Source organism: Oreochromis aureus, linkage group 10 (genome assembly GCF_013358895.1).
Source record: "Oreochromis aureus strain Israel breed Guangdong linkage group 10, ZZ_aureus, whole genome shotgun sequence".
NCBI lineage: Eukaryota > Metazoa > Chordata > Actinopteri > Cichliformes > Cichlidae > Oreochromis > Oreochromis aureus.
The window spans coordinates 33444277-33516365 of record NC_052951.1 but is presented as its reverse complement, the minus strand read 5'-3'; the positions used below and the strand labels follow the sequence as shown (position 1 = coordinate 33516365).

Here is a 72089-nt window from a genome sequence, read left to right as displayed (position 1 = left end):
CTGGAGTTGCCCCTGGTGAGAGGCGGCGGGCTGGGGTGGGTATTCTAATATCCCTCGGCTTGCTGCCGATGCGTTGGGGTTTTTCCCGGTGGATGAGAGGGTTTGTTCCCTGCGCCTTAGGGTCGGGGAACGGGTCCTGACTGTCATCTGCGCTTATGCGCCGAGTGGCAGTTCAGAGTACCCAGCCTTCTTAGAGTCCCTGGGGGGGGGGTGCTGGAAGGTGCCCCATCTGGAGACTCTGTTGTCCTGCTGGGAGACTTCAATGCTCACGTGGGTAACAACAGCGAGACCTGGAGGGGCGTGATTGGGAGGAACGGCCTCCCTGATCTGAATCCGAGCGGTGTTTTGTTATTGGACTTCTAGCAGAGGCCCCAGTCCGTGAGATCTTCAACGCACACCTCCGGCAGAGCTTCAACAGCATTCCGGGGGAGACTGGGGACATTGAGTCCGAATGGACCATGTTCAGCGTTGCCGAAGCTGCTGCAGTGAGCTGCGGCCGCAAGGTGGTTGGTGCCTGCCGTGGTGGTAACCCCCGAACCAAATGGTGGACACCAGAGGTGAAGGGAGCCACCAGGCTGAAGAAGGAGTCCTATCGGGCTTGGTTAGCCTGTGGGACTCTGGAAGTAGCCGACAGGCATCGACAGGCCAAGCGGAATGCGGCTCGGGCAGTGGCTGAAGCAAAAACTCGGGTGTGGGAGGAGTTCGGAGAGGCCATGGAAAAAGACTTTCGGACTGCCTCGAAGAGATTCTGGCAAACCGTCAGGCGTCTCAGGAGGGGAAAGCGGTGCTCTACCTGCACTGTGTATAGTGCTGGCGGAGTGCTGCTGACGTCGACTGAGAAAATTGTCAGGCGGTGGAAGGAATACTGAGACCTCCTTAATCCCACTGACATGTCTTCCGAGGAGGAAGCAGAGTCTGGGGATGAGGGAATGACCCGCCAATTTCCGGGACGAGGTCACTGAGGCAGTTAAACAACTCCTTAGTGGCAGAGCCCTGGTGTTGATGAGGTCCGCCCGAGTTCCTGAAGGCTCTGGACGTTGTAGGGCTGTCCTGGTTGACACGCCTCTACAATGTTGCGTGGAGATCAGGGGCAGTACCCCTGGACTGGCAGACCGGGGTGGTGGTCCCCATCTTTAAGAAGGGTGACCGGAGGGTGTGTTCCAACTACAGGGGATCACACTCCTCAGCCTCCCTGGGAAAGTCTATGCCAGGGTGCTGGAAAGGAGAGTTCGTCCGCTAGTCGAACCTCGGATACAGGAGGAACAATGCGGTTTTCGTCCCTGGTCGCGGAACACTGGACCAGCTCTTTATCCTCTCAAGGATACTCGAGGGTGCATGGGAGTTTGCCCAACCAGTCTACATGTGTTTTGTGGACTTGGAGAAGGCATTCGACTGTGTCCCTCAGGGTGTCCTGTGGGAGGTGTTGCGGGAGTATGGGGTGTCTGGCCCATTGCTACACGGGCCATTCGATCCCTATACAACCGTTGCAAGAGTTTGGTTCGCATTGCCGGCAATAAGTCGGACTCGTTCGGTGGGTGATGGGGTCCGCCAGGGCTTCCCTTTGTCACCGGTTCTGTTCATAATTTTTATGGACAGAATTTCTAGGCGCAGCCAAGTGGCGGAGGGCTTTCGCTTCGGTGGCCTCAGAATCTCATCTCTGCTTTTTGCGGATGATGTGGTTCTGTTGGCTTCATCAGGTGAAGGCCTCCAGCTCGCACTGGAACGGTTCGCAGCCGAGTGTGAAGCAGCGGGAATGAGGATCAGCACCTCCAAATCTGAGGCCATGGTTCTCAGCCGGAAAAGGGTGGAGTGCCCACTCCAGGTCGGGATGAGTTCCTGCCCCAAGTGGAGGAGTTCAAGTATCTCGGGGTCTTGTTCGCGAGTGATGGGAGAAGGGAGCCGGAGATCGACAGACGGATTGGTGCTGCGGCTGCAGTGATGCGGACGCTGCACCAGTCCATCGTGGTGAAGAGGGAGCTGAGTGTAAAAGCGAAGCTCTCAATTTACCGGTCGATCTACGTCCCTACCCTCACCTATGGCCACGAGCTGTGGGTAGTGACCGAAAGAACGAGATCGTGGATACAAGCGGCAGAAATGAGCTTCCTCCGAAGGGTGGCTGGCCTCTCCCTTAGAGATAGGGTGAGAAGTTCGGCCATCCGGGAGGGGCTCAGAGTAGAGCCGCTGCTCCTCCACATCGAAAGGAGCCAGTTGAGGTGGCCCGGGCATCTGACAAGGATGCCTCCTGGGCGCCTCCTGGGTGAGGTGTTCCGGGCATGTCCCACCGGGAGGAGGCCCCGGGGCAGACCCAGGACACGCTGGAGAGATTATATCTTTTGGCTGGCCTGGGAACGCCTTGGTGTTCCCCCGGATAAGCTGGAGGAGGCGGCTGGGGAGAGGGAGGTCTGGGCTTCTCTGCTTAGGCTGCTGCCCCCGCGACCCGGCCTCGGATAAAGCGGATGAAGATGGATGGATGGATGGACTGCATTTTCTTTTGAATGCTTATCCTCATCAGGGTCATGGGAGGCTGGAGCCTATTCCAGTTACCATAGAAGGAGAGGGAGGCTACACCCTGGACAGTTTGCCAGTCTTTCTCAGGGCTAACACATAGAGACAGAAAACCAATTTAGAATTTCAGCTCATTGTTAATTGGGCAATTTTAGAATTACCAATTAACTTACTTACTTACTTCCGGCGCCCCCCGTGTGCGGCAGCCTGTTACAGCAGCTCTGCTCATTCTGAGTTTCTTTCTTTCTTATCTTTTTTCTTCTCGTAATTTTTATAACTAACGTATTAGCAATTAGACTCTGCAACCATGTTCTACCGTTTTGTGCTAGTTCTGGACGTTTTTCTTAGTTTTTTTCTACTTTTTTCACCCGTGTCTGGGGACCCAGAGCAGGGATCCTTTGTTTACAGTAAGGATCAGCTGTTAGCGCTGCGTCCCGCAGCGGTAATGTCGGCGGACAGACCAACATTCCCAGCGAGCTGAGGAGGAAAAGACGGGGGTGTCGTGCTGGGAAGGAGCGCCGTCGCCCGAGAAGGAGACGTTATCGGCCATCTCTTCCTTCTGTAATCATTGGAAACGTAAGATCTTTGCCCAATAAGATGGATGAGCTCACGTCGCTAACCTGGTCACAGAGGGAGTACCAGCAATGTAGCATCATGATGCTAACGGAGTCCTGGCTAACACCCCTAACTCCGGACACGAGCATGACACTACCGGGATTCCAGCTGCTGCGAGCGGACAGGACAAGAGACAGTGGTAAGAGGAAAGGAGGGGGACTGGCAGTGTTTGTGAATGACAGACGGTGTAACCCTGGGCACATCACTGTAAAAGAACAACTCTGCAGCAGAGACATTGAGCTGTTAGCCGTTAGCATGCGTCCGTACTACCTACCAGGACTGTACGGTGTTTCTCTAACAACAAACCTTGGATTACCCCAGAAATTAAAGCTGTCCTCAAGCAGAAGAGGAGGGCCTTCAAATCCAAAGACAAAGAGGAGTTGAAAAGGGTGCAGAGAGAGTTGAGGGGACTGATAAGGAATGGGAAGGACAGCTACAGGCAGAAGATGGAGAACCAGCTTCAGCAAAATAACGTTGGTGAAGTCTGGAGAGGCCTCAGAACCATCTCAGGCCACAAACATCAGAACTCTCTGCCTGGGAGGGATGTGAGGTGGGCAAATGAACTGAATCATTGCTTCAACAGATTTGATTCATCCATGAGGCAGTCTCCAACATCGACTGCAGACTCACCCACCCCCACTGCTGCTGTTCCACCTCTGACACCTCAGACACTTCACACCTCCTCTATTCACCCTGCTCACTCCTCCCCACCCCCAACAACAGCATCCAGTACACACTCAACACAAGGCTCCAGCCTGTCTCTGAGGAGGGAACTGAGGAGGATTAATGGCAAGAAGGCAGCGGGCCCAGATGGCATCAGCTCGAGGGCCATCAGGTCCTGCGCAGACCAACTGTGTGGGGTGATGGAGCACCTCTTCAACCTGAGCCTGAGGCTGGGTAGAGTCCCACAGCTCTGGAAAACCTCCTGTGTTGTACCAGTGCCAAAGACTTCATGCCCCAAGGACCTCAACAGCTACATGCCGGTGGCTCTGACATCCCACCTGATGAAGATCCTGGAGTGGTTGGTCCTGGCTCAGCTTCGGCGCCTGGTGAGCTCATCACTGGACCCACTTCAGTTTGCCTACCAGCCTGGCATTGGAGCGGATGATGCCATCATTCACCTTCTACATCGTTCCCTCGCTCACCTGGAGACCGCTGGGAGCACTGTGAGAATCATGTTCTTTGATTTCTCCAGTGCCTTCAACACCATTCTTCCCTCGGTTCTGAAGGACAAGCTGGAGAACTCAGGAGTGGACCATCACCTCACCACATGGATTCTGGACTACCTCACCGACCGACCACAGTATGTGAGGACTCAGGGCTGTGTGTCGGACAGGGTCATCTGCAGTACGGGGGCCCCACAGGGAACGGTTCTGGCTCCGTTCCTCTTCACCATCTACACTGCAGACTTCTCCCACAACTCCACCCAGTGCTTCCTGCAGAAGTTCTCTGATGACTCTGCAATAGTCGGCCTCATCACTGATGGGGATGACAAGGAGTACAGAGAACTGATCCAAGACTTTGTGGACTGGTGCCAGCTGAACTACCTCCAGATCAATGCCAGTAAAACCAAGGAGCTGGTGGTAGACTTCCGCAGGCACAAGCATCCTCCACTGCAACCACTGAACATCCAAGGCATGGACATTGAGGCTGTGGACAGCTACAGGCTCCTTGGTGTTCATCTGAACAACAAACTGGACTGGACTCATAATTCAGACACCCTCTACAGGAAAGGGCAGAGCAGACTGTACCTGCTGCGGAGACTCAGGTCGTTTGGAGTAGAGGGCCCACTCCTGAAGACCTTCTATGACTCTGTGGTGGCCTCAGCCATCTTCTATGGTGTGGTCTGCTGGGGTGGCAGCATCTCTGCTGGGGACAGGAAGAGACTGAACAGGCTGATCCGAAGGGCCAGCTCTGTTCTAGGATGCCCTCTGGACCCAGTGGAGGTGGTGAGTGACAGGAGAATGGTGGCTAAGCTGTCATCCCTGTTGGACAGCATCTCCCACCCCATGCATGAGACTGTGACAGCACTGAGCAGCTCCTTCAGTGGGAGACTGCGGCACCCACGGTGTGGGACGGAGAGATTTCGCAGGTCTTTCCTCCCCACTGCTGTCAGACTCCACAACAAAGACTTTAACTGATCAAACACACACATCCACACATGTGCAATAAGACTAAGTGCAATAATCTTTTCTGGCATCATTGTATTTTTACTCAGTTGTATATAGCATTTGTATTATATTTTGATCTTATTGTATATTTTATTCTATTCTATTCTATTCTACTGTATATAGTATTTTATTTTATTCTATTCTGTACAGTTGTGTACTGTATTTATTCTTATTGTATTCTAATTTTTGCTTCATAACTTTTGCACTGTCCACTTCCTGCTGTGACAAAACAAATTTCCCACGTGTGGGACTAATAAAGGTCATCTTATCTTATCTTATCTTATCTTATCTTATCTTATCTTATCTTATCTTATCTTATCTTATCTTATCTTATCTTAACCCCAATAACTGCCTGTCTTTGGTGTATGGTTCCTTCAGTCTTTGGTCTATGGTTCCTTCTATGTAAAGAAACCAGAGTACCAGGGGAAAAAAGCCAACACAGGGAGAATATGCTCCACACAGAAAGGTCAGGTGTTGGGATTGAACTCTACTGTGCTGCCCAGCTTTGAGGGAATTTCACCTTAATTATTTTGTTCAATGTTTAATTGCTACAGCGATAATAAAGATTCTTATTCTGATTTGCATTTTTCTGTCACTAATCCCCCTAACACACATCTCACCCCTGCCTGTACACTCTCTTGTGGACTATATCTTGTTTTGGATGGTTAAACCCAGGTATTTAAACCATGCTGCCTTCACTATCACTATTCCTGTCCTCATTACCAAGACTCATGCTTCCATCTGCAATGGTATTTGTACATGCTGCTGAACCCTTTGAAGTTTTAGGGCAGTGCTGCTGTCTGTTCAACTGGCATGTGCTCTTGACGTTGATGCTGTTGCTCTGAAGCTGCCGTTGTCTTCAGGGAGAGATTAACCATCCTTGAAACTTCTTTTCAGAATAAGATGTACATAGGGGTGAAGCAGTGAAATTCTCAACCAAAACATGGCCTGGTTGTGGTTCCAATTATGTTAATCTATCTTTGTGCCCGTCCGATTCCTATTCCTGTCCTCATTTATGTCCTGCACAAACGTCACATACTTTTCTGCCACTCCTGCCAGCCAATAGAGATTGAAAATATGACGTCATTCAGGGGTAAAACCGCAAAGGATTCTGGGAACTCGTGGCAAGAGGTACTAGCGCACGCAGGCTTTCAATTGAAATCAGTTACACAGCGAGAAAAAGAAACACAAAAATGGCAAGAAGCTGTTGTATTATTAACTGCAATAGCCGGTCGCATGACAGCCACGGGAAGCCGACGGGTAAAGAGATCGGCTGTTATCGGATTACGTTGTTGAAGAGAAATTGTTCAAGCCATGTTTCCGAAGTAACAAAGAGCCGACGGATGGCCTGGATTGCAGCCATTCAAAGACCAAATATAACATCCGAGAACACTCCAGCTCACATGTTAGTCTGCTCCAAGCATTTCCACAAAGGTAAGTTTTTTGTAGTAGTTAATACGTCATTTTTCATAACATAATTGGTGATATAGGTTACAAGCAAGTCTGGCGCTGAACAGAAATTGTCACGCTATGCTCCTTTATTTATTGTGCATAAATAGTGAATTGTCCTGACACAATATTGCGTTTCGCTTCTGTTATTACTATGGTACATTGACAAAACATATACTTTTATTCACAGGATAAAACAGTTGTTTTCAGAATCAGAATCAGAAACTTTATTGTCATTGTCACCAGTACAACGAAATTAAGAACGTGTATTGCTAATTGCCCAGTGCGATTACAACATACAATATTATTGTCACTGCTACATTTCTGTAATGCGTACCAGAAATTATTTCCACTACTAATTAATTACTGTTGAGCTCAAAGGTCCTATTAATAAACAGTTAACGAATGTGTATTTATGAAGACGATTTGTGAGACTGGTGAACTTACCTTTGTTCGTACGATGGTCTTTCGTTCTACACGGTGCATTTCAAGGTCCTGTACCCATCCGTCGGTAAACTGTACCTGGGCTTGTTGCAGTGACCTGAAGTTACTAAAAACTTCATGAGTGTATGCACTCACTCCAAGAACCGTATAATTATAAATATGAGCGTGGTGAAAGTGGGCAGCACGCTAACGTCTTTTGTCCACTCTGTGTGCTCGTAAGGGTCTGACCCTCTCACTCCTTTGATTTTTTCCTCGTATCTTTGCTTTGACTTTTCATCAAGTCTGTCTTTGTACGGACCGGCATTGTTCTCCTTCGTTTTGTACATAACTTTTTTGGGGGGCAAAGAAAAAGCAAGAAGGTACTGGAACCGGAGAATGAACGTTTTGTGGTGCTGCAAATGCTTGCGTTTGATGCATTGCTTTGATTGTTTTGCCACGAGTACCCGGCATGCAATGCGCGAAAGTCACGTGGTCTGTCAATCTCTGTAATAAATACTAAACATGTCCGGTCAGAAAACGTATCTGCTACTGCTACTGATGTAACTCGTGCCTGCCTGGTCTCTCTGTGCCTGTTTCTGTGGTCGTCTGGTTTTCCTGACTTATCAGGTCAATAAGGTGTTAGTCCTGGTTCCAGTGTTTATCCCTTCCTGTTCCTGCTATCCTCTCCCAGTGTTTCATCATTTTGTCTCACTAGTCAGTCATGTTCAATGTCTGTTTATCTCCAGTCCCTGTGTTAAATTCACTTGTCTTTGTCATGATCCTGGGTCTTTTGACCCAGCGTTTTAAGTTTATTTTGATATTTAAGGTTTATGTTTAAGTTCATTAGGTTATCTAAGTTCATTTGTTTACTAGATTCCCCTTGTATATCCAACCCCTGTTAAGTCTCCCTTGTCCTTCATGTGTTTCATGTCTGTGTTTCTTATGTTGTCATGTTTGCGCTTCATTATATTTCCCATTTTATTTTGAAAGAGGTCCTGTGTTCCTGTATTTTGTTATGGCATTGTTATGTTCTTGTTGTTTCTACTGTGACTTTCTGTCCCATGTTTCAAGTCCCTATGTTCTGTCTCCCCAGTCTGTTAAGTTTACATTTCTTGAGTTCAGTCAGTGTGTTTCCTGTTTTACTTTCACAGTCTGTGTCCTATGTTAATGTTTCTAGTTTTGCTTCCCTTGTCTCGTCCTGCCTAATTACTCCCAGCTGTGCTCTCCTCCTGTGGCTCATTCCCCCTCGTTATCCCACAGTGAATTTTAGCCCCATGTTTCTCTTTGTCAGTGTTGCGTCCTCCAACATAGTTGTGTGATTCTCCCTGTGTTTCCATATATGATTTAGTATTAGTTTTCCAAGTTTAGTTTTATTTTTTTGTTTCCCTTCCACGCCAGCAATAAAGCTGTGTTTTTTGAGTTTACTTTTTGTCTCTGCGAGTTTGCGTTTGGGTCCTACTCTTGCCTGCACACAGCCGTATTGTGACAGAAGGACGCAACCAGACAATGGACCCAGCAGCTCATAATCCCTCTGCTGAGCTCCGGGAGGACATGATCTATGCGGTGGAGTTCCTATGCCAGGAATGCTTTGCGCTGCCATTTGAAGAATACCAGGAGGAGTTAGCCATCCGTCTGCAGAGGATGGTTTCTGGACTTCCCTGGCTATTTGGCGCGCTAAACCCTCTCATCCAGGACTTCCTCGTTTCCACCGTACACGTCCGCCCGGATCTGCCTCTCCAGTATGAAGACTCGGAGGAGGTTCAGCCCGGCCCGCTGGAGGATTCGCGGGCTGGCACGTCTCCTCCTCCTTCCCGGAGAAAACGGCGTCCACGCCGTCAGCGATCCCGAGCAGCGGAGCAGTTTTCTTCCATTGCTGGAGGGCCCGAGGAGCCCGTCCAGCACCATGCCACGTCAGCTGAAGGGCCCGAGGAGCCCGTCCAGCCTCATGCCACGTCAGCTGGGGGGCCCGAGGAGCCCGTCCAGCCTCATGCCACGTCAGCTGGAGGTTCAGCCGAGCCCGTCCAGCCTCATATCACGTCAGCTGGGGGGCCCGAGGCCGTCCCAGCCTCATGCCACGTCAGCTGGAGGGCCCGAGGAGCCCGTCCAGCCTCATGCCACGTCAGCTGGGGGGCCCGAGGAGCCCGTCCAGCCTCATGCCACGTCAGCTGGAGGGCCCAAGGAGCCCGTCCAGCACCATGCCACGTCAGCTGGAGGGCCCGAGGAACCCGTCCAGCCTCATGCCACGTCAGCTGGGGGGCCCGAGGAGCCTGTCCAGCCTCATGCCACGTCAGCTGGAGGTTCAGCCGAGCCCGTCCAGCCTCATGCCACGTCAGCTGGGGGGCCCGAGGAGCCCGTCCAGCCTCATGCCACGTCAGCTGGGGGGCCCGAGGAGCCCGTCCAGCACCATGCCACGTCAGCTGGAGGGCCCGAGGAGCCCGTCCAGCCTCATGCCTCGTCAGCTGAGGGTTCTGGAGCGCCCGTCCAGTATCTCTCCATCTCCGCTAACGGCTCTGGTGAGTCCTTTCAGCCACCACCTGGTCCACCGCCTGCGGCTTCCACGCCGTCGCCTGCAGCGCTACCACCAGTAGTTTCCATGCAGTTGCCTGCAGCGCCATTATCTGGTCCTGCCTCGCCTGCCAAGCCACGTCCAGCATGGCTGTTTCCGGGCCCTGTCAAAACAGCCTGTCCACGAAAACCCACCAAACCACCCGAGGGGTCACGTCCACATCCACACTACCGTCGACCACCTGCCAAGTCACCTGAGAGGTCTTGTCTACACCATCGACCGCCAGCCAAGCCGCCCGACAGGTCTCGTCCACGTCGCCGCCGGCCACGAGCCAAGCCCCCCGAGTGTGGCCAGCCATACCTGCTTCGCCACTGCCACCTTCCACGTGGTCGGCCCCCTGAACCATTGAACTATGAACTGCTATGCTGTCGACCTCCAGGACGGCCCCCTGATCTGCCTGACTTTGGACTCTTGTGCCATCGGCCTCCAGGACGGCCACCTGAACTACTTCACCATGAACTCCTTTTCCGCCGAGATCATGGTCGCCCTCCTGAAACAGGGTCTCGGACTCTTAAGCCCTTGTGTTTGGACTGAGTGATTCAGATTCTTTATTTTTTGTGGTTTTGTTTCAGATGATATTATATTTTTGTTTTTGACTAATCTGAAAGATAATGTTACTAAATTAGTGATACTAACAAAAAAAAAATTAGAGAATTTTCAGTGTTTTGTCATGGAGTGTGGATGGAGTGGACTCGAACGGAGATCTCCACTTGCAAAGAAACAGTGAATTTATTTACAGTGCAAAATAATAACAGTTCAGTGTGAAATCCTTTGACCGTGGCTCCCCCTGGTGAATTCTCCCGGCTCCCGAAAGTGCAGATTGGCGATGTGAAGGTAGGCGACACATTAATTCCCCGCTCGTGATTCAGCTCCCGTGTTTTCCTCTCCACTTCCTGGTGCAAAAGATAAGGAGTGAGAAGCTATCCGAAACGGCATTAGAAACAACACACGATCTAAACTGTACTAACGAGCTTAGTCTAATGATCCAGCGCTGACTGAAGCCTGGTCACAGCTTTAAATACATCGTCGTCAGACAGCAGATAATTCACCGCAGCTGGTGAGTTGATTAATCGCCAGTGTGGAGAAAACTCAGAACGGAGCTACTTCCGGTCGGCGCTCCCGCCTCCGGGGAAGTGCGGCTCCATCAAAATAAAAACACACACAAGCAGGTCGCCCAGCAGGGCCGGTCAGACCATAACTTGTTTCTTAATGAGGAAGGAAGATGAAGGCCTGTTGTGGCCAACAACACCTCCAGCCTGGGTTGACATTGAGGAAAAATCTGTTCCAGATCTTCCCTTACACACTTTTCTATATTCCTCAGACACTAAGACATTAAAAAAAAGAATACAAAGAGTCCTTTCTTGAAATATACAATTATAATTTGGCATGCAGCTCATAAACATGTGGGCAATCTTCCATCGCTTTTGCAATTCACACCTATTTGGGGAAATGAAATGTTTAATCCTAGTAAAAATAATGGAGGATTTAAAATATGGAAAAATAAACGCATTCAAAAAGTTAAAGACCTATATGCAGACAGCATGCTGCTCACATTTGATCAATTATGTAAAAAATATTTAATACCACCAAAGCACTTTCTAAAATATTTACAATTGAAAAATTATCAAAGTCATCAAAACTGCAAAATATTGCTCAACTTCCACCATTAACAAAAATAGAGGAGGTATTCGTTAAGAATACAAAAGGGAAAGGTTTTTTCTCTATATATTATAATTATTGATGCTTCCCTCCAAAGACTCAGCAGCAGATAAGCATGATGCTTGGAGAAGGGAGATCCAAGAGGACAGAGAAGAAAATGACTGGAACCAGGCTTGCTTAAAAGCACAAAAACAAACAATAAGCACACGCTTTGAAATGCCTTATGAGAACCTAACACCAGCCAGGCTTCATCATATGTCCAATGATATTCCAGACATCTGTACTAAATGTTTAGTTGAAAAAGGGACTCTTCTTCATTGTCTATGGGAATGTCCTAAAATCCAGGAATTTTGGAAAGATGTTATCAAATGTTCGTCTGAAGGTTTCAAGGTAAAAATCCCTTTAAAAGGTAAACTCTGTGTGCTTGGAATATACCCAAGGGAATTTAAGCAACTGAAAAAACAAACTAAATTACTGGACTATGGACTATTTCAAGCCAGAAGAGCCATTGCACTATGTTGGAAGACTATGGATGCGCCCTCCATGGGACTCTGGAAGAAGGAAATTGCAGACTCTAGGCCTGGAAAGTCTAACACATATTGCCAAGGGCAAACAATGGGCCTTTGTGAATGTGTGGAAGCCATACATGGATAGCTTAGGAAGTGGAGGTGAAGGACGTTTATGAGAAAGAAGGACAAGAAGAAGGGAAGGAGGGGAGAATCTTGTCTATCCTAATTCCTTGTATTTTTGTATTACTGTGAGAACTATGCTCATTTCTACATTTGAATATGATGTAGGCCGGTTTGATGTATGGATGGGTGTGTGAATGTGAGGGTGTTCAAATATTTGATTGTATTGTGCAACAGAAAATTTCAATAAAAATATATGGGGGGAAAAGCATTGCTGTCATCAGACAGAAGTAAGTTGTGAAGGATATCAAGAACTTTCGAATTGGTAAGCACTGCTGTTTTTGCCACTGCGAGCTGATGTTGGCCAGTGTCGGTGAAACTTTCGATGAAGTAAATCAAACGTCAGATACCTAGCGATGTCCAAAGTTGAGTTCTTTGTAGTTTTATTTATCTACAGGGTGGGCCATTTATATGGATGCACAGTAATAACATGGGAATGGTTGGTGATATTAAAGTCCTGTTTGTGGCACATTAGTATATGTGAGGGGGCAAACTCCTCAAGATGGGTGGTGACCATGGTGGCCATTTAGAAGTCGGCCATCTTGGATACAACTTTTGTTTTTTTCAATAGGAAGAGGGCCATGTGACACATCAAACTTATTGGTAATGTCACAAGAAAAACAATGGTGTGCTTGGTTTCAACGTAACTTTATTCTTTCATGAGTTATTTACAAGTTTCTGACCACTTATAAAATGTGTTCAATGTGCTGCCCATTGTGTTGGATTGTCAATGCAACCCTCTTCTCCCACTCTTCACACACTGATAGCAACACCGCAGGAGAAATGCCAGAACAGGCATCCAGTATCCGTAGTTTCAGGTGCTGCACATCTCGTATCTTCACACAATAGACAATTACCTTCAGATGACCCCAAAGATAAAAGTCTAAGGGGGTCAGATCGGGAGACCTTGGGGGCCATTCAACTGGCCCACGACGACCAATCCACTTTCCAGGAAACTGTTCATCTAGGAATGCTCGGACCTGGCACCCATAATGTGGTGGTGCACCATTTTGCTGGAAAAACTCAGGGAACGTGCCAGCTTCAGTGCATAAAGAGGGAAACACATCATCATGTAGCAATTTCAAATATCCAGTGGCCTTGAGGTTTCCATTGATGAAGAATGGACCCACTATCGTTGTACCCCATATACCACACCAAACCATCACTTTTGTTGTTCCAACAGTCTTGGAGGGATCCATCCAATGTGGGTTAGTGTCAGACCAATAGCGGTGGTTTTGTTTGTTAACTTCACCATTCACATAAAGTTTGCCTCATCACTGAACAAAATCTTCTGCGTGAACTGAGGGTCCTGTTCCAATTTTTGTTTTGCCCATTCTGCAAATTCTGTGCGCCGATCTGGGTCATCCTCGTTGAGATGCTGCAGTAGCTGGAGTTTGTAAGGGTGCCATTTGTGAGTAGCTAATATCCGCCGAAGGGATGTTCGACTAATGCCACTCTCAAGTGACATTAGTGGTTGTTGGTTGTTTAACTTTAGTTAAAGTAGGATGTTTCAGTGATAAAACTCAAAGTGACTTGTACTTGTAATGTTTGATTTCGATTTTTTTTTTTTTTTCAGTGACTATTTGGAGTCAGGCGGAAAATTTGTCATTTTGGTTTTTCAGTGCCTCATATTGGAAGATTTTCATCTTAGCTTTGGGTAAAGTTTTCACAGCTGAAAAAGGGAGGTTGAGGGTATTGATTCCAAATGAATTGCATTTTGCTGAGGGAGCTACAGTGGCTTGCAAAAGTATTCGGCCTATACTCCTTCCATTTCTGAATGATTGCTTGAACAGTGCTCGGTGGGATGTTCAAGGCTTGGGAAATCTTTTTGTAGCCTAAGTCTGCTTTAAATTTCTCAATAACTTTATCCCTGACCTGTCTGCTGTGTTCTTTGGACTTCATGGTGTTGTTGCTCCCAATATTCTCCCAGACCACCTCTGAGGCCGTCACAGAGCAGCTGTATTTGTACTGACATTAGATTACACACAGGTGCACTCTGTTTAGTCATTAGCACTCATCAGGCAATGTCTATGGGCAACTGACTGCAAAGGGGGCTGAATAATTACGCACACCCCACTTTGCAGTTATTTATTTGTAAAAAATGTTTGGAATCATGTATGATTTTCGTTCCACTTCTCACGTGTACACCACTTTGTATTGGTCTTTCACCTGGAATTCCAATAAAATTGATTCATGTTTGTGGCTGTAATGTGACAAAATGTGGGAAAGTTCAAGGGGGCCGAATACTTTTGCAAGCCACTGTATATGCAGTTGTTGGTGCCTGTCATACTGGCAATCACTGGCAACTATCTGGAGGATACCAAAGAAATCAGCACCTTGACATGCCACACCTGTGAGGTGAGATGGATTACTCAGCAAAGAGAGGTTTTCACTAACACAGATTTAGACAGATTTGTCAACAATATTTGATAGTAATGGGTATGTAGAAAATGTTATAGATCTTTAAATTCAGCTCATGAAAAATGGGAGCAAAACTGTTGCATTTATATTTTTGTTCAGTATACATGGTTTCTAAATCTATCCAAAAGGGGAAATGAAAAATAAAAACAAAGCTCTCACCTGAACTTTTTAAAGTAACATGCAGCTAACCGTATGTGTTATAGTCAAGGGAAAAAAGAGAGGCACATTAACCACAGGTCCTCACAAACTGAGTGTACAGGTCACCCGCTAACACGCACAATCTTGTTTCCTTCCTTTACAAAAACACAAACTACTCACCCATTTTTCATAAAAGAGGAAAACATCTCAGTTTAAACATCATATGTCTTTTATTGTGAATTTGGGTTTGTTTGATTCATAAAGCTTTGGTGCTTTTCTTCAAAATCAGAAAGAAAGAGGTCATCAAGGTCTTAATGTTTTTAAGACATTCCTGCTTTCAAATAAGGAAGCATTTATTTTGGCAAACACTTTTTAGAATGGAATTTTTCATACAAGAATGTTCGTATCTCTTTGGATTGCACACCATATATAACAGGGTTGAGGCTGCCAGGGACAATGACAAACAAAATAGCAGAGAGATTTCTGTAGTCAGTGTAATCGGGGAAGCGATGCAACATAATGACAATCATTCCACTAAACAGCATAATCAGATAAACAACCAGATGAGTGCTGCAGGTCTTTAAGGCTTTACTGTTCAATGACTTGTTCTTACTGATGAGACAAACAACTGTAATTTTACTATACGTGAGAACAACTGTTCCTATAGAGGAGGTGAGCAGGACCACAGTGAAGGTGAGCCCATAGATATTATTAATGATCACATTCTCACAGGAGAGCTTAAACAATGAGGCGTTGTCACAGAAAGGATTATTGATTATAGTCCTACATGTGCTCAGCCGTACGGTCAGACTGATCAGAATACCAACCAAAACAAAGGCCACTCCCCAGGCCAGAACTGTCAGCTTGATCACCATTTTGTTGCTCATTATGGCAGTATAGCGCAGAGGATTACAGATGGCCACATATCTGTCAAAGGCCATAACCATGAGCACAGTGTGGGAAGTTGTACCAAACAACTGTGTAGTAAAAGCCTGAACAACACACTCATAATAACTGATGAGACGCTCAGAGGGAGGCCTCAAAAGATCTGCAATCAAACGGGGGATAATTTGAGTGCTTCCAATTATGTCACTGACTGAGAGGTTACAAAACAGCAGATACATGGGCTGCTTAAGATTCTTATCAAGCACAATTAGAAGTGAAATACCAATATTCATAATGATAATAAAAATGTAGGAAGTTAAGAACAAGAAAAAAAGAGTGTACACAGAATCCTTTGAGACCTTTAAGCCTTCCATCTGTAGGGTCAGGCTGTTGTAGGTGTAGTTTTCCATTGACCTGAAAAAAAACAAATAGGCTGATTACAATATCTATAAAAGGCAATGCAGTAAAAACAGTCATGTATTATCAAGTAACTCTTAATTTGTGAAGTAAAAATACTTACAAAACTAGTTTAACATTTACATTTAATTTAGAGCATATAGAGAAATGGAAAAAAAGAAGAAAAAATTATGAAACTATGAAAATACTCTTAGTAATGTAATTAACACGGTGCTTCATGGTGCAGTAAGTGACTGTTATTCCCGAGCAGCAATGATGCTGTTTTTGCCTTTATAGATTACATTCTAATTATCAAGGGAAACCATGTGTGTTACATCATGTATGATTTAACATTAAGAAATCAGTTCCCTCTCTCCTGTCAACAGACAGTAAGCTTGTGTTCTGAAACTGCAATGCGAATGCATGGTGGTGCCGAACACATTTTGCTTTTACAAGAACAGTTACATGGAAACTCTATAGACTCCTTTTGTACTTGGGAATCTTTTATCTCTGTCATGAAACGACACAAGGAAACACAAGACACGAGGAAAGTCACACAGCTTGAGGGAAGATATTAAAATGGGTGTTAGTTTACATGGGATAAGTGAAGACTATTTTTCTTTTAAGAATTCCCACCAGGCTGCCAGAAAAGTGTTTATGTTGAGGCTTTTAACCTCCTAAGACCGGAACTCTTTCATGGCATGCATTTTTAATTTCTCTTGGCTATTTGTGCTTATTGGGACATGATGAATCTAAAAAGAAAGAAATACAGTGGCTTGCAAAAGTATTATTAAAGAACTTACCCACATTTTGTCACTTTGCAGCTACAAACATGAATCAGTTTTATTGGAATTCCAGGTGATAGACCAATACAAAGTGGTGTACACGTGAGAAGTGGAACGAAAATCATACATGATTCCAAACATTTTTTACAAATAAATAACTGCAAAGTGGGGTGTGCGTAATTATTCAGCCCCCTGAGTCAATACTTTGTAGAACCACCTTTTGCTGCAGTTACAGCTGCTAGTCTTTTAGGGTATGTCTCTACCAGCTTTGCACATCTACAGACTGAAATCCTTGCCCATTCTTCTTTGCAAAACAGCTCCAGCTCAGTCAGATTAGATGGACAGCGTTTGTGAACAGCAGTTTTCAGATCTTGCCACAGATTCTGGATTGGATTTAGATCTCTTCCAAGATTGCCCTGTATTTGGCTCCATCCATCTTCCCATCAACTCTGACCAGCTTCCCTGTCCCTGCTGAAGAGAAGCACCCCCAGAGCATGATGCTGCCACCACCATATTTGACAGTGGGGATGGTGTGTTCAGAGTGATGTGCAGTGTTAGTTTTCCACACATAGCGTTTTGCATTTTGGCCAAAAAGTTCCATTTTGGTCTCATCTGACCAGAGCACCTTCTTCCACATGTTTGCTGTGTCCCCCACATGGCTTGTGGCAAACTGCAAACGGGACTTCTTATGGTTTTCTGTTAACAATGGCTTTCTTCTTGCCACTCTTCCATAAAGGCCAACTTTGTGCAGTGCACGACTAATAGTTGTCCTATGGACAGATTCCCCCACCTGAGCTGTAGATCTCTGCAGCTCGTCCAGAGTCACCATGGGCCTATTGGCTGCATTTCTGATCAGCGCTCTCCTTGTTCGGCCTGTGAGTTTAGGTGGACGGCCTTGTCTTGGTAGGTTTACAGTTGTGCCATACTCCTTCCATTTCTGAATGATCGCTTGAACAGTAAAAAATCATTGGAATCATGTCTGATTTTCGTTCCACTTCTCACGTGTACACCACTTTGTGTTGGTCTTTCACCTGGAATTCCAATAAAATTGATTCATGTTTGTGGCTGTAATGTGACAAAATGTGGGAAAGTTCAAGCGGGCTGAATACTTTTGCAAGACACTGTATGTGACTTTTTTTTACCTGATTTTTGATTCTGAGAAAAATGAGATCCACATACGAGGACATTCCTTCTAAATTTTGATAGAACAGTGGCAGCATAATGTCCCTGTAAGTGGATATCAGGCCCTTGTAGAGCAAAATTTTCTCTTTTGGTCTAGACAACCCAAAATGCAATGTCCACATATGTGGACAGCAGGTCCTAGGTGGTTAAAGCAGTTATGATGCTTTTAATACAGGAACTGATGAAAGGCAGATTAGAGATTTTTACCTTTCCACAGAATTCTTATAAACTTTAGTGTTGACTTTATAGAGGAGAAGGGCTGTTAGGGTGCTAGGTCTTTTGACCCAACATTTCAAGTTTATTGTGTTTTGTGTCTCTTGGTATTATTGGTTTAAGTTCAAGTTTTAGGTTTTAGCCTTGAGTTTGGTTCTTCCGTGTTTGTTGTCAGGTTTTCTTGTATTTCCAATTTATCATTTATTGGCTGTGAGGTTCCTCTTGTGTCTTAGACTCACACAAGTGACACAGGATTGAGACAGTTATGTCATCTGTGTTTATGTGTCCCTTGTCCTCTGTGTTTCCCCTGTCATGTCTGTGTTTGGTCTCCATCTGTGTCTCTCGCTCCCCCTTGATGTCTTCTGATTAAAGTGTCTCTTTTTCACAGGAGCTACAGAAGTTATACGTATTGAGGAGGTAAAATTATTAACAACATACTCAACCTCTTTTGGAGTAGTGTTCAGGTAGCTGCTCTGCTCTGTGTTGGCACAAGGCATTGAAGAAGATAACAGCAGCTGAATTATATTTTTAAATTTAGTTACAGCACTTTCAGAAAGACATGTGCTTGTATATTATTATTATACCAATTATTGTACATTTAAATGTTATTAGGAAATGATCTAACAAAAGAGGGTTTTAGAAGATACTGTTGTTTAGTTTCTGTCATTGTCAGAACAAGATTCAGAGTGTGATTAAATTGGTGTTGTTGTTGTTTTGTTTTGTTTTTTTACATTTTCAGAAGAGTAATTGAGTAAATTTTGAGATTTTAATAATTTAGGCCATATTTCTACACAGGAGAGCTGCTCCATCCAAAGTGTGATGGATGCCATCCCCTCTCATAAGACCAGGTTTTACTCAGAGAGTTTCCCAATTATCTATAAAACACAGGTCATCTTTTGGACACCTCTCAGACAGCCAGCGATTTAAGGAGAACATGCAGCTAAACATGTCACTCCTGTTCTGATTGTGGAGGGAACCAGAGAAAACTACCAAAACAAAGTCAGACTCTGTAAAGTTACACGCGATTCAGTAATATAATTTTAGTGACCTCTGTTCGATGTAACTATGTGTCATTAGTGCCAACGTTAAACTATAATTTTTTGTAATTTACATTATACCTAGCTGGCACTTTCAGGTTTCCCTCAGTGCCACCTGCTCTGGGCACTGGAAGAAAAATCATTCTGGTTGGTCGTGTCTGTAGCTTCACATGTCTCTGAACTGAATCACTAATTACCACAGTTTGTTCCTTGGCGGGTGTGTTGTAGAATGGGGAATAATGATTCAAGACATGTGTAACAGTGTTTATGTGGTATTATTCCACTTGCCACAAATGTCAGTGTAATGGGGAAACAGCGCCCCCCCTCTCGGTGTGGCTGGTTAGGTGAGGCTGGCTGCAGTAATCGCTGCCAGTCTGCCGTAACCATACGAGAGGTGAGTTGTATTGTTCCGCACACGATATAGCTAAGTAGTACAGACACATAAAAGATGTTTGCATAGCTGATGGGTACCGAGTGTAATAAGTGCTCAGTGGACACATGTCCAACACCAGTTTTATGTACTTTTCATTTGTTTATTATTGTGTAAAACTGGATGTTCTGCCGTAGTGTGCTGTGTGGAGTGGTGTGTGGCGAGCCTGTGCACTGATAAAACACCGTTGTTTCCATTCAGGTACATCATTTGTTGTTGCTGTTATTTTATTGTACATTAGAAATTGTAATATTGCTGCAGTAATCGCTGCCAGTCTGCCGTAGCCATACGAGAGTGTGCTGTGCGGAGTGGTGTGTGGCGAGCCTGTGCACTGATAAAACACCGTTGTTTCCATTCAGGAAATAAAGTGGCAACGATCGATCAGAGACTCCTTGTCTTCTTAAAAACACAACACAACGCAGAGTCGAGGAGTCTGTTTGGGCCGAACTGTTGCAGTGGGATGAAGCAGAAACCGGTTACACATGGACCGGTTTGTTGTTAGTCCTGCCCCAGCAGATTGTCCCGAGTGGCAACCAATGGTGGCTAAGCTACCTTAATCCACACCAACTACAGGGGCCTACTCGCTTTTAAAAATCCGGTTGCCCTGTGGGAAAGAGCTGATAGGTACCAGCAGACCACGCTGGCTTCTTCGAGGGAAACTTTTGGATTGCCTTCTGAGATACTCTGGCAAAAGTCTCAGGAGGGGAAAGTGGTGCTCTGCCAAACTGTCTACAGTGTCCCTGAAGAGCTGCTGACTTCAACTGATGATAGTGTTAGCTGGTGGAAGCAATACTTTGAGGACATCCTTGATCTCACTGACATGTCTTATTAGAGGAATCATAGTCTGACGACAAGTGGGACAACTCACCCATCACTGGGGATGGGGTTATTGAGGCAGGCAGTTAAACAACTCTTTGGTGGCAGAACCCCTGGGGTTGAATGGGAGTTTGCCCAACCATTCTACATGTGTTTTATGGAGTTGGAGAAGGCATTCGACTGTGTCCCTCTGAGTATTTCATGGAAGGTGCTTCGGGATTTTGGGGTGTCTGGCCTGTTGCATCAGCTTCTACATCCGTCCATCGGTGTTTCCCAGCTGAGCATTACCAAAACAGCTCACCTTGGTGGCACTCAGGAGGCGTGCTAGTCAGATACCTGAACTACAGGAGCTGGATCCCTTTGATATGGAACAATAAGACCTCTACTGTTTGCTCCACTTAAATGAGCAAGTTCCATATTTGTCCCTTAGATCAGGTGATACAGTTTCACAAATGATTACTGACCTGTTGCCTAATGTGTCCTGGTGCCCGGTGTACTCATGTACTATCACAGATTGTATATAATAAACACTGTTCAAGCATGAGGGCATTCAAAAGTTCAATAAGTGACCAATGAGGCTGTGTTTTCAGTTTTCACTTAAATAATGCTGTGTCAGATAGCAGCCTTGCTTCTTCATTTTCCTTCTGCAACATGTTGTCTCACAATATTGCACCATACGCTGTGACAGGTCAGCGTGCTTGTGATATTACTTAAATGGCTCATTAAAATTAGCCATGGTAAAAATTATGTATATGATCATTTCCTTGTCGTGGGTATGCACATGTTTTTTGATTGATAAGTGAAGCACACCTTCCATGCTGTAGGAGCATGAGAGTCCAGAGCTTATAATTGTCACCATTTGAGTCTGAGGCGGAGACTATGCACCGTCTGTGCTTGAGTCTGAGTCAGAGAATAAAGGTCTCCGTTACTGACGTTGACTTCTGACTATACCACCCGTTACCTCCATCAACGCCGGCCTTCTTTGAATTCTCTGTTGACACTGGCCTCCAGAGGGGTCCTGTCTCTGTCGCCAGACGGCCCCCAGTAACAAAGTACAAATATTTCATCAGTATATTTAAGTTGAATTTTGAGGTATCTATGCTCTATAAAAGTATTTATTTTTTTGACAATGTTTTACTTCTATTCCACAGATTGTAACATAGTTATCTGCATTTTCTATTCCGTACAGTTTCCAAGCAGACATGTTTCTTTTGGTTTGAGACATTTGAAGGAAATTTTTATAGTAATTTTTATAGATTTATCATATTTACCAGAAAGTGAATGCATTAGAGTTAGATTTGAAACAGTGCTATAGTCTCATTGCTGTGGGTGTACAAGTGTGCTTTTTATTGCAGTTTTATTTTTACAGTATTTATTATTTTGACATTACAATGCACAATCAAACTAAATTGTAACTAGAAGTCTATTTCATTTATATTAGTAGCATTTTTTGTAAGAACACTAACATATTACTGTACATGAAAAAAATATATGTTTAAAATAGCACATCATGGGACATTTCAACCATTCACTGGGAAAAGTGTGTAATGTCTGAAGAAGCGGCTTTCAAAGACTTTAATATGCATTTCTTTGACCTAGTTTTTGATGTTACAATTTCAAGTTTGATTTAACAAAATCAGCAACATTCCCATTATCTCTATCCAGAATCTGAGTTCTGTTTATCCATGAAAACAATCGTTCAATTGAAGATATATTCCTAATAACAGTTATTTATAGATATGTAATCTTTATAATTTTTTGGAAACAGGTGTTTCACACGTTGATTCACTATTGGTGGATTTTGCAGGTTTTATATATTTCATTAAAATCATTTACTGTCAGAAAACAACACTTGTTTTTGTTTTTGTTTTTAAATTAAAACAAACATTTTTTGGCATGAAATTTTTCATATAAGAATGTTCGTATCTCTTTGGATTGCACACCATAAATAACAGGGTTGAGGCTGCCAGGGACAATGACAAACAAGATAGCAGAGAGCTTCCTGTAATCAGAGTACTGAGGAAATCGATGCAAAGCAATTGCAATCATTCCACTGAACAACATAATCAAATAAACAACCAGATGGGTGCTGCAGGTTTTTAAGGCTTTACTGTTCAAAGACTTGTTATTACTCATCAGACATATAACTGTAATGTTAGCATAAGTGAGAACTATGCTGCCTATGGAGGAGGTGAGCAAACCCACACTGAAAGTGAGTCCATAGACATTATTAATAAGAACACTCTCACAAGAGAGCTTAAACAATGAAGCGTTGTCACAGAAAGGATTATTGATTATAGTCCTACATGTGCTCAGCCGTACGGTCAGACTGATCAGAATTACAACCAAAACAAAGGCCACTCCCCAGGCCAGAACTGTCAGCTTGATCACCATTTTGTTGCTCATTATGGCAGTATAGCGCAGAGGATTACAGATGGCCACATATCTGTCAAAGGCCATAACCATGAGCACAGTGTGGGAAGTTGTTGCAAATAACTGTGTGACAAAAGCCTGAAAAGCACATTCATAATAACTGATGAGACGCTCAGAGGGAGGCCTCAAAAGATCTGCAATCAAGCGAGGCACAATTTGAGTAATTCCGATTATGTCACTAACTGAGAGGTTACAAAACAGCCGATACATGGGCTGCTTAAGGTTCTTGTCAATCATAATTACTATTAGAATACCAATATTCATAAACATACTAAGAATGTAGGAAGTCAAGAACAAGAAAAAGACAGGATACATTAAATCCTCTGAGACTTTGAAGCCTTCCAACTGCAGTGTCAGGCTGTTGTAGGTATAGTTCTCCATGGACTTGGAAAAAACAAATATGCCAATTTCAATATATATAAAAAAGAAAATTTAGCACAAACTCAAAAATGATGAAATATGCACTAAACTCTAAACAGTAAATGAAGTAATACCTGCTTTGTAGGTAGTTGAGCAGCAATGAAGTCAGCAGTAATTGTCCCACAAGGGGAAATTTGGATGTAACAGCAGCAAGAAAGACACATATACAAACAAACAGTGCACAGGACACAGAATAGAAACATAAACAATTTTTACATATTTACATCAAGGGCAATGGTTACCAAAACAGAGTACTGTACCGTTATTAAATGAAATAAAATTAAATACAGATAAGAGGCAAACCCAGGTTGTAGTGTGAATTGGTTGATAAAATAGTACAAGTTACAGCGCTGATGTACACCTCTATGTTTGTTGAGAGCAGTTTTGATAGTACAGTCTGACACCTGCAGGGTGGAAGGATGTCGTGGGGTCCTCTCCTAAACTTCTCCCAAACAAATGCAGGCGTAGTCAGGAAGCATTCAGTGTGGATAGTTTATTCCGTCGGCCTCCCAGGTGCACAAAACAATTATTTACAAAGAAAATAGAAAACTAACTTAATTCAACACAAAACAAACATCTATATACAAAACACAAGCGGCTGAGCCAGTCTGTATGTTACCCTCTCTGTCACATCTCACAGAATACTCAGGTAGGCCCTAACAGCCTTCTTTTATACCCCATTGCCCCTCCCACTAGGCATAATATTCATCCCTTTATTATTTCTTTTCCCAAAACACTCTTTTTTTCCTCAGCTTATTTCCAGCTGTATTCCTACAATACATATATATGTATATACAGACATTTATGGCCAATTCCAGGCAGCCTACAGTGTTTCACAATAACAAAAAAAAACAAACAAAAATAATGCAGTTCACATGACCTTTCAAGCGCGCGCGAACCCACTATTTGAACCCTGGAACACCATACCATCGGCTTGCATAACCACTCGTATAATCGGCGATCACAGAGAGTCTACGCGACCGACTTTATTAAAGGTAAGCAAAAAAAAATATGTTGGCCACCCTCTGTGCTGCTCAAAATATACCTCTCACCCCTTTTTGTTTATCCGCCTGGTCGACTAAAAGACGCACAGCCACGGTAATTGTACAAATTAATGGTGGTGGTGCGTGTATGCGCCCAGATCAGCTGTCTGCGGCCCAGGACGGTGTAACTACGTCACATCATCCCTGTCCACCCGGAGGTTGGCATTGTGCGGCAACCTGGAGAGATAATCTGTCACTAAATTGAGCTTGCCTGGTCTGTGACGGATGGTGAATCTGAAAGGCTGCAGTGAAAGGTACCAGCGTGTCAGTCGGCTGATATGGTCCTTCATGGAATGGATCCAGGTGAGCGCTCGGTGGTCAGTTTCCAACTCAAACTCCTTTCCTAGTAAATAATACCTGCGTTTCTCCAGTGCCCACTTAATGCCCAAGGCCTCCTTCTCCACAGTTGAGTAGTTGGTCTCTCATGGCAGCAGCTTGTGGCTTAGGTATAGGACCGGATGCTCTTCTCCAGGGTCCCCTTGGGCCAGCACGGCTCCCAGGCCGATTGTGGAGACATCCACCTGGACCAGAAATTTCTTCCTGAAGTCTGGGCTCCTGAGAACTGGGGTCATACACAGGCAGGTTTTCAGCATTTTGAAAGCTTGTTCACATTCCGCTGTCCAGGTTACAGGATTCTGTTGGTCCTTGCTGGTCAAAGCAGTAAGAGGGGCCGCAATAGTTGCAAACTGGGGCACAAATCTTCGATACCAGCCAACCAGCCCCAGGAAAGACCGGACTTCCTTTTTGGTGTGAGGCCGAGGGCAGTTTTGGATGGCTTCCACTTTATCCATCTGCGGACGCACCTCACCTCTGCCCACTTGGTAGCCAAGGTAGCGGGTCTCCTGCCATGCCCACTCACATTTAGAGGGGTTTAGGGTCAACCCTGCCTTATGGATTCTTCCCAGGACTTCGGACAGGTGCTGCAGATGCTCTTCCCAGGTGTTGCTGAAGATCACTACATCATCCAGGTAGGCGGCACTATAGGGGTCACACCCCGTAGTAATTTGTCCATCAGACTTTGGAAGGTGGCCGGTGCCCCATGTAGCCCAAATGGCATCACCGTGAATTGGAACAGGCCGGCAGGTGTCCTGAAGGCGGTGTACGGTCAAGAAGACTCCTCCAGTGGCACTTGCCAGTAACCTTTGCACAGATCCAGGGTGGTGATGTACCTGGCCACTCCGATCTTCTCCAGCAAATCCTCGATTCGAGGCATTTGGTACTGGAATTAAGCTTCCGGAAATCAATGCAGATGCGTAGTGAGCCATCTTTCTTGAAGATGATGACCACTGGGCTACACCACTCTAAGCAGGACGGCTCTATCACCCCAAGCTCCAGCATCTTCTCCACCTCCTGTCGCAGTTTATTCACTAAGTGTTGTGGAACCCGGTATGGACGTTGGCGGATGGGATGTCCATCCTTTAGGCATATCACATGTTTGACAAGGGTGGTCCTGCCGGGGTTAACTGAACACAGAGATGGATGATGAATCTCATAGGTCACTGGCCCCATTCTGCGAAGAACTGTGTATGGCCCGTGCCGTTTCGCCAGAAGTTTACTGTTGGCTGAAGGGAGAAGTAACAACAGCTTTTGACCAGGTTGAAATTCCTGTTGGTCATACCAGGTCTTCTGGCTTCTTTGAGCATCTCGCAGGTTGACCTCGGCCTCTTCACGGTATCTTCCCAACCGATCTCTCATTTCCAGCACAAATTGCACCATTCCTTTATCATTCGGAGCAGAAGCAGGAGACTCCCAACCCTTCCGGAGGAGATCCAATGGCACCTGCACATCCCAACCATAGAGTAGCTCGAATGGAGAGAAACCAGTGGAAGCCTGGGGAACTTCTCTGTACACAAACAGCAGGAAGGGCAGCCACTGGTCCCAGTCTTTCCCAGTGTCTGACACAAACTTCTGCAGCATCCTCTTCAGAGTTTGGTTGAACCTCTCCACCAACCAATCTGTCTGTGGATGGTAGGGTGACATCCTGATGGCAGAGATGCCTAGCTGGTTGTGGAAGAACTGAATCAACCTAGAGGTAAAGTTAGTCCCTTGGTCTGTCAAAATCTCATCTGGTATCCCCACCCGGGAGAACAGCTAGAACATTGGGTGCCGTGACCACACGCAGAGGCAAAGCTTCTGGGAAACGAGTCGCATAATCACACACCACCAAAATGTACTGATGACCCCGACTACTTTTTACCAGAGGACCCACAATGTCCATAGCTATTCTACGGAAGGGGGTGGAGATGACAAGAAGTGGCTGTAGCAGGGCCCTGTCAGACTTGCGGGCTGGACAAGTTTTCTGGCAAGTAGGGCAGGGATGGCAATATTTTTGTATGTCTGTGAACATTGACGGCCAAAAGAAATGTGAGCTAACTCGCATATAGGTTTTTTGGCGACCCAGATGACCTGCCCAGGGGAAGGTATGTGCTAGGTGCATAATCAGGGGTCTACAATTAGAAGGTATCACAAGCCGTTGGTGGTCACCGTCAACTGCATACAACACATTTTTGTCAACAATGAACTTCTCTTTCCCACCCCATTTTCCAGTTCCCCCTTCAGTCACATTAGCAAACAAAACTTTCAACGTTTCATCCTCCCTTTGTAACAAAGTGATATTTTCTGGTACATCCCATTTCACGCTCTTAGTGTCCGGCCCCTTTGACCATAGCTGCTTCTCAAAGCAGCCTTGGCGACGGGATTTTCTTGGCCCATTAGTGCCACCCTCACACAGACTACTGTCAAAGTCTGGCAAGGGTTGGCATCCAGCCTTCGCCTGGGCTCTAGTGACCACTGGGCCAGACACATTTAATTTAGCATTCCCCTTATCACCCACATGAGTCTATTTCCACTGTTCTTCTTTTTCTTGCAGCATGTCCATGAGTACAGGCAAGTCCATCCCCAGAATAACCTCTACAGGCAAGTTCTGTACCACCCCAACTGACAACAGGTAGGGCTGTTCATTAATAGTCACTGTTACCTCCACTTTTGGGTATGGATGTTTATCACCATGCACACATAAAACTTCTTCCTGTCTGCTATAGTCCACACTGTTCACTGGTACCAAACTACGCTTAATCAACAGCTGTGTCCCAATTCAGGGTATGCACGCTTGAAGTACGCACACTACGCGTACTACAAGTACGGGAAGTGCGGAAGTGAGAGGCTTGTGAAATGGGACGGTCTAGCCTTCGTCACGCTGTTCAGGTTGCCTAGCAACCATGATACTAACCATGAAATGTTTCATACAGCTTTGTGTGACAGAAATGAAGGAGAAAAAATGTTTTGTTGGTCATTCATTTTTGTCATGACATCACTTTGATTAGTTGAGACCACAGGACTGTAAAACCTGATAGTTGGGCTTCATTTCTGTACTGAACAGACATTTCAAGATTAGTTAGTAAATAATAATTAGCTAATGTTATTCATGAGACTAAAGTCATCTCACTGTGGTAATGTTAATATAATATGGACAATATTATATGTATTGTCAGATATATATATATATATATATATATATATATATATATATATATATATATATATATATATATATATATATATATATATATATATATATATGAGCTTGAACTCTGGGTCAAAGATGCAAGTAGCAGTTATTTATATTAGAGATGGCACGATACCACTTTTTTATGTCCGATACTGATACCGATATCATAAATTTGGATATCTGCCGATACCGATGTGAATCCGATATAGTGTGTTTTTATCAATAAAACTGTTTTTTTAATATCTTGCTGCATTTTGTATAAGTTCATCCTCAAGTTTAAATAAACAACAACACTAAAGCTATTCTGTTATACCTGTATGCAAAAAGTACACTGCACCCAAAATATTTCATAGTTCAGCAACACTGATCAATCTAATAAACTTAAACCTGCTCCATCCTCCCTATTCTGGTATTTTAAAGAGTACTTAGCAGAAATATTAAGCAACCTAACTAATAGGGTTGCAAACTCCCAGCAAAAAAATATAGGGAACCACCCCCCACCCTCCACCTCATGATGCTTAATTGACGTAATCAACTTTAATTTAATGCACGTGTAAAAAAAAATGCACAGAAATAAATTATTTTTCAAGAATAATTAAATAGATTCAACATCTTTCTTCAACAGAATTGCAGACTGCACAGATGGTACCTTCCCAAAGGAAAAAGTACTATAGCTTACTAGGGTATATTAGACTTAGTAGTTACTATATACAGTAATGGACTTCTATACATTTTACATCAGATTAAAACTTTGGGTGTAAGATTCAGATAATTATTTATTAAAAGCGAGACATTTTAAATGAGAATAAGAAAGAAAAGTATGTCTTTGTGCCCCTTTTCCTGTTAATGCCCTATCGGCCCCCTGGCTAAACTTTGCTAGATCCGCCCCTGCACAGTTACCAGCCGTCAGCTACGTAGAAAAGGATCCTGGTGTAGAAAGTAATATTAAATAAATTCTAACAACAGCTTATCAAGCTTAAACGTGCTGCTGTTGTTCCGCCGCTGGTTTCCTCTTTCTGGTGCAAAGTGGGCCAAAAACAAAGAAGACAGACGGACTCGCGACAGAAAAGCCGATCAGCTGATCATTAAGCAGTTTCATGAAGTAGCGGCAGGAGAGGGAGAGAGAGAGGCAGTCGCTCCATATATCCGTTGTTAAGCTTAACGTGGGAATGCTTTATAAACATTCAGAGATGAACTTACACACTTGCTTTACTTCTCTCTGGGATAACTTCTTCGGAGATGAAAGGCTGGTTTGGTAGCCAGGCTACAAATACACACAGCCGCTCTATCACGTGACGCACACTGCTCCGACATGCTATGGTTATGAGCCGAGTTACGCGGTGTCGCAAGTTTTGTGAGGTTATATTTAATGGATCGGATTACATTTTTAATTTCTCACCAATATCCGATCCAGTAATTTAGGTCAGTATCGGACCGATACCGATACGTAATATCGGATCGGTCCATCTCTAATTTATATGTCCTATCACCTTAAATCTTCAGTCAAAGACAAGTATCCCTGACAGTGTATATACAGATGTATTATATATAAGAGACAAACATTGTTCTTTCAATATGTTGGCATTACTAAATTTGGTTCAATGCTTATATATATGTGTAAAAAGAAAATGTATGAGCTGTGATAACTGTTTCTGATAGAATGAAGATCAGACTGATATATTAAATATTCCTTTATTGGGTGAGAAAATCAGACCATGTCATAACTGCTTTAAGTCATACAGAATAGATATCAGAGCCTTAAACAGGCTGACTTCTGCTAAATGGGTCAAACTGGGCAGAAAGTATACAAACACATAACATCCTTATAGAATATGATGTAACACTATAGATCAACTTACCTCAGAATATATAAAGCATATAAACAATTACAGCAATATGATGCAACAAACACAGCAGTGCTACTAATCCAAAATACTCAAAGCTTCATAGAACTGAAACAAACATTTATTTTTAGCTCCATTCTGCTGCTGATACATACTTTAGGTTTCTGAATATTAAACTTGTTGCTGCCTTTCATAGTGTGTAACTTGAAGGCCCTGAGTACTTTCTCCCACACTGAAAACACTGGGATGATAACATTATTTGAACATTACCTAATAAGACTGATTCAGGACAGATAATTAGTTATGTTAAACTTTCCTAGCAGTCCTTCACAAACAGGGAACAGTCTGTCTATTCTCTCCATCTGTCAGCTGCTGCTGGCTCTTCCTCCTCCTCTTCCTCACACACTGCTGAGTTTGTCCTGGTGGATCATCAGGGTGCAAAGCCTCACAGATGATGTGCAGCAGTGGGTCCCTCAGTCTGTCCTCACTCTGGACACTTGCAGTTGTCACACATGGAAATCAAATGTGTGATAAGCTGCAGGATTCAAACACAAGTGTAACTTATAAATACATGTTCATACTTTTATTCCACAATCAGAGAGAAAGAAACAGAGAGAGAGTGCAGGACAGACAGACAGGTGACAGTCTCAGGTGTACACACTGCTACAAAACAGCACAAGAGAAGGAGGATTTAGTGTTTGTGTTATTACGAGTGCTAAACAAGAAGAGTTCCCAGATGGTCCAGTGGACACATGTGTGACTCCTGTGATTAAAGCATCTTTCTTTCAGCTTAACGAGTGAACCGTCAGCTCGTTCAAACACACGTTAAAGTCCGTTTGGCTCCACACCACCGAACAGAGGCAGCAATATAACATAGCTAACATTAACAGTGCAGTGAATCCTGCTTGTGCCGTCATATTCAGGACTGCAAACCGAGCAGCATCACTGACTTTCAGCTTGTTGTGTTTGTGGATATATGACTGAATTTAATTATCCATAAAATCATCACATTCTCTGTAAGATTAAGGTCGACTAGATATATATTTAGACGTAGAGGCTTTAAAACCAAGTTACCGCTGAAAGTACAAACATCACTAATGTCACATAACTTTGCCGACATGTGGCCAACAGTCATGTTTTAATGTTCTTAAACATTTGCACATAAATAAGTGACATCATATTCAGTACTTACTTTTACAGTTCACTCTTCGGCCGCTCCCTACTGCCGTATTTTGCGGCAAAATTATCCACACCCACCGCTGCGCTATGAATTGTGGGATATATGGGGCCACGAAGCGTGCACCGGACCACGCTTGATATTTGGGGAAATCGACGGCGCATTTGGAGTATGCATTTGAAGTACACTTTGAATTGGGACAGCCGTCGTCGCGTGGCAGTGACGTAATCACACTTGAAATGCGTACTTCAAGCGTGCAGACCCTGAATTGGGACACAGCCAAAGACATAAAACTACCAGTGTCCAGCAAAGCAGTAGCCTGCTGACCATTGACCTTTACTTTTTTTATAGCGTTGCACATCCACTGGCTGGACCCTTGTGGGCTCCATCCATCTATAGCAGGCACCAGTGACCTTAGCCTTCCGGATAGGGCATACCGAGGCTTTATGACCTGGCTGCTGGCAATAATAACAAAGAAAGTCCTTACCCGCTGCTCGTAAGTTTGATGCCCTGGGCTTTTCTGGTGGCTCTGGGTTGCTCTCCCTCTTCAGAAGACCCGATGATGAAAGTGGTGGTCGCTGTGGTGTCCCAGATGAGCGTGCAGGTGGTGCTCCTTTACGCGCATTGAAGTACTGTGACACCAGCTTAGCAGCGGTCAGTCCATCTGCTGGCTCACCCAGGTCCTCACGTCCCCTGGAAGTACCCGGATTGACTGCTCCAAGATGATAGCTTCTCCTATCTCTTCTTTAGTATGCTGCTCTGGTCGGATCCAGCACCGATAGAGGCCCTTCAGGCGATAATAGGTCTCAGTGGGGCTCTCACCAGGTGGAACTGTATTGGACCGGAACTTCTGCCGATACGTCTCAGGGGAAATGTCAAATTTGGTTAGCAACGCAGCTTTCAAATCTTCATAATGATGGGCTCTTTCTTCATCCATTGCAGTGTAGGCCTCCAACGCCTTCCCCGACGACCAGACGACAGGCCCATTCACTCTCTGGCCATCTCCAGGTTTTGGCAACTTTTCCCAAAACACTCTTTTTTTCCTCAGCTTATTTCCAGCTGTATTCCCACAATACATATATATATATATGTATATACAGACATTTATGGCCAATTCCAGCCTACAGTGTTTCACAATAACAAAAAAAACCAAACAAAAATAATGCAGTTCACGTGACCTTTCAAGCGTGCGCGAACCCACTTTTTGAACCCCGGAACACCATACCATCGGCTTGCATAACCACTCGTATAATCGGCGATCTCGGAGAGTCTACGCGACCGGCTTTATTAAAGGTAAGCAAAAAAAAATATGTTGGCCACCCTCTGCGCCGCTCAAAATATACCTCTCACCCCTTTTTGTTTATCCGCCCGGTCGACTAAAAGACGCACAGCCACGGTAATTGTACAAACTAATGGTGGTGGTGCGTGTATGCACCCAGATCAGCTGTCTGCGGCCTGGACGGTGGAACTCCGTCACAAAGGACCTGAGGAAACACTCCTTCATGCATCGAGGATGCAGCTGTCTGTCACTGAAGGAGCTATGCAGTTTAGCAACATTTCCATGCATGGGGTGGGAGAGTCTGTCCATCAGAGATGTTATTTTGGCCAGAGTGCTTCTTTTTCCCACCACCTGCACTGGGTCCAGGGTGCATCCCAGAACAGAGCTGGCCTTCCTGATGAGTTTATCAAACCTCCTCTCAGCTGCAGATAAACTGCTGCTCCAACACACAACACTGTAAAAAATGACAGATGCCACCACAGAGTCATAGAAGGTCTTTGTTACATCCCTCAGGAGGATGTTGGTTTTCCTTTGTGAATTATTGCCCTATGTTCTGTCTAGGCTCCACCTCCTCTGTCCTGATTGGATGCTGCTCATAGAATCCAGCTAATTGCCAATCAGCAGAGCACTACTTAATGCCTTTGGAGCTGTGTTTCTGGGCCCTCTGGCCATTTTGATTGCCATACCTGTGCAGGCTTGCATGCCTTTTTGACTTGTATGTCCATTTTGTGTTTCCATGTTCAGACTGTCTATAGGGGAGAGCTGCATTTTGTTTTGATTCTCTGTTTTCTCCTGTTTATGTGGTGTTTGGTAGGTTATGGTTATAGGTTGTATATTTTGTTTTCTTTAGAGTTAGGTATGTTCCTTTTATTTTCATATCAGGGATACTTTGTTTGTTATGTTGGCCTCAGTTTGAACTAGAACTGAATTAGAATTTCTAGCAAGAAATAAACCTTTTAACTTGCCATCTTGGCTCCTCCTTCACTATTTACCTTTATGTTAGTCCCTTCTAACCCCTAGACTAGCCTGGGGACGTAACAGTCTCACTGGACTCCAAATGACCTCAGCCGCCTCTGCAGGTAGAGTCTGCTCTGACCCTTCCTGTAAAGAGCATCAGTGTTGTGGCTCCAGTCTATTTTTTTATTCAGGTTGTTAAGGGTTCAATATTGAGAGAAGAATCCATAAAAACCACAGATCCAGGCGTGTGCAATTTAGACGGCATTTTAATGAACACATGTGTGAGTTCAACAACCCAATCAGTGTTGAACTGAACTTACAATCATGAGACAAGGTTTTATATGGGTACAATAACAAAGCCCCCCTCTTTTACAAAAATAGACAATAGTACAGCTTACGTCAATCCAAACCACAAAATGTTCCCTGACCTTTAACATTGCTCTAAAAAACATTGTCTTCGGGTCGGTGCTTCCCCTCTTCGCTGTCGCTTGTCGGGTGCACTTCCTCTAAGTACTTCGGCACACTTCTGCATTTCTGCCCTACCAAAATAGATCTGTTATGGTGTGTGTGTGAGTGCGTACACGTGCAACGGCGTGCATGTTGTGTACTGCGTGCGTGTCATGACCTCTCACTATTTGTCTGTCTGTACTGCATCTGCTTTTCTGAACCTTAGTTGACCTTAACTTAAGCAACTTGAACTTTCCCTATCAGTGATCCCTATAGGTGTACTCTACTGAATTAATGTTTTGATCAAAAGCCTCTACTAAAAGCTTAAATCAAAGATAAATGCATACTAACTCTTTGGCTCTTTGGCTTGCACTCACTCTGCTTTCGGTTTCACTTCTGCAAAACATGCTCTGCAGACGCGTTTCGCTTTCCTGTCTCATTTTGGCACAGAGAGTATTTTCCTGTCTCTGCCCTCTACACAGAGATCATAAAAGCATTAATAACTTTTAAATTATAGATTCAACTCAACCCTTTAAAATGGTTCTTCTTTGGACCTGTAATAAAGACTAATATAATATACCAATATATTTGAACATCTGAATGCATCTGAATGCAACATCACATGAAATGGTAATGATGATTATAAAATAGCAGCAAATAATAGCAATAAAATATTTCTATTCCCCACACTCCCACTCTCGACCTCTGGACCACCAGAGGTCGCAATACATTTATGTTGGGTCACTCCTTGGCCCATTCAACTGTTTCCCTGTCCACCCCTGACGTCATGGACATTTAGGATCACTGTTCTTAGCTCTGACCCTCTCTTGGCATCCTGTGACTTAACAAATCAGACAACCTCATGTCATCTAGGTGGTCTTAGTTATAAAATGCCCGCTCCCACTTGAGAACACTTCATGCTTAAGTGGTCTCTGCTCCTCTTCTGGGTCCCACTCTAGTGGAAATCTGGCCACCTGCAAAGGAAACAGAACACTTCCTCCCTAGTACGGCTTCCTGCCTTATGTCCCTCAATTGTCTTCTTTATTCAAACCTAATGTTACTCAACCTAATGTTACTCAAACCATGAACCTAATTACGTATTTGGTTTTTCGACATTTATTTTCATATCTCATTCAACATTACTCAGCATTTGTGAACCTCTGAAAGCGTTGTCTTTAAGAGGATCAAAGGAAGCATGTCTCTGCATGTGCTTCCTCTCTGCTCCTATCTGATCATCAACATCCTGTGCACAAACTGTCACTGCTGCAAGGGCCTACCTCTCATCTAAGTCACCTCTCACAAGCAAAATCATCATAAAATCATTATAAGGGCTTATTCTACTAAAAGGATCAAAGAAAAACGACCACTTTAATCACTAAGTGTAAGCACCTAGTTAATTGCTCCTAGATAAACTTCATCATAGCTAAAAGCTGAACTCTAACTGTATTTTGAACTCCCATTTTCTGGGTGATAACCTGTTTGAATATATCATTTTATTTCATTTTGCTGCTTTTAATGTAATGACTCCTTCTAACTTAAACTTTATCAGACTTAACCAACATATATAAGCTTTCTCCCTTTGCTTCTGTTTTCTGTATTTCTGTATTCTGTAACTGCTTTTTATATAAGAGGACTAAGTTAGAGCTGCATCTGTTATCTCAATATTTTATATGTCACTCAGTTTAGTTACAAGCAAAACTCCTATTCAGTTCCTCTTTCTGTCATTTGTTATTGGGCCAACTCAAATTCAGTTAAAAGCTAAAGGAATTTCAGGCCCTAGGCCTCACCTATGTTTAAACCATATGTGTTTGTAAGCGTGAATGCTGTTTATCCTTCTGTTGCTCCAAGTCCCCTACACTATATCGACTGAGACATAACGCTCATCGAAGCTTATGACCTTCAACTGGACCGAACCATCAACTCTGTTAATGAGCACGATTGCAATGTGTAAGAAAAAATCATTTCTACATATATAATCTCCAATATTATTCATTTGAGTCCATAACACTTTTAACATCCTCATAAAAAGCTCTCCTCTACCCTAGACTATCTGTTTCTAAAGCCTACATTATAACAACCTTCTAGCATTATGTCACTGTTACAACTTATCCTAAAAATCAAAAAGAAATCCCACATTTTCTACTCATAAAATGTTCACTATTTTCCCCAAAGCATATCCTTTATTCCCACAGTTTCCCCCCTAAGTTTGATGTACAACTTCTTATTAACCCCAGCAATTTATCTTCTAAACAGAATTCAGTTCATTTTACTCCTTTCTTTTAACAAGTCCTCAGTTTTACTATATCTAGATTATCAAACAACCCCAATCATTATAAAATCCTAGTAAAACCCCTTTCACATTAAACAAATTAAATCTTAAATCCTCTTTTGACACATCTCATGTGGCAAAAAACTCAACATGCTCCACCCAAGCTTAACAAATTAAAAGGAAAAAAGGTTAGTCATTTCATTTCCCAGAACAGCTCAGCAATTCTCCTCTCCGGTGTTTTGCTCCAGCCCTGAAAACCTGTGTTTAAGGAACAAAATCAATTTAATCATCATGTCAAATCTCCTTCACTCGTTGCTCCATGCAAGGTCTGGATCCTTGGAATTTCCTGAAAACAAAACCTGTACTTTACATTTCATACTCTCCCTCTATGATCCAGTCTGTGTCATGGCAAAAATAACCTTAAACAAAACAGGTATTAATCCTGAGTTACCTCAGTTAATGGTAACTTGAATCTCATCAAACAATGTTTCCCCCTTTAGCATTTAGCATTCTATAGTGTAATAACATAATCCAACCCCAGTAAATAATTTTCTCAAAACAAACATCAATGTCCCAAATTCAGCATCCCCAGATTTAAGTCTCCCACTTGTCCTTTCATTTATTTCCCCCTTGGTCCTATCACTCGCATTCACTCCCATGCATTCACACATGATATTTTTTGCTGATCTGCAGCCCTCCGCGCACGTCATCAGATGCTCCACATCAGCAAAATGAGCTCAATCATTCGTTTTATTTCGTTTTCCTGTTTAGGAAAATAGTTCTCTATACTTTTGACTGGATTGAATCGATACAATCCATTTTTAGACAGAGACTTGCCGCCAATCAGTCTCTGATTGTAATCAATTATAATTCTGTAAAGCCCACCTGATTTTCGTACTTGGTAATTTTGTCAGCGCCGTCGGTTCACTGTCTTCCAGGCCTGCTTAGAACAAAATGAAAAAGAGAGCTGATTATTAGCTCATCAAAGTACAAAACAAAATCACCTGACAGGTTTTTCCTGAGTGCACTACTACAAAAAAAAATTTTTGGGGCCCCTCTCAGACATATCCATGTCTTAATTAAACACCCTCTCTGGAAATAAAACAACAGCCTCAAAAATCTGAAACAATCTTAAATTTCACCCGTTCAACACACGAAAACCTCGTCAAAGTTCAAAGACCGTTTGCACAATGTCACCCTTCCTCACTTTACCATGTGTTCATTCAGCACAAGATAAAAACCAATTTCAACCACATATCATCCTTAAATTATAAATTTCCTGTCCAAATCTGCCCCTCTGAACAGACCTGACCACCGTAATCAAATATCCTGATACTTTACCATTATATATTTCTCCCAATACTCTTCAACAGCCCCGATCTCTCTTGAACTGAAAGCCTCCGACACACACACAGGAAGTGTCTTTGTCACTCACTCACTCCAGCTAATTTGCATAAACCCACAGCTCAACAGCCAACTTAACAAGAGGAATACATGTGTAAACCTTATCACATTATTGAATTATTTTCATTTTCTTTCTATACTAATCACTTACTTTGATAAATCAGTGCAAGAGCACTCCTAAGTAATTACTCCTCTTTTGTTTTTGTTTTTTTTTTTCCATAACTCACTCCCTTGTCATACAGCTTCGTTTGAGTTATTCCACAACAACTCTATTTTATCCAAGTGTGTTTTAAGTGTATTTTCTCCAACATTCACACCATTTTAACCCTCATGAAATTAGCAGGCTGATTTAATTACGTATGTTTGTGTTCTTAGCCAGGTTTTAAATCATTAGCTTGTCTGTGTAAGGTTAGTGCATTTTCTGTTTGTATGTGTGGTTTTATAAATGTTTCTTTATGATCTTTGTGATCTTGTAAATGTTTCTTTTCCAGTGTTCCAAACTCCTTTTGACAGGGTGTGTTTTCTCTTTTGGCTCATCACTGGTCATTGTGAATGACATTTCCCTTCGCCTGTGCCCAGTGGCCTTACCTGTTAAATCCCGTCTCCTCCAGTGACTCCACGGTCACTCCGGGACTTAGGTTCGAGCAATCGTGACTGCGCCTTGCCTTAGGTTGTCCCAGGGTTTCGAGGTGGGATCTTACCCGTCATGGGCTGTCCAGCCTTCCATGCCCGCCTACTACAGGAGCCAACTGGGCAAGGGTGTTATCAGGTCTAGGGGACACACTGGTTCTGGAAATTAAAGGAGTGTAAACTGCTTTCTTTATTAAACTTTCCAACAATAATTTCACATGTAACAGTTTGTGTATGTGCATTTTCAATTCATTAATGTAATTGTTAGTTCCTGTATTTATTTCTCTCAGTCTGTCTCTTTTCTAAAACCTGTAATTAATATAATTTTATTACCTTATTACTTTTTCTTAAAACATGCATCCGCTTCATCTTCTTAGAATTTAACTCTGTCTATTTCTCTGGGTGCTCCCCTGACATCATCAGTCACACACACCTTCCTCTCACACACACTTTTAAACACTCACTATCTCAATGTCCACTCCCATGATGTTCACCAATGTCAGTGTGGTGGGTCTGCGTCTCCGGAAGTCCACCACCAACTCCTTGGTTTTTCCAGCATTGATCAGCAGGTGGTTCTGCTGACACCAGTCCACAAAGTCCAGAGTCCACTGTCTGTACTCTGAGTCATCCTCACCTGTGATGAGGCCGACTATGGCAGAGTCGTCAGAGAACTTCTGTAAGTGGCAGTGTGGGGAGTTGATGGAGAAGTCTGCAGTATGGGGGCCCCACAGGGAACGGTACTGCAGACCAGCGTATCAGAGACACAGCCCTGTGACCTCACATACTGACTGCTGTGTTTCCCTCGGATTACTCCTCACCCCCTACCCAACCCTGTGGCTTGTCACGTGCTCCATAATGTTGTACTGTGGACATTTATGTGCTCTCTGTGCAGAGGAGTTTTTTTGTTTCCTGTTCTCATGCTGTCCTCCCATAGGAGCCCAGCGCGAGTAGAGGTCTCTTTTTCCTCTTCTACTTTCCCATTGTCGTGTACTTTTCCATTGTTTTTCTGTAATGCTGCCGATCTCCGACTTGTATTCCCATGTCATGTCTGTGTTTTGTGTGTAAGGTCGGGGGGGTGGGGGGTGGGGGTGGGGGGGTTCTATTCCACTGCAGGGCAACCTGCATGTGGCCAATAAAGCCTTGATTCATTCATTCATAGTTAGTAGTCCAGTATCCACTGGGACATGTGGTGGTCCACTCCCGATAGCTCCAGCTTGTCTCTCAGAAGTCGTGGCTGGATGGTGTTGAAAGCACTGGAGAAATCAAAGAACATGATCCTCACAGTGCTTCCAGGCTTCTCCAGGTGAGTCAGAGCTCGGTGCAGGAGGTAGATGATGGCGTCCTCCACCCCGATTCCAGGCTGGTAAGCAAACTGCAGCAGATCCAATGAAGACCTCACCAGGGGGCGCAGATGGTTTAGAAGCAACCTCTTGAGGGTCTTCATCAGATATGATGTCAGGGCTACCGGCCTGTAGCTGCTGAGGTCCTTGGGATGGGAGGTCTTTGGTACCGGTGTCACACAGGATGTCTTCCACAGCTGTGGTACTTTCCCCAGTGACAGGCTCAGGGTGAACAGATATCCTAGGATGCCACACAGTTCGTCTGCGCAGCACCTCAGGAGCCTGGACCTGCAGCCTTCCGCAGCCTTGATCTTACGAAGCTCATTCCTCACTTGAAGTGCTGAGATGGATAGATTCCAGGGGAGGGGGTGTATGTTGAAGTCCACAGAAGCCGGGGGTGGGTGTGATGACTTGGAGCTGAGAGGTGTGAAGACCTGAGATGAAAGACAGGCAGTCTCTGAAGATGAGGGAGATTGTCCTGAGATTGTTTCAGGCTGTTCCAAACCCCTCTGATGTTGTCCTGTTGCAGCTGCTCTTCCATCTTCCTCCTGTAGTTTTCCTTCCCTTGCCTTATCTTCCATTTCAGCTTCTTCTGGACAGCTCTGAGCTCCTGTCTGTCTCCAGATCTAAAGACTCTTTTTCTCCTTAAGGAGAGCCTTTATTTCAGGATTTATCCATGGCTTGTTGTTAGAAAAACACCGTACCCATCATAAAGGTACGGTGTTTTTCTAACAACAAGCCATGGATAAATGTCCATACAGAAGTTCATGTAATCTGTAATGCAGTCTGTGATACTGTTGAGGTCATCCTCCAAAGGGCTGCAGAGGTTGTCCCACACAGTAGAATGGAAACAGTTAGATGCTTAGCACTTAAGTTTAGAAGAAGTGCTTGTGTGAATGGATGTGATTGGGTGAATGAATTAGTTGTATAAAGCGCTTTCAGTGCTCAGACAGAGTAGAAAAGCGCCAGAACCAGTCCATTTACCATTTACCTCAGGGCCTTTTTAGCCTCTGCCGACCATTTCCTAACTGGTTCTCTGTGTACTAGAGGTTTATACACAGGCAGGAGATGAACCAGGTTGTGATCTGAGCCCCTCAGGGGAGGGAGAGGTGATGAGCTGTATGCCTCCTTGGTGTTGGCATACAATAAGTACAATGTTTTATTGTCTCTGGTGTGGCAGGTGACATACTGGGTGAAGGTGGGGAGAGTGGAGGACAGGGAGATGTCCCCAGAGATCAGGAAAATAGCCTGAGGGTGCTGTGTTTGGAGTCTGCTGGTTACAGTGTGCAGGAACATATACTAGAAGGAACAGAATTTATTCTGTTTGACAGACTAGTTACACAATATGGGATCAACAAGAAAATCTTTTAGAATATCAACAAATTAAATCCATAGTAAAAAAGAATGAATTACAAACACCACCGAGTGTGGTACAATTTCTTACTCTTAAAACCCCCCAAATTACTGTCCAAAATAAATAGAACGCTTTCTAAAACAGATGAATCAATATCACTTCCTATTGCAAAATGGGAAGCGGATTTATCAGTCAACTTAGACCAAAACTTCTGGTCTCAGGTATGCATAAAAACCTTTTATTTAATTAGAAATCCAGTCTTCAATTAATTCAATACAAAATATTACATAGAGTGCACTATACAGGTCATCGGATGTTCAAGATGGGCTTTACGTCCTCCAACAACTGCTCACACTGTCAAGGCAACTCACCGGACAATTATATCCACGCTCTTTGGTTCTGTCCACCAGTTCAGAAGTTTTGGCGCGAGATATGTGAAGACTTATCAAAGTGTCTGAAATGTAAAATTCCAACCTCCCCTTTAGTGTTTGGTGGGCAACTTGGATTATGTCAGAAAAGAATATAACCCACATGGTTTTCACTGCCCTATGCATAGCCAAGAAAACAGTCCTCATGAACTGGAAAAATAAAAATAATATTCATTATAACCAATATAGAAATTATCTAATAGATCACATTAGTCTTGATACAGCCTCTGCCACCACATCAGATTGATCGCTCTGGGCTCCTTTGAGTAGCTCCACCACCTAGTGGGGGTGGGGGGTCATAGTTTGGTCCCACCTTCACTATTGTGATTGGTGTGGGGGTAGGGACGGGCTTGGGGCATTAGGGAATTCCCTAGGAGCGTCTTCCTTGGAGGGCTGCTGTGAGCCCCAATCAGGATGGGCCTCGGCCCCCTTGCCTTGGTGGGTTCCAGAGTGTGGGGCTGCCTACTGGGGTCAGCGGGGGAGCTGGTCCCAGGGATGGGCCGGTTGCCCCTCCCCATCCCCAGCTGCCTGTCCCTTCCCGCTCCACCACAATCAGGGCCTTGGGGTGCAGGTGTGCCACCAGGGTGCAGGGGAGGCATTAAATGCACCTTCGAACACACATGCATGAACACTACATATGAGCAGGTGGAGGGAGGTTTGGAGTTTTGCTTTTTTTCTCATTTTTTTTTCTCAACAGGTGATCCAGGCGTATGTGTGTGTGCATATATATATATATATCTATATATATGTATATTAGAGATGTGCAAAGCACATTGTATTTGTATTCGAGTAAAATTCAAAATAGGCGTAAAAATCCAGTTTTTTGCATTACACTTCCAATTAATGTTATAGTGTAAGTATTCTTTAATTATATCCATTATAATAATTAACTGGTGCTTGTGGAGGGGGGTGGGGGGGCAGACAGTACCAGGAATAAGATGCTTTAAGTGCATGTGATTATGCATAACAGATGTTGACAGATGTTTGGCATCTCTGCCTCTGCTGATCTGACTTTTGGACACATTACATATCAGTTTGGTTTCATCTGCAACACTGAGTGTTAAAGGCTTCCACACAGAGCCTGATCAAGTTGTTTTGGGTGGTGAAAGACTGAGAGGTATCTCAGCAGCAGCAACACTCTTTTCCATTTGGTTGACCAAATCCATGTGGGGAGTTTCAGCTAAGTTAATGAGTGAATGGACAACAGGAAGCTATGCTAAGGTTAACTAACCTATAGCCTATAACTTGCTGTCTGCAAAAGACAGAGTAACTTATACGTACTGCATAACTCCTACAAGTGCATACAATTCGATACAACTACACAAGCATTGTTTTATCCTTTTAAACCAAACTTTATTGTTACTCTGTCAACAGCCTATTGTCTAAATCCAGTCCCCAACCTTTTTTGCACCACGGACCAGTTTATGTCCAACAGTATTTTTACGGACCGGCCTTTAAGGTGTCGCAGACAAATACAACAAAATAAAACCAGTACCAGTACCAAATAAAATGTATTCATAACACATGGGAAAAGACACAGGGAAACCAAGCTAACGATAAAAACAATAAATATTAACGATAAAAACAATTGTAAACTGTAAATTTCACACCCGAACCTCAACACTGCGGCCCAGTACCAAACGACTCATGGACCGATACCGGTCCATGGCCTGGGGGTTAGGGACCGCTGGACTAAATTACCAAGCTAACAGAGCTACGTGAACAGAGCAAACATGAGAGAACCCGACTGCAGACGTCAATAATGCAGCGTAATTGATTAATCTCCCGATCTTCGCGAAAGTGAGGCAGTGATGTGAACAAAAAAAATTTATCACTCAGCCAAGCCTTCTCTGATGCTGTGTGGAGCAGCCATTCACCTTTTACACGTCACTCACTCACTCATCCGGGCATGCACTGCGGTCTAATAAGGAAACTCAGCTTTGAGTTAGATAGATAGATAGATAGATAGATAGATAGATAGATAGATAGATAGATAGATAGATAGATAGATAGATAGATAGATAGATAGATGTATTTTGTGCCACCCCCTTATTATTTTTTTTTGTGCCCGAAATTTATGGTATGAATTTCAGACCTCGCTACGAAACTGGAACTACAGGGATAGCCTATTCTGCTTTGTCTCTTCTAGCCCTGGTGAATACTGTGCTGTTTGTGTATGACTGTAGGATGTCAAGTCTCACTCGTGGCCAATGAAGCTCACCTCATAGTCTGCAAGATAGGAAGGAGGTTGTACTTGGTGCTTGGGCAAGTTGATTCTGGGATGTCTTCACTGCAGAAGAAACTAGGCTCCATCATTAGGATCTAAGGATCCTTGAGCTCGAAGGAGCAATATTAATTTGGGTTTCACCCAATAATTGCATAGGCATTGGTTGAATAGCAATGATTTTCACCTTGGGGTGTCAGTCAGAATAAACAGCACACTCAAAAATGGTTATTCCTTTTTTACTGTCATTCTTCAACACAACAGCACTGTAATGCAACCACAGGCTTACGGGAGTACAAGTACTTTTCAGGTGTGGGAGGGGTTGTAGATGTGGTCTGTAAACAAAACATATACGAAGCACTGACTATAATAAACATTTAAGTCATGAAATATGCTTGACTAAATATCTTCCATTATAACCCGAACTACAAATGAAAATTCCTATATGATCATCTTTGCACACAAGTTTCCTAGACTACTCACCAAACTTAGAAAATGTGCTTGTGTGAATGGGTGAATGAATTAGTTGTATAAAGCACTTGAGTGCTCAGAGTAGAAAAAGTGCTATATAAGAACCAGTCCATTTACTGATCAAAATACCAACCAAAACAAAGGCCACTCCCCAGGCCAGAACTGTCAGCTTGATCACCATTTTGTTGCTCATTATGGCAGTATAGCGCAGAGGATTACAGATGGCCACATATCTGTCAAAGGCCATAACCATGAGCACAGTGTGGGAAGTTGTACCAAACAACTGTGTAGTAAAAGCCTGAACAACACACTCATAATAACTGATGAGACGCTCAGAGGGAGGCCTCAAAAGATCTGCAATCAAACGGGGCACAATTTGAGTGCTTCCAATTATGTCACTGACTGAGAGGTTACAAAACAGCAGATACATGGGCTGTTTAAGGTTCTTGTCAATCACAGTTAGAAGTGAAATACCAATATTCATAATGATAATAAAAAATGTAGGAAGTTAAAAAGAAGAAAAAGGCAGTGTATACAGAATCCTTTGACATGTTTAATCCTTCTATCTGCCGTGTCAGGCTGTTGTAGGTGCAGTTTTCCATTGACTGAAGTAAGCAGCTGGTGCTGTTCTGCAGCAACGATAAAGTCCTTTTTCTTTTTATACATGCCATCTAATTATCAAGGGAAACACTTTATGTAGAATAGGATTTATATAGGATAACACAGAACAGAATCTTAGCATTGTTTGACCATCTACAGTGTCAACCTGTTGTTAAAATGAACACATAACGCAATGCACCCAACATCTTTTATCAGATACATTCAGCAAATTAAATAGAAGTTGTTCTGTTGTTAGATGAGCAGATGTTGTTTACCAGCAGCAATGAAGACCTTGGTCCCGTTCCTTTTTGAGAACTATTATCCTCACATACATTTATCCTTTAAGAATATGTCAACATATAAAAATAGTAAATGGGGCAGAACATATGGACAAAATCCAACTTGCCAAATGGTCCTTTACATATATTTCTAGACATGCACTATCTATTTTCTGGACTGTTGACTGACATTTGTACCAGTTATGGCAATAATAAGGCCTTAATAATTGGTTTTGTTAAGAGTGATTGTCCAAAATAATTTAATAGAAACTAGAGGTTCAACATCCCCTGTTTTACAGTCTTTTTACTAACAGAACATTACCTTTGCCACCAAACATCAATATGAGGTTATTTTAGTACTGTTTCTTTCTTATTTAAGTTTGCTGTCATTAAGAGGCTATGCATCGCTGTTTCTTTGATTAACAGAGTTAGTCAATAGTAGTGTTTCTTTCTAATGACAGCAAACTTTGATTAGGAAGATAAACTGAAGACACTTCTTTATGTTTTTGTTTATTTGATTGTTTGTTTGTTTTGTTGTATTTTATTTTAGTAGTCCACGATGCATGAGATCAAATTGGGATCAATAGTGACCAATGTAGTATCTCACCCTGCTGTTAGAAAGCTTTCACTTGTTGTGGTAATAATAAAAAAGTGCCCTCAATAATGTTGAGTTGTTGGGTCTGACTAATCATTCATATGATGGGTAGCATGTGCAAAAAGTTTCCAAGGACCCTAACATTTCATCACTAGTCTTCTGGTGTCAAAATGCATGCTTCTACAATCAGAAAGACAACACGTACATTTTAAGTGAGTGGGAGGTGTGGCAGGAAAAGGGCTTTATCCAAGAGCAAAACAGTTTGCTAGTGGAAATGGAGTCACACAAGATTCTTTGGATACATGTATCAAAGACACAGTAGGTTGACCATAATAACAGTAGACATGTTCGAGCAGACCAAAAACAGCTGTGTATCTGATATGCAGGGAACCCTTGTCCTGTACAGACAAGTTCCTATTTCACCACATGAGTTCATCGACTTCTGTGACTTGCTTGTATGGTTACGAGTCTAATGATGCTCATGCGCAAGTCTTTACTGACCAGTCCATAAATAATGGGGTTGATGGCTGGTGGGACAATGATGAATAGAATGCTTAAGAACTTCTTTATGTTTTGGGAGAGTAAAGGGAACCTATAACTTACAATTATGGTCAGTGAAGCTATTTCAAAAAGCACATACACAACAAGATGAGAAGCACAAGTTTGAAAGGCCTTGCTGCGAATTCTACTATCAGTTCTGCCTTGTTTTACCGAAGCACACAGGATCCTGATGTAGGAAAAAGCAATGATGAGGAACATCCCTGTACTCACAGACCAGGTCATGGACAGACCTATAGAATAGGAAAAAAAAGACAATTATCCTCTTATTTCAGTGTCCTGTACCCTTCCAGTCACAAACATTTTTGCTTATAATTGCTTTGAATAGCCAGTATGACTGGAATTATGTATTATAAAAAAACAAAATTCGAGTCAGTTTATCATTTATGACCCAGAAATATTACTAATTTATGATAACTCGACAAGCTAAACTTGTTGAAAACACAAAGCAAATCCACAGTCATCAAAACGGCATTTTTGGAGACTTTGGCCTATTAAAAACAGGTCTTTTTTGTAAGAAGCAGAATTGAAGCTCCGGGGTAATGTACTGACCATAGATGTCACTGGTAGGGGTGGGAATGCAGGCCAGGCCTAGGATACCCCGGTTGCTGCAGTAAACATGCTGGATGATTCGACCACACAACGGGACATTCATGTGGAAGCCAAAGAGCACAGCAATGAGCACCACAGCAAGGAACCAGGCAAGGGCGCAGCAGGAGTGCAGCCGAGCTGAGGTCATGATGGCGTAATACCTGAGAGGTTCACACACTGCTATGTACCTACACAGAGAAAAAACTTTGTTCTTTAGAATTAAATATTCACATATTGAAATTATTAGGAGCTTTAACTTTTAAAAGTCCTTCAAACATGATTTAAATTCCAGTTTCCATTTACAAACTCTACAATTCTACCAACAACCAGTTAATCAAACTTCCCAAACCACAAACTGCTGGAAAGGAGCAAGGGAATGACATGTCATAATTCATTAGTAGCATTCAGAACATGTTAAAGCCCAGTAGTTTACAGAACACCCAAAAAGAATAGTTGGATCAGTTTTGATCAGTAGTTAATGCCTTTCATTACCTGTCGTAGGCCATCGCAGCCAGAATAGTTTGTACCGCAACTCCATAAGTGTGCATGAAGAAGGCCTGGGTGATAGCCGAAATGTATGCAATCTTCTTCTGCCCGGTCAAAAAGTGCATCATGATGCGAGGTAGCACTGTTGTGGCCCCCAAAAGATCACAGACTAGCAGGTGGCACACCATTACAAACATGGGTCTGTGCAGGTTCTTATTGTTAACTATAACAAACACCACCACACCATTCCCCAAAAGCACCACGAGATAGGTTAACAGAGCCAGGAAGAACAGCAAAGGGCCAAACCCTGGTGGTATATAGAAGCCTTCAAGTTCAAACACAATCGGCTGTTTGAGAGGAGTCAGCATCGTTAGGTTCTCCATCTACAACAGCACTTCCCTGCAAAAGATATCAAAACCTAAGAATATTCAGGCAACAAAGACATTAATAGAATAGAATAGAATAGAATAGAATAGCTTTTTATTGTCACTGTTACAAGAACAATGAAAGGCAGTTTGGCATTTCTCCATGTGTGTGAAGTACACAATAGCGTAAGTATTTACACAATAACAGACATATTTGCATTTACACAAGAATGAATAATAAAAATGTTACATTTATAACCACAAAAGTCAATTGAAAGGCTAATAAAAACCTTTGAAACTGTTGATTGAATGAAATATATATTCCTCTAAGGAAACCACAAAAGCAAAAAAAGTCAGTCTGTGAAAACAGTTCATAGAAAAAGAAAACAAACCTGCGGTGCATATGGAACATTTGAAGCACTCTTGCAACGCTTTTCCCTCCCCTCCTTCTCATTAGAGTGCTGACGTTTTTTCACTCATTGAGGAAATCATGCTGGAGTTTTATTGGCTCAATCCTCTTTATGTTGCTTGATGCCAAGTAACATCAGTCCAGATCCCTTCCTCAGCTCAACTTCACAAGTGAAACGTTAACTTAATGCTGACTGACTTTTATTTGATTTTTTTTTCCATTGCTGGGTCAGACATATTAGGTCAAGCATGATGAAAAAATTGGTAAAAAAATGGTAAAATGGCCTGTATTTATATAGCGCCTTACTGGTCCCTAAGGACCCCAAAGCGCTTTACATATCCAGTCATCCACCCATTCACACACACATTCACACACTGGTGATGGCAAGCTACATTGTAGCCACAGCCACCCTGGGGCGCACTGACAGAGGCAAAAAAAAAGGTGAAAAAAAGTTAAAAAAGAAACTCTCAAATAACTTAGGGTGGTTCAAAAGTGAATAAGTCAACACAGGTTTTCATCTCTTTGGCTAATTTTCCCCTTCAGGATTTCTGTATTAGAGGATTTTAATGGAGTAACCTGACAAATAAGATCGATTCAAGTAGTTTGCACTCTTGCACACTAGAAGTATGGTGATTGAGGGGAATTACCACTTTGCTGAAGTCTCTTATGAATCGCTGGTAGAAATTTGCAAATCCCAGGAACCTCTGTAGTTCCTTCCAGTTCTTGGGCTTCTTAGGCCACTCCACCAAGGCCCTGACCTTAGTCGGATCTGCCTGCAGCAGCCCCTGTTCAACAATAAACCCCAGAAAGGACAGAGTCTGCACATAGAATTTGCCTTTTTCTCCTTTCATGAACAGACGGTTCTCAAGAAGTCATTGCAGGATGAGTGGGATCTGTTTCACATGATCTACTTGATTCTTGGAGAAAATGAGAATGTCGTCCAGGTAGACAAGCACAACGCGGTTAATGAAATCTGAAAGTGCATTGTTCACTGATTGCCGGATAATGTTAACTGAATTTCCCGGGTGCGGTGAGTTATATTGGCTAGCCAAATTCTTGCAACAGTTCAGGAAGGGGAACTAAGAGGAGACCCAGCTTCTGAGCTTGCGTCTCACCCATGAAGTTTTGTACGGCCCTTGAATTGATTAGCGTGCTTTACGAGTAAGTATGGGAGTAAGGTGTGAGCTTAGCAGGACATGGTAGGTGGGAAAATACATTCTCAGTAGCAGCTGTCAGTATCCCTACCACTGCTGATGGGCAACATCTTTTAGCCGAGAAGGACATGCATCTTCAAAATGTCCCTTCTTCCCGTAAGCAAAACGCTCCTGCCACGTGCCTTCTTCTCTGATCAGCTTGGCTGTATGGACTGTTCCTCATCACCAGCTCGTATTCCACCATATGCCGTTCTGCGTACTAAAACCCGGTCCGAGAGCTTGAACCTCTGTCAGCCTGGCGAAGGCCACTGGTCGGTTTCCCATACTCGTACATATGGTCATCACACCAAATACATATCTGCAACCCCCAGCCCATGGACCGGTACCGGTCCATGAGTCATTTGGAGAGTTGAGGCTCGGGTGTGAAATGTATGGTTTTCAGGGTTTTTATCATTAACTCAGTTTCCCTGGGTCTTTTCCCGTGTTGTAGATGGGTGTTTTTTTGTGATCCTGCCATGGTTTCTTTTCCCGGTTCAAATCACGGACTAACAGTATCCCACAGTTTTTTATGTTTTTGAACCCATTTTGCACAGAGAGGCATTTTTTGAGAAATGTATTGACAGCAATGTTGAATATTATTACACAGGAAAAAAAACAACTACACGTAAAATAATCACACCGTGACGCCTCTGCCTTTCTAAATGGAGGGACAGTAACTGCGTGTGTATGTAAGCATGTAAAACCTGAAGATAGTCAGAATAACAGTATTTTGTCTCTATCCGTCATTCTGCAATTAATCTCATGTAAACAATCACGTGGCGCACAGCGAGACATGAAAAAGGCACATACCTTTGACGTTGTGTGACGAACTCTATAATCCTCGTTCACACGTAAACGCAAAAAACGGCGTTTTTAAAAAAAAATTATAAAATACAGAAACCAACTATTTACATTTCAACTTTTAACCATTAAATTTTCAGATTTTTCCTTTTAAACTAATTTAAAAGGAAGCAACACAAGACACTGCAAACCACAATACAATAAAATATTGATTAAAATATGCAAAACAAAGAGAAAAAAAATGAAGGCCCGGATCATTAATTAAGGGAAAGGTTGGTATTTAAAAATATTAATATCGCACTCTACTGACAGTGTTTTATCTTCCCATTGCACTGATGGGTGGACAGTTCTCAGGTGCCTGTGCAGGTTGTTTGTGGAGCCGGCTCTATATGATATCCTTCTCTTGCACTCTGCCTTTGCATTGTGAAAAAAATTGAAATGGTTCCAGATCTTGCTTCTTTTCTTGGTGTCACTCATTTTCCTTTCTGTACCTGTCTAATGTGACAACGCTGTCTGTTGTTGCTGGTCCCTGCTCTCTTTCTCTCCCCCCCACAGCTACAAAAAACCTACAAAAACCCATGGCTCGCATCGTTCACTTCAAAGACTCAGCTTTAAGAGCCATTTCGTTCGCAACTGACCCATCACTACAACCTTCAGAGTCAGAACTCTGACTTGGGAAATTGAGAACAACATCTAAGATGATCCATGTTACATTATGTGGAGCTGGGTAGGTGTACATGCGTGTGGTGCTGCTGTCACTCCTACTCTCTCTCTCCCTTTACTCTCTCCAGGACCCAGTTGCCACTCAATATCCCCAGTCAGCACCTGGGGATAATTAGCAATTGACTCACTATAAAAGCTAGGTGAGGCGCGCTTGTTGTTTGTTGCTCATTGTTGTTAGTAGTTATTCCTGCTCCTCCTATTTTATATTGTGTGAAACTGAGGTGAAGGAAAAGCAGTGCTCGTTGATGTGTGTTTGGAGTGTTTTAAGGGAGCAGGTTGGATTTCATTTGTGAGTGAGTAGTATGAGCCAGTGAGCCACTAAGGTGCAATTTAGTTAGTTTCCCTCCCTTTAGTTAGGTGAATGTGTTGTGGTTTTTCTCTTCATTTTGGTATTATAGCGGTGTTGCCTTCTCTTTGTGTTAAGAATAAAGTTTACAATTGAACCACTTCTGCATTGTTTCACTTCTTTCTCTCCCGGCTTGATTCATTGCTGCTCCTTACACCCTCCCCTAGACTTCCATCTCGGCAACATAACAATCTACAGAGTCAGTGATGACTGGGGAGGCTGTCACCTGCATCTATGGCTATGTTCACACTGCAGGTGAAAGCGCATCAAATCCGACTTTTTTGACCCTATGCGACCCATATCCGATCATGTGTGAACGGCACAAATCCGATATTTTCAAATCCGATCTGGGTCACTTTCGTATGTGGTACTGAATCCGATACATATCCGATGTTTTAGAAAGCGACTGCTGTGTGAACGGTCATGTCGCATTAAATCCATCTTTTACATCACTGAAACAAGACAGACGCCAATTATCAGCGCCGGAGAAGACATTCCGAACGCTTCCTGGCCATCCAGTGAAACTGTTGGGAAGACAACCTTGGAGAAACGTGAACATTTTATTTGTACTGTATAATCTGCAGATTCTGACAGAAATCTGCAACTATCCTTTGAAGCACCGCTCCTCTAAAACAGCAATAAGGATCATTATTAGGCCATATGTAAAGAACAAAATAACTTTATAACTTAAAGCAAAATTGGGAAATGTAAAGTCTTTATATTAAGGGCCATCAGTCAAACAATACTGTTTGGTCTGGGTCTAAACAGAGCGCGTTGTGTGTGACGTCTTCTGTGGTAAGCTATTAGTGCCAAATATCGCCACTTTTCTAACCCGTTTGGTTAAGAAATGGCGTAAAAAACGCTGTTTAATTATTCAAAACGCCGTAAAAAGCGGCATTTGTCCCGACAAAATGCCGTTTGTCCACCACTCACATGGCGCCTTGAACTTGATCTGAGTGGTGGAAAAAACGCCGTTTTTATCTGTCTTGAACGCCGGAGTTCTGTGTCAGCTGTAACGGCATTTTTCTTGAGATTATGCAGGGCACTCCCCATGGTTCCCTCATCGAATTACTTTCAACTCATTTTACCCAATCAAGAAGAAGAAGTGCAGACCACGCTAATTCATCACAGATTAACCTTGCTGCTAAGTGACTGCCTATTCCAGAGGTTCCCAAAGTGTGGGGCCCGCCCCCAAGGGGGGGCGCAGAGCCATTGCAGGGGGGGGGCTGCGGTATGAAAAGAAAGAAAAAAAAAAAGAACCCTTGGAAACTGCTAGCATCATTGACAGGTTTTTGACAGGGCTCCCACACACACGCAACCAGATGAAGAATCGCCAAATATGTTTCTAAACCAACTTTAGAAACAAAATGGTGGGGAGGCGCGAACATTTTTCTTGAAAAACAAAAGGGGGCCCAGCGAAAAAAGTTTGGGAACCACTGGCCTATTCGGTACCAGTATTTGTCATTGCAACGTAATTGTAATGAATTTTGATATGTTTAAAGCATGATCAAACAAGCAAACGACGGAATGTGTTTTCTGAAACAAGTGGAGACCTTAACTGTGTGGCGCAAGGCTCCTTTGTTTACTTGAGGGATCAGTTATTAGTGCTGCGCTCTGCAGCTGCAGCTGAGCTACCGCAGTGTAGCATTATGATGCTAACGGAGTCCTGGCTAACACCGCAAACTCCGGACATGAGTGTGGAGCTGCCGGGCTTCCAGCTGCTGCGGGCGGACAGGACGAGAGACAGTGGTGAGAGGAAAGAAGGGGGAATAGCAATGTTTGGAACCAGCTTCCAGTTTGGGTTCGGGAGACAGACACTATCTCTACTTTCAAGATTAGGCTTCAAACTTTCCTTTTTGCTAAAGCATATAGTTAGGGCTGGACCAGGTGACCCTGAATCCTCCCTTAGTTATGCTGCAATAGACGTGAGCTGCCGGGATTCCCATGATGCATTGAGTTTTCCTTTCCAGTCACCTTTCTCACTCACTATGTGTTAATAGACCTCTCTGCATCGAATCATATCTGTTATTAATCTCTGTCTCTCTTCCACAGCATGTCTTTATCCTGTCTTCCTTCTTTCACTCCAACCGGTCGCAGCAGATGGCCCCGCCCCTCCCTGAGCCTGGTTCTGTCGGAGGTTTCTTCCTGTTAAAAGGGAGTTTTTCCTTCCCACTGTCGCCAAAGTGCTTGCTCATAGGGGGTCATATGATTGTTGGGTTTTTCTCTGTACCTATGAAGCGCCTTGAGGCGACTTTTGTTGTGATTTGGCGCTATATAAATAAAATTGAATTGAATTGAATTGAATTGATGATCTAATTCCTAATGCAGAATTTTCTTATATTTTGTAAATCCAAATGGAAATCCTTTGAGAGAAGATGCGACCCTAACCTGTCCCATTTTGTTCACCAGTGACTTGGTAGATATGAAGGTGGTTAACCTAAAACTAACCACTGACTATAAGTGGAATTGAGGGGGAAAAGTAAAAGAAAGGGCAACCCACAAAGCTTTAAACAGGATTCACATCATCTCTTGACTAAAAGAGGCATGAAAGCCAAAAGACTGCATGATGGAGAAACACAAATGGCATTTCACCCAATAATTACCACTTTTTTCATTGGCTTGGATGTTCCTCATTGAATAAACCTTTTTGACCTCATTTAAACAGAAAATGACACTTAATCCTCTACTTGTTATCTCAACTACCCTTGTGCTCTTCATATGTTGCACTTTTTTAAGTTAAACATTCTGCTCTGCTTGTTTACTGAAAGCTACGTTCTAACTAGATACTTCTCAATCATCATGTCATCATAAAATTTTTGTGTAGTTAATTTGCATGAACCAAAATTCAAATTCTTCCAGCTGCTCCTTTTACAGTTCATCACAGCAGATCCTCTGCCTCCATCTTACACTATCTTAAGCATCCTCCTCTGTCACACCCTCTGCTTCTTCTCCCTTGCTATATACACAAATCTTATAGCATTTTAAGTCTGTTCTGACTATTGTCAATTTTGTACATATTTTGTTCAGCATGGTGGTTAGTGTGCTGACCCTTTAAGAGAAAGGCATAGTCGTGCGGACAGGAGACGTGTCAGAAAAACTAGACAATCGACTGATTAACATGTTTTATGTTGTGAAAGGTTCATAAAAAGACATTCCCTGTGAGTATGCATTATTGCTTGGCACTTTATGTCAATTAATGGCAGTTACTTACATGCGGTATTACGCAGGCTAATTTATGGTTTGTAGGCAGTTATTTGCTGTTAGCATAAGCACTTGGTCATGCCACTTGTTAAGTAATTATTTTAGTTTGTCACTCATATACACTGTATTTTGTTGTTACAGTTTCACACCTGCCATATAAAGCGAAGTCTAAACCCACACTGGCGTCAGTGACTTTTGTGTGGAGGTGTTTAACTCCTGAAAAGTAGAAAGTGGTTCTACGAGGCCAGTACGAAACACACTTTTTAACAAAGAGCACTGACTCTACACTTCCATATCATATTTTGTTGGATTTAACAGTCAGAGTGTTGAAACAAACTCAGGTTTACCTCTCTGACACAATCCCAGCAAAACCTGTTGAAAATTACACGAGTGTTTCATTGTAGATTCTCAGTTTCCATTTATTTTAATTCTGTGTGTACGCAGCATGTCTGTATGGTATGCAGGGGACACTAATGGGAACAGGAAGGCTGCGCAGAGAGTAACTAACACATCCCAAAAAATGATTGGCTGCTCTCTGCCACCCTGGAGGCCATTGCCAGATCCTCCTGTCTCAGGTAAACCATCACAGGTGATCCCGCCCACCACCTGTTTGACTCAGGTCAATCAGGTCCCACACCTCCAGACTCACTAACAGCTTCTTCCCCTTGGTCATTCAGACTGTTAACAAACACTATTCCCCCACACCCCGCCCCTGCCCACCCATATCACCCATCTGAGCCATGGTCTGATTAACCCTACATGACTCTATTCAGACCAAGTCTTGTCTTTGCACTACTTCCAAGCACTTTGCTCTCCACTGTGTGCCTTTCTATGTTTTGTATATATATTCCTATAGACTCTATATATCTTTTCTGTTTGCTTTTTATTCCTATTTATGTATTTTTTATACTCCTGCAGAGTGGAGCACCCATAATTTCGTTGTACATGTACAATGACAATAAAGGGCTATTCTATTCTAAAGTAATTAAATTCCTTGAGGCATTAAGATATTCACATTTTTTTTCATAGATGTAGAAAGGAAGACAAATCAGGTCATTCATTCTGAAATTACAGGAGTTTGGGTCCATTCATCTTGACATTAATTCAGTTTGGTGTCATTTATATATAAATCACAACAACAATTAATAAATAAAAATTAATTAATAATATTAAAAAACTTTGGGCTTTGTTCTGCCTCTTGTATGAGTATCCAGTATTTTTGGAACATTTACACTGCACTAGATTGTGAAGTGTTTAATGATGCTGCTGCGTAACTCTTTACTGACCAGTCCGTAGATAATGGGGTTGATGGCTGGTGGAACGATGATGAACAGAATGCTAAAGAATTTCTTCAGGTTTTCAGACACTGAAGGAAACCTGTAACTCACAATTATGATCACTGAGGCTATTTGGTAGAGCACGTACACGACGAGGTGAGAAGCACAGGTTTGAAAGGCCTTGCTGCGGATGCTGGTGTTGATTCTGCCGTGTTTTAGAGATACGTGCAGGATCCTGATGTAGGAAAAAGCAATGATGAGGAAGATCCCTGTACTCACAGTCCAGGTCATGGCCAGACCTACCGAATAAAAAGAGACAACTGTCCTTTCAATCAAGTATTACATGTCCCCATACCCATGTGGTTGAATTGTTCCCTCAGTTGAAGTCGGTTTATATCCTGTATATATAGAAAAAACAGCTAATAAATGTTTCTTTAACTCTGAAGAAAAAACATGACAACACAATCACTTTAATTCCTTTCTCTAAAAATCCAACAAAACACAGAATATTATTTAGAAGTTGCTTGTACAACAGTATAAAGTGGAGACAATGGTTTGCAATACTACACTCATCCTTTTAACTATTGAGGGAGAGAAAAAAATTAAACTGTGAAACTGAGGCTATAAATCAACTGATTTGAAGCTGATTAAATGTCCAACCATCTACTGCATACACTACAGACTGACCATAGATGTTACTGGCAGGTGTGGGAATGCAGGCCAGGCCTAGGATACCCCGGTTGCTGCAGTAAACATGCAGAATGACTCTGCCACACAATGGGACATTCATGTGGAAGCCAAAGAGCACAGCAATAAGCAGCAGAGCAAGCAACCAGGCCAGGGCGCAGCAGGAGTGCAGCCGAGCCGAGGTCATGATGGTGTGATACCTGAGAGGTTCACAGACTGCAATGTACCTGCACAGAGAAATCAAAGAGACATTTATACTATTATTTTAAAGTCTTTTCAAAATCCTGTAGTTTCTCATTTCTTTGGAAAAAAAAACAACTTTTTTTTTTTTTTTTTACAATTCTACAAACAAAAAGAAGATAAAAACAGAAGAAGAACAGATGAAAAGAACACAATGCTGACATACAGCTAAAGGTTGGAGACATAATTCATTACAATTACATTCAAACATTCATTCAAGTGAAAGCAGCATCAAAAATGAAAGTTTGATTTTCTTTTTTCCTTGATTTTTTGTGTTGAGCTGATAGTTTTATTACCTGTCGTAGGCCATCACACCCAGAATAGTCTGCACTGCAACCCCATATGTGTGCACAGAAAAGGCCTGGGCAATGGCCGGGATGTATGCAATCCTCTTACGCTCCATCAAGAAGTGCATCATGAGACCAGGCAGCACAGCTGTGGACCCCAAAAGATCACAGACTAGCAGGTGGCACACCATTACAAACATGGGTCTGTGCAGGTTCTTGTCCATAACAATCACATACACTATGACACCATTGCCCAGCAGCACCACCATGTAGGTAAACAGAGCCAGAAAAAACAGCAAAGGGCCAAACCCTGGAGGTATATAAAAGCCTTCAAGTTCAAACACAATCGGCTGTTTGAGAGGAGTCACCATCGTTAGGTTCTCCATCCACAGCAGCTTGTTTCTGCAAAACACATCAAAACCCAAGAAACAGGTAACACATCAAAGAGAGTAGTAACATAATACAGCACACGTGATATATCAGTATTATAGGTAAAATTCAACATTTTCAGCTTACTGGAAATATACATCACTGTACCTGCAATAAAACAACTAAAGGACAGACACTAAACAGATGATCTCACAAGAATAACAAAAAACTAACGGTGATTTCTAATGATCAACACCCGACAAATGTTCTTCTGAAAAGCTTTAAGCATCACTTTCTCCCCTCCTGTCGACGAGTCAGAGCACTGACTCTGACTGGTTGAGTGGTGTGTTGTGCTTTTATTGATTTCACTTCAGTATTGCAGATCCCGTCCCTTAACCTTTCATTCCAACTGAAAAAAAGAAAAGAGAACTGCAGCTATCCGAGAGACCACTTGGAGGCTCCAAAATGAGTCGACGTAGACTGTTTTGATCATCATATTAAATTTCTTCCTTCATAGCTACCGAAAAAAAGTACTTTTATATAGCAACCTTATATATAAACCTGTATATGTCCTGTATAAGTAAATAAGATGGATTTTTTTTAAAACATTATTAAAAAATAAATAAATAAATTAGAAGCAAAACTAAGACAAGGCAAAGTTAAGATTATGATGCATGTGAAACTTTTCCAAAAACTTCTACACACAATACCCCATAATCTCCAAAAGTTGGTTCTGTCTGTCTGGATGTAGCAACTTCTTTAGTTTCATCTGACTGCAGAGTTCCTGCACAGCACAGTACATTTGCATAATGAGTGAAACTAGAACAACTCCCACTGAAAAACACCACATCCAGATGAACAGATTCAACTTTTTAGGATTTCCTTACCTGGATGATGCATCAAGACAATACCCCATAATGGCATAGTAAGTTTGCTTGAAATTCTACCACATTTATTAAAAACATAAAATAACATCAGACATCAGACATTAGAAAATGTGGAACAGGTGAAGCTCTGTGAATACTTTCAAGTTGCACCGTAGCTCTCAGGGAGCTACATCCATTCTCTTTCATGTATCTTTGATATACTGGCATTACATTTGACCCAAATCTGGCCGACACAACACTTTTAAGCCACATTCAGTTACACCAGACTTACCACAACCCATGTTAAAACCAGCTCATGAACCCTGGCCGTACATGGTCCACACCTTTCTGAAGTGTTAGTGTCATACAGCAGGACAACCCAGTTCAGCAAGTCTAGGTCTGAATGGCTCAGAAAAATCAAGGTTTTGAGTGGCCGAGTAAAAGTCCAGGTTTAAATCTGATTGAGATACTTTGGCATGACCCTAAATAGGCCATTTGTGCTCATAAATAATCCAATGTGGCTGAATTAAAATAATACTCCAAAGAACAGACTCATTGCCAATTACTGCAAATGCTTCATTACACTTCTTGGTGCCAAAGGGTGGGACAGCCAGTCATTAGGACTTAATTATGTTTTCATGCAAGGCCAAGTAGATTTGGAATTTTTTTTCCCATCCATTTTCTTTCTCTTATCCCAGCTGTCTTAGGGAGAGAGGCAGGGTACATCCTGGAAAGGTCGCCAGTCTGTCGCAGGGCTAACACACAGAGACAGACAACCATTCCCACTCACACTCACAGCTATGGTCAATTTAGAGTTACTAATTAACCTAACCAAACTAACTGCATGTATTTGGACTGTCGGAGGAAGTCAGAGTATTTGAACATTCCTTCCACCGCGCAACAATGATCTCGGTCAAAGCCAGCAGCGCTATACCGAAACTATACAGTGCAGGTACAGCACGTCGCCCTCCAGCGCACTGTATATTTAGGTGCCCCAAGTCTGTCCAGCGTTCTCCCACGCCACCTGATCCAACTCATCACCAGGTGGTGATCAGGTGACAGCCCAGCACCTCCCTTCACCCTAGTGTCCAGAACATGTGGCCACAGATCTGATGATACGATTACAAAACTGATTATCGGTCTGTGGCCTAGGGTGTCTTGTTACCTTGTGCAGTTATGGACACCCTTATGTTTGAAGTCCAGTAACAGAACACAGTTTGGTTTGTGCAGGGTCTTTTGCATATAAAGCGCCTTAAATGCCCAAATAATGCCTTGATCTGTAGGCTGCATCAGTGATGTGGTATTTCGTGGTAACATGGTATTTATATTATTATTGATTTTTTAGGCTAAAAAAATTTTTTTTTACCACAAAAAATAATTAAAATAGAAAAAGTAAAATTAGCCATAGGCCCCAGAAGCCCACAATATAATGAAATTCTGGTGATATAAATTTACAGATAAATCAGTGATGTAGCGTGTCTGTGAAAGGTGAACCGCAATATGGCAAGGGAATGCTGTAATTTGTTTTATTGTCATCTCACACTGTTTAAAACCTTTCAGTATATAATGGCATCACAATGTGCTTCCAATTAAAAGTGAAATAGCAGAGAACTTATATATCTATATCTATCTATATCTATATAGATAGATAGATAGATAGATAGATAGATAGATAGATAGATAGATAGATAGATAGATGAAAAGTAACTATCTGGGACTCTCCACCATTTGACCTTAGAACTGAAGAAGCTTCTCGGATGAGAGGTGAAACGTCTTCAAGCAACTTAAAGTCCAGACGCTTTTCTTTGCAAACTCCTTTGACTACGATGACCTGGATGACTGAGAACCTTCACAGACAATATGCAATGACCCAGGATTCAAATGTGTTGATCTCCACTGAATGGGGGTCTTTTGCCCAATGTGGAAAAACAAATTTCTACCATCTTTTTTGTCCTACATCTTCGGAGGATTATTTGACAGCATGAGTTCATCAGTGTTTGTGGCAGACTCGTGTGGTGAATTGTTTAATGATATTGCTGCGTAAATCTTTGCTGACCAGCCCATAGATAATGGGGTTGATGGCTGGTGGAACAATGATGAACAGAATGCTGAAAAACTTTTTTAGATTCTGGGAGGCTGAAGGAAACCTGTAACTAATAACTATGATCAATACAGCTATTTGGTAGAGCACATACACGAGGAGGTGAGAAGCACAGGTTTGAAAAGCCTTGCTGCGAACTCCGCTTTGTCTCAGAGAAGCACTCAGTATCCTGATGTAGGAAAAAGCAATGATAAGGAAGATCCCTGTGTTGACAATCCAGGTCAGAGATAATCCTATAAAATAAAAAAATAAAAATGTCCTGTTAGTGAGTGAGAAAGTTGACTGAAGAAGAATCAGACTACCAATGATTTAGACACATGCCAATACTTCACTATGTGTTAATAGACAGCAGCATTGAATCAATGCCTGGCTCTCTTCCACAGCATGTCTTTATCCTGTCTTCCTTCTCTCACCCCAACCAATCACAGCAGATGGCCCCGCCCCTCCCTGAGCCTGGTTCTGCAGGAGGTGTCTTCCTGTTAAAAGGGAGTTTTTCCTTCCCACTTGCCAAGTGCTTGTTCATAGGGGGTCATATGATGGTTTGGGTTTTTGCTGTATGTATTTTTGTATGGTCTACCTTACATGAAGCCCCTTGAGGCAACTGTTGTTGTGATTTGGCGCTGTATAAATAAGATTAAATTGATATCAGACTGTTTATGAGAAGTTGTATGTAGCACACTATTACGTTTTCCTGTTAATTGAATAAAAAAATAATATGTGGAACTGAGGCCGTATCAGGCTGATCTAAAGCTGATTAAATGTTCAACAATATACAGCATACACTACGGACTGACCATAGATGTTACTGACAGGTGTGGGAATGCAGGCCAGGCTTAGGATAGACTGGTTGCTGCAGTAAACATGCTGGATGGTTCGGCCACACAATGGGACATTCATGTGGAAGCCAAAGAGCACAGCAATAACCACCAGAGCAATGAACCAGGCCAGAGCGCAGCAGGAGTGCAGCCGAGCCGAGGTCATGATGGCGTGATACCTGAGAGGTTCACACACTGCTATGTACCTGCACAGAGAAATCAAAATCGTTTAGAGTTAAAGATATGTTTTCAAAATGTGAATAAAATTATTTTAAAGCTCTTTCAAAAACTATCAGTTTTTCTCCTTTCTTTGTAAAGCAAAGAAGAATTCTGCAAAAACTTCTCCTACTACTAAAAAAGAAGAAAATCCTTCCTAGACGAAATGTTGGGGAAAAAAACACAATGCTGACATACAGTCAAAGATTGTGACATAATCCATAAATTTCATTGACACTTCTACTTTTGATGCTGCTTTTACTAGATTGAATGTTTGATTTTGATGTTGAGCTGATAGTTTTATTACCTGTCGTAGGCCATCGCACCCAGAACAGTCTGCACTGCAACCCCATATGTGTGCACAGAAAAGGCCTGGGCAATGGCCGGGATGTATGCAATCCTCTTCTGCCCCATCAAGAAGTGCATCATGAGACCAGGCAGCACAGCTGTGGACCCCAAAAGATCACAGACTAGCAGGTGGCACACCATTACAAACATGGGTCTGTGCAGGTTCTTGTCCATAACAATCACATACACTATGACACCATTGCCCAGCAGCACCACCATGTAGGTAAACAGAGCCAGAAAAAACAGCAAAGGGCCAAACCCTGGAGGTATATAAAAGCCTTCAAGTTCAAACACAATCGGCTGTTTGAGAGGAGTCACCATCGTTAGGTTCTCCATCCACAGCAGCTTGTTTCTGCAAAACACATCAAAACCCAAGAAACAGGTAACACACATCAGACAAAGCTTTTAGATTCATAGATACACATTTTAGTAAAATGTAATAAAAGATTTTTTAAAAAGCTTTGAATTAATACACCACAATATCTGGAATCAAAGAAGAGAATGACAGATAATGTCTAATGATCAAAAACTTGAAAAGCTTGAATTATACTTTTTTATCTTCCTATCCTTCTGCCTTCTCATCTGCGTGCTGAAGTTGCTCTGACTGTTTGAGGAAACTGTGCTGTGCTTTTATTAATTTGCAGATCGTTTCTCATTCATGTTTACCACTGAAACATCAGCCCCCATCCTGGATACAAGCAGGAGATTAACCAATAAGCTCTGTGCCTGAAGTGCCACAAACTGCAGTTCCTTGCATCGCCACTTGATTCTGGCTCCAGAATCAGTCACTCAAAGCTTCCATGTTAAAATGTCCATCTATGTGTTGTGGGATTTCTCTTTAGTGTATTGTCTTTTAATGTATTGTCTTGGTGAAATGCTTTCATGTCACTTAGTTTAGTATGGGTTGTGGGATTTCTCTTTAATGTATTGTCTTGATGAAATGCTTTCATGTTACTTAGTTTAGTACGTCTGGTTCACACCTCATTCACGCCGGGAAAACAGACGGTGAGAAACTGGTGAATGTCTCCAAGGAGGCGGCAGCCAGGAGACGGAAGCTCACACAGGAAGACTTGACCCCAGAGTGGGGGAGATTCACACAAGTGATAGAGGGTCTTTCTGTTTAGAGCCAAGGTGTGAACTGCAACTGTAAAAGCCTTTTGTTCTGCGACTGTGTATAAAAGGAACTTGAATTGTTCATTGTCAGAGACGACTTTCAGTGCCCCCTGACTGACGTCCCTCCTCATGCATGAGATAGCTGAAATAAAGGTGTTGTTACAACTCATCCCGTCTGCAGGCTTTGGTAATTGAAATTTCCACAACAGTTTGGCGCTGCGAGCAGGGTGATCCAGTGTTCTCGCTGAAGGACGGCTCTGGGACGGCTGATCACCCCGAGGTAGCAAAACGCTTCGGTCCTGCCAGCTGTTTAAAAGCAAAGAGAAAGGCAGAGTCACAGAGCCTGTGCTTCAGCGACCACCGAGATCACCTTGACGAATCGAGGGGAAACTCCTGCAGAACGGTGAGCTGTATCTACCTTTTTAACAAGTCACGAGAGTTTTGTGTCTGGCCGTGTGAGCGCGTTGCAGCCTTCGGGGAGCCCAAGAAGGTGTGTTACGACCTTCCAGGGCAAGAGCTCCGAGGGAGTCTCCGTGTAGAATTGCGGAGAGTCTTCGTGTAGAATCACGGAGTGACATCCCTAGCATCTTCTAAAAGATCCTAACTTCTTCAAAGGAGACTGGGGGTGGCGGTGTTCGTTCCTTGGTCCGTGAAGGCAAGGAACCCTCACGGGGGCGCCTCGTGTAGTAATATGGGATCTAGATCCAGTAAGGCAGCCAGCGGAGCCGGATTAGCGGCTCGAGGGGCGGCTGCGGCAAGCGTTCCACGAGGTGGCCAGGGACAAAACTCAATATTTGACTGTATGGTTAAGAAATGGGGAATTGGGTGTATGAAATATGTTGTTAAGTGGCAAAAAGTAAACGGGTTTCCGAAAAGGATCGCTGAGTGTTAACCAGTTAAAGAAAATAGAGGAACAGTTGCGAGAGGAAGAAGCAAAATTATTGGAAAAAGGAAAAGTTAGGACCATAGATCTCGTAGAGTAAGCGATGAGAAGGAATGCTTGAAAATGTGGATAGGGAAGCGGAAAGAAGAGAAAACAAAGCAGCTCTGAAAGAATTACCTAGAGAAGTCCATGGAAGGGAGGCTGACGCAGAATCTGCCTCAGCGCCTCTTCCACCTCCGTATAACACGGAGAACAAAACATCATTTCCCTGTTCACGCACTGTTTGTGCTTCCCAGTACAGGCTGTTCTGCAGGGCCTGAAAGCCGATGCGGACCTGGACTCCTTTCCTCCCCATCCCGCTCTACACCACGCGTCCCACAGCCAGAGGATGCAAGCGCCAATCCTGCTACTGAGGAGCGACAGCCCCGCCAGGATGGAGCGGAAAGAATGATACTCAGATCCGACACAGCGCTCAGCAACACACGGAGCGCGTCGCAAGCTGAAAACGCACCGCGAGCTGAAGCGACGAAAACACAGCAACGGAGAGCTGTGAGAGGAAAGAACAGATGTAAGGACAGCCGCCATGGATATTACACCCTGCCTTTTGCCACGGATCAGCCTGAATATTCTCTCACTGATGACGAGCGGGACGATACAGACGACGCAGACAGCAGCGAGGAGGCCGAAAAGTTCCAGACCGGGCAGAGAACGCGGAGACAGCGACAGGCGCGAGGAGAAAGCCTGCAGCTTCCGATGGTGGAAGTGGCGGGACCCGAGGGACCTATTTTAGTTCACAGACCGTGGACACAGTCAGACATCGCTGACGCCACAAGTCATCTACCTGACCCCCTCATGTCGGGTGCAAAGTTCGGTGAGCAACTCCTAATTTTCTGCCAAGAATATCGCCCCACGGGTCAAGAAATTAGACGCCGCGGTGGCAGGCAAGCTGAAACCATGCGACCTGAGGAGAATATCGCCTCACTTGCCTGATCCTACGCTGAGGATACGACACCTGACCTATGAGCATGGAGAAAACCTTGAATATTGTACTGCAGTCACCCACCTGATGGATAAGCTGAAGGAGGTTTTCCCGGATAAAGTGGACATGTCAAAGATTCAGGCTTGCAAGCAAAGAAAGGATGAATCTGTAGACGACTTCATACATCGCATGACAACTGTGTTTGAAGCTAATGGTGGAATACCCAAAGATGACATGACGGGCGCCTCCCTCCTCCACATATGAGCACCATCTCTGCGGCCATATTTTCCGGGACTGAGATCAGATGTGGCAGCCGAGGTAAAGCATTCATACGTGGGGGGAAGATGAGCATGCTAACGGAGCTCTGACGCCATGCCCGCCACGCTCAGAGCCACCTGGATGAGAAGAAAAACAAAAGAGAGGAAAACAGAATGCCGACCTCCATAATGCAGCCCTAACACTGTATAACGCTGTGGCAAACCCACACGGAGGTTCCCACAACAGAGGCAGTTGGCGTGGCAAGTGGGGAGAACAGACAAGACCGAGGACATTATCAACAACAACAGCAGTCAAGACGAGGTCGGGACGCCTGTTTTGTCTGTGGGGACTATGGACATTGGCGAGGAACCTGTCCTAACCGTGGCCGTCGTGGAAATAGGCAGCAACAACGCCAGAATTACCAAAGGCTGAGCCCACGGTGGGAGCAAGCGGACTGAGACCGGGGAAAGGACACCAGAGTACGCTTCAGGCTGTGGTTTGCCCACCTCATCAGAACAGGGAAGTGAAAATCACACACACATACACACACCCATTGATGAAGAAAGTGTTTCACACACACACACACACACTTTTAATACATCACACTGTTGAGCATGAAGAGCAGGTCTCTTTGTCACCAGCTGGTACATATGTACATTTAAATAGCGCTACTTTATAAATCACTGCCCTTGTATAAAATGTTAGTTTGTAACCAGGAAGTAGAATTTCTTGTAGATTCCGGGGCCACCCACTCTGTACTACGCTCAGATTCTCTCTCACCCCAGCCCGTGCTGGGTGAGAAGTTCACTCATTCTGTGTCCGCATCAGGAACCATACAGAGAAAAAATTTCACCATACCCCTGTGTTGTGTAGACGGACAGGGTAGAAAATTCACACACGAGTTTCTGTGGTCAGACCTGTGCCCGGTCAATTTGCTTGCCAGAGATTTGATGTGCAAACTGAAAATAAGTTTAATCTCCTGCTATAATGGCATCACAATCACACAATCTGACTATGATTATATGATGGTGAAATATAACCCCGTGACTCCAGCTTTCGCTTACGGGTGGAAGCTGGAGGAGGGGCCGCTTGTTACAGAATTCATACAAGCGACTCGCAACTGCATGCCTCAGATGTCTGTTTTATGGCTCCTGGAGAGTTGAGTTGCACGTCTCACTTTTCTCTGCATGGCCCTGATGACAGTTATGAGGAAGGATGGTGCAGAACCGAAAATGATTTACTAACTGTGACATGTATGTTTTGGAGCTCCACATTTGCTGCGCTTGCGATTTCTCTCACTGATGAGCAAAGAAACATGTTTACTATGGATGCATCCGTCCCACATGTTCCCCTGGCAAAAGCTCACAGCTGCCAGTGGGAAGACATGGGAGAATTCATGCACCGGTGCTACCGCGCTTGCGATTGGGAGCCTACAGAGGATCCCACAGTTTTGTTTTCTCGAGAAATGAAAGCCTACAGAAAAACCATGACATATACAGTCCATTGTGTCCGCTCAGTTGAGCTAGTGAACATAGCTGTCTCACACTGTCTGCTTCAAACAACACCTCCTCTAAACTCCCACACCCCTGCTGACAGAGGTGCCTGACGGCCTGTGGGCCTCATCTAAGTATGATGTAGGCCTAATTAAAGATTGTGAGCCTGTGATAATCACTCCAAAGTCCTCTTTTAGACCATGCCAAAAACAATATCCCCTGAAACAGGAAGCCATAGAGGGGATTACTCCTGTGTTTGAATCCCTGTTAAAGGCCGGAGTAATTATCCCATGCCCCACCTCTCCGGTTCGCACTCCACTATTCCCTGTGAAGAAAATCAGAGGACCAAATGAGCGGTTGAGTGGCGGTTTGTGCAGGACTTACAAGCTGTGAACAAGGCTGTGATCCCCAGAGCCCCTGTGGTTCTGAACCCCACACCATTTTGTCCCAAATACCATCTGATGCTATGTGGTTTACTGTTGCTGACCTGACTAATGCATTCTTCTTCTCTGTTCCAGTTCACCCAGATAGCCAGTTCTGGTTTGCTTTTGAGTTCCAGGAAAGGCTTACACATTCACTCGGTTGTGTCAAGGCTACTGTGAATCCCCCACAATCTACAATGCCGCCTTAAGAGACTCTCTGTCAGACTTGCTCCTCTCCCAAGGCACAGTGTTACTTCAATATGTCGATGATCTGCTACTGTGTGCACCCACACAACAGCAGTGTCTGACAGATTCTCTCACTTTACTGACACATTTGCATCACAAGGGCCACAAGGCTAGTAAGTCAAAACTACAGTTTTGTAAAGAGCAAGTCACATTCTTAGGGCATGTGATTTCTTACAACTCTCATCAGATTTCCTCCAAGAGGGTGGAAGCTGTGATGACCATTCAAAACCTCTCACAAAAAACAGATGATGTCATTCCTAGGAACCACATCATACTGCCGCAATTTCATTCCACACTACTCCTCTGTGGAAGCTCCACTTACTGCACTCATACATGGTACAAGCCTGTCAGCTAATGATCGCATTTCTTGGACACCAGAGGCTGAAGCTGCCTTCATTTCCTTGAAAAAGCTGCTGCAAACAGCGCCCGTTTTAGCGCTTCCAGACCCATCCAAACCATATACACAAATGGTGGATGAAAAGAATGGTTTCATGTCTTCTGTTCTTTTACAGCAGCATGGTGATTCACTTCGCCGGTGGGTTATTACTCTTCCAAGCTTGACCCAGTAGCTGCAGGACTGCCTGGATGTCTCACGAGCAGTAGCTGCGTGTGAGAAGGCCGTGCTCGCCTCACGTGACATTGTAGGGTACTCTCCTCTGACAGTGCAGGTACCCCATGCAGTTTCTCTCATTTTGCTGGAGCAGAAAACTTCACATCTTTCTGCAGCTCGCTGGCTCAGGTACTCTTCCATACTGCTTGACATGCCCAACATCACAGTGAAGCGATGCACAACACTTAACCCAGCCACTCTTCTTCCCACGCCAGAGGATGGTGAGCCACACAGCTGCACTGCTGTATTGAGTGAAACTTGTACACCTCGGCTTGACTTGTTAGATGTTCCCATCGAGAACTCTGACATAGTGCTATATGTAGATGGCTCCTCTTCCCGTGATTCATGTGGAACTAACCGGGTGGGTTTTGCTGTGTGTTCTGATCATGCCACTCTCGTTTCAGGCTCATTGCCCAGACACTTCTCAGCACAGACTGCAGAACTTGTGGCGCTCACAGAAGCCTGTAAACTTGCAAAGAGTAAGTCAGCCACCATCTACACTGACTCCCGCTACGCGTTCGGTGTGGTGCATGATTTTGGCGCCTTGTGGAGGCACAGAAAGTTCCTGAAATCTGATGGGAAGCCCATCCTCAACGCTAACCAGGTAGCAGCACTGCTGGATGCCATCCTCCTGCCTGCTCGCATTGCTGTAGTGAAGTGTGCAGCACATACAGGTAAAACTGATTCTGTCTCCCAAGGAAATGACGCCGCCGATGCAGCAGCCAAAGCAGCAGCTGAAGGAGGCCTACCCTTCCAACTTGTCTTGGCACCACTGTCCACACCTAACCTCGCTGATCTTCCTGCTGTACAGTCATTTGCCTCCCAGCCAGAGAAAACTCTCTGGCGCAGACATGGCTGCACACTGGTCGAATCCGTCTGGCGATCTCCTGACGGCCGCCCATGTCTACCTAAACACTTCTTCCCCTGGTTTCTAAAATGGACACATGGGTTAGACCATGCGTCCAAAGAGATGCTACAAGCAATAACTAACATCGCTATGGTTCACCAAAGGGTTTTCCACAGCAGCTGAGAGGTATTGTAAAAGGTGTCTCATTTGTGCGACCAACAATGTGGGACGCCCAGTACAGGTAAACACTGCAGCACATCCCCCACCAGACATGCCTTTTGACCATCTAATGATGGATTTCATTGAATTGACACCAGCCGAGGGGAAGAAGTATTGTCTAGTAGTAGTGGACATGTTCTCTAAGTGGGTAGAAGCATTCCCCACTAAAAGTGCAGACAGCAGTGCAGTAGCAAAAGCCCTCCTGTCAGAAATCATTCCCAGATGGGGTATCCCGGGAAAAATCACAAGTGATAATGGTACTCACTTTGTGAACCAGGCATTGAAGGAGATCAGCAAGCAACTAGGTTTCAAATTGCAAACACACTGTGCATATCACCCACAATCTGGAGGTGCTGTGGAGAGAATGAACAGCTCCTTAAAGTCCAAGCTGGTAAAGTGCTGTGAAGAAACTGGCCTCACGTGGCCAAAAGCACTTCCCTCGTGCTAATGTGTGTGCGCACGCGAACAAGACCTCCAGCACACCTCAGCCCTTATGAGGTGTTGTATGGACGACCTGCCAGAGTGGGAGCAGAACCCCCAAATGGACTGGCATGTCCACAGAGTTGTGCAACAGCGAAATGATTGTGTACTGTCAAAATCTCTCCAGGACTCTCTCTCAGGTACACCGAGCAGTGAAAGCAGCCCTGCCCAGGCCAGCAGAAGGACCCCTGCACCCATTCAAACCAGGAAACTGGGTGCTAGTGAAGGATTTCAGGAGGAGACACTGGAAGGCGAAGCGGTGGCTGGGCCCTTTCCAAGTCCTATTGACCACACAAACAGCGGTAAAGGTTGGAGAACGAGTTACTTGGATCCACGCCAGCCACTGTAAGCTGTTTGGAGAAGAACCACCCAGAACGGAGGAGCAACCAGAAAAGACAAGCGGGCAGAATAATCCCGCACCTCATTCAGGTAGTAGGCAGTCTACCCTCTACCTGCAACAATGCGACAAGCCAGGAAACACCTCATCATTGGGGTAGCTCTGATGCTCTTCAGTGGGCTGATTGTTGCCCTCTGGTGGAGCCTCTGGAGAGATCAGCAGCCGAGCACCATGTCAACATCCAGGAGGCTCGGGCAACAGAAGGAGCAGCCCACGACATGAGAGACAAATGCCTTACTGAGTATGGTGGATACATTGAGCTACACTATACGTGTCGACTACCCAGACCTTCAGCTTTGATCTGTGCAATGTGATAGACTGTAAAGGCTATAATGAGAGCTGGAGAGGTTATGATGTTTATTTGTGCATATTTGGACATGGCGTTCCGGGACACCAGAAGTGGTGTCCAAGTTGGAGTTTTGTGTGGTGGCATTCCAGGCCGGGTACTGGGGAGAACAGGTAAAATCAACAGAGGGTAAGATAAAAAGTAAGAACAGTTTTTCCTTTGTTAGAGCCCAATTGGCGACTGGTACCGCCTGAACCCATTACTGCTAACAATTAAGAATCTGAATTGGAACCCATTTTCCAGGAGACCAAATTTCCCAGGACAATGTCACGACTCCAAAGAAGACTCCTTTTATTTAATCATAGGAGTGGACCAGGCCGGTGCAGACACAATGGGCATAATAAAGGTAAGACTACATCATACATTAAGCCCAAACCACAGTATGACCCCTGCTAATGCAACAGAGGTCACCGCCACCATAGCCAAGCAAATGTTCAGACCACTGGCGGACCCTTTTGTAAATTATCTGAACATCACCTCCCCAGAGAATGTTGTGCAAGTAGAGACGGGTTACATAGACAAAAATACTTGGCTTGACTGGATAACATACACAGCCGGGGTAAACAACATGACAGACTGTGTGGCCTGCTCTGCAGCCCGCCCCACACTGTTCACTGTGCCTGCCCCTTTATTGTTTTGGGAGGACAGGCCAGGCTTTGATTGCATGCTTCAACTCCACATGAGGGAGAGGGTGGACCATGATTGCGCTGTATTGAGTACTCCTTTCCCAGTGGTAAGGGAAAGTGCCACCCCCTGTGTTCTCCCCAAAGGCCGGAAATTATACGTGCCTAACTAGGGTAAATGCCACCCTGTGGGAGCTTCTGAAAGTTCATGGTGTGCTAAAATAATAAATGTCACAAAATGGGAGAATATGAGCAGCATTAATGTGGCTCGAGCCGATCTGTTCTGGTGGTGCGGTGACAAGGTGTTAAGAGACACTCTGCCCAGCAGCTGGTCAGGAACCTGCACCATTGTGAGGTTGGCACTCCCTATAGTGTTAGCAGGGTCCCACGCCTCTGCAGAGGCCCATGTAAGAAGGGCCCGTGGGACCACAACGGAAGATTTTGATTTGACTAAAACTCCCCAACTTATATAGATGCTATAGGTGTCCCCAGAGGTGTCCCTGATGAGTTTAAATTGGCCAACCAGGTTGCAGGGGGTTTGAGTCCATCTTCTTATGGGTAACTCCGAATAAGAATGTAGACAGAATCAACTATGTACATTACAATGTCCAACGACTGGCCAATCTGACACGGGATGCAGTGGCGGGCCTATCCGAACAGCTGGCTGCCGCATCCTTGATGGCCTGGCAGAATCGAATGGCTCTGGACATGCTCTTGGCTGAAAAAGGGGGGGTCTGCACTATGGTAGGTCCTCTGTGTTGCACCTTCATTCCAAACAACACAGCCCCAGATGGCACTGTAACCAGAGCCTTGGAAGGTTTATGAACACTGTCATCTCAAATGACAGAGGACTCGGCATTACTAACCCCTTAGACGGGTGGTTCAACAAACAGTTTGGGAAGTATAAGGCCATAGTGATGTCGTTGTTAATGTCCATAGCCACTTTTATTGCCATTCTCACATGCTGCGGCTGTTGTCTGATCCCATGCCTCCGCACCCTAGTGAGTAGATTAATCACAGTGGCACTGACAAGAGAAGGCGAGTCTCCCAAATTGCAGCTTCCCCTATTGCAGGCTGAAGATTACAGTGATAATAGCCAGAGCGAGGATGATTGGGTTGAGTGAAATTATTTTCCTGACACTGTAAGAATGATGCATATTGTGAAACCTTTTGAGTGTGCAATATTGCTGATGTAATTAACAGAATGTTAGGAAGAGAAATCCTTGTTACTAGTGATTGAGATGCAATCAAGAGGGTGGGAACTGTTGTGGGATTTCTCTTTAGTGTATTGTCTTTTAATGTATTGTCTTGGTGAAATGCTTTCATGTCACTTAGTTTAGTATGGGTTGTGGGATTTCTCTTTAATGTATTGTCTTGATGAAATGCTTTCATGTTACTTAGTTTAGTACGTCTGGTTCACACCTCATTCACGCCGGGAAAACAGACGGTGAGAAACTGGTGAATGTCTCCAAGGAGGCGGCAGCCAGGAGACGGAAGCTCACACAGGAAGACTTGACCCCAGAGTGGGGGAGATTCACACAAGTGATAGAGGGTCTTTCTGTTTAGAGCCAAGGTGTGAACTGCAACTGTAAAAGCCTTTTGTTCTGCGACTGTGTATAAAAGGAACTTGAATTGTTCATTGTCAGAGGCGACTTTCAGTGCCCCCTGACTGACGTCCCTCCTCATGCATGAGATAGCTGAAATAAAGGTGTTGTTACAACTCATCCCGTCTGCAGGCTTTGGTAATTGAAATTTCCACAACATATGCAATAGAAAGCAACATGTCATGAACCAGAGATTCATATAAAGTTTTTGGACCCAAATGCAGACTCATAACATGCAACTATTTACAAGAATTTATTTACGCACAAACTTGAGCTCAGAATCACAACACAACTTCACATGAGAAGCATCGCCAGGGCAAGGGATCATTAGAGATTGCTGCTGGAGAATGATTAGTCACGGGCAGAGGGAATGATGGAGCAGCAACTCTGCAACAAAGGAGAGAGGGGTTACTGGACAAGAAGGTGAGGAAGTGTCTAAAGATGAGTACTGATTGTGGTGGAGTTGGTGGGAGTGTGTTATGTAGGGATTGAACACAGGTCCTGTTCCAGAGATTCCAGAGGGGGTCCAGGGGAGGCACGATGGGCAGGAGGGCAGACCGATAAACGGGATGAATATTGAAACCTTTGCTGTAGACAGACTTTAGAAGT

General features: G+C 43.7%; 3 protein-coding genes and 1 pseudogene across 3 annotated transcripts; all 4 read right to left on the bottom strand.

Annotated features, from left to right (window-relative positions):
• Positions 1–14989: 14989 nt before the first annotated feature.
• Positions 14990–15934, bottom strand: LOC116309243 (putative gustatory receptor clone PTE03). Its single transcript, XM_039618184.1, has one exon. It carries the CDS (start codon positions 15929–15931, stop codon positions 14990–14992), a length of 942 nt encoding a protein of 313 aa, XP_039474118.1. The 5' UTR covers positions 15932–15934.
• A 5032-nt stretch (positions 15935–20966) lies between these two features.
• On the bottom strand, positions 20967–23194 carry LOC116309253 (putative gustatory receptor clone PTE03). Its single transcript, XM_031725812.2, has 2 exons — positions 22307–23194; positions 20967–21068 (listed from the first exon to the last, which is right to left on the bottom strand). The coding sequence occupies exons 1-2, from the start codon at positions 23192–23194 to the stop codon at positions 20967–20969; spliced, it is 990 nt and encodes a 329-aa protein (XP_031581672.1).
• A 19916-nt stretch (positions 23195–43110) lies between these two features.
• LOC116309261 lies at positions 43111–44210 on the bottom strand (annotated as a pseudogene).
• Positions 44211–45513: 1303 nt separating this feature from the next.
• On the bottom strand, positions 45514–47084 carry LOC116309269 (olfactory receptor 2K2-like). The gene is made up of 3 exons (XM_039618182.1): positions 46723–47084; positions 46192–46418; positions 45514–45701 (listed from the first exon to the last, which is right to left on the bottom strand). The coding sequence occupies exons 1-3, from the start codon at positions 47082–47084 to the stop codon at positions 45514–45516; spliced, it is 777 nt and encodes a 258-aa protein (XP_039474116.1).
• Positions 47085–72089: the final 25005 nt, after the last annotated feature.

Excerpts from the sequence above, each read along its gene's own strand:
- LOC116309243 (XM_039618184.1), bottom strand. The coding sequence starts at position 15,931 with ATGGAAAACTACACCTACAACAGCCTGACCCTACAGATGGAAGGCTTA.
- LOC116309253 (XM_031725812.2), bottom strand. The coding sequence starts at position 23,194 with ATGGAGAACTATACCTACAACAGCCTGACACTGCAGTTGGAAGGCTTC. Across the intron at positions 21,069-22,306 it reads ATGGTGTGCAATCCAAAGAG|CTGTCACAGCGTATGGTGCA; the intron begins ATACGAACATTC and ends AAGCACGCTGAC.
- LOC116309269 (XM_039618182.1), bottom strand. The coding sequence starts at position 47,084 with ATGCTGACTCCTCTCAAACAGCCGATTGTGTTTGAACTTGAAGGCTTC. Across the intron at positions 46,419-46,722 it reads GCTGCGATGGCCTACGACAG|GTACATAGCAGTGTGTGAAC; the intron begins GTAATGAAAGGC and ends TTCTCTGTGTAG. Across the intron at positions 45,702-46,191 it reads CCCTACCAGTGACATCTATG|CTTCACTGACCATAATTGTA; the intron begins GTCAGTACATTA and ends TTTTTGAAATAG.